Here is a 72089-nt window from a genome sequence, read left to right as displayed (position 1 = left end):
ATAAAAGTGTCATGGAAAGAAAAGGAATTATTGCAAACAATAATTTTAAGGAATGGGTGGATCAAATAATAAATTATAGACATAATCTACAATTGCATCCAAAAGTTAAAACAATGAGACATCATACCAAAATTTATGGGATATAGCCAAGGCACTTTTGAGGGGGAACTTTATATCTCTAAATGCTTAAATAAATAAATTAGAGAATGAAGAGAAGTATGAATTGGATACGAACATAAAGAAGCTAGGGAAAAAAACAAATTAAAGATCTTCAATGAAATACTAATTTGGAATCTGAACATCAAGGGAGACATTAATAAAACTGAAAACAAAAAATATCACTGATGTAATAAATAAAACTTAGAGTTGATTTTATGAAAAAAGCAATAAAATTAACCTTTGGTTAATTTAATTAAAAAAAAAAGAAGGGACGGCTAGGTGGCACAGTGTATAGGGTACCAGCCTTGGAGTCAGGAGTATCTGAGTTCAAAACCGGCTTCAGACACTTACTAATTACCTAGCTGTGTGGCCTTGGGCAAGCCACTTAAACCCATTGCCTTGCAAAAAAAAAGATAAACAAATTACTTGTATGAAAAGCGAAAAGGGTGAACTAACTACTAATGAGCAGGAAATTAAGAGGTAATTCGGACCTACTTTGCTGAACTGTATGCCAATAAATTTTTACCTGAATGAAATGGATGAAGAGGAAGTATCATACTTAAATAAACCATTTCAGAAAAAGAAATTGCAGAAACCATCAATAAACTCCCTAAGAAAGATTTTCTTGGCCCTGAAGGATTTTCAAGTTAATTCTACCAAACATTTAAGGAATAATTAATTTCTATTCCACATTAAACCATTTAAGAAGATAAGAGAAGGAAAAACTTCTGTAATATTTATTTTATGATACCAACATGGTGCTGATACTTAAACCAGGAAGAGCCAAAGGAGGCACAGAAAATTATAGACCAATCTTTCTATTGAATATTTAGCAAAGAAATTCCAGCAAGTTATTATATTATGAATCAGGTAGAAGAGATGGTTCAATATTATGAAAACACTCAGCATAATTGAACATATCTTAGCAAAAGTAGCAAATACATATGAAAATTTTAAATGATGTTAAAAAAGCCTATAATAAAATTCAGCATCATTCCCATTAAAACACAAAAAATATAGGAATAAATGAAGTTTTCCTTAAAATCTTAAACTGTCAACACATATTATTTGTAATGGGGTTAAACTAAGAGCAATTCTAATAAGATCATGGATGAAACTAGGGTGGTTATTATTATTATTACTATTACTGTTCAATGTAGTATTAGAAATGTTAGCTTCAGCAATAAGAGAAGGATTTGAAGGAATCACAATTGTTAATGTTAATATAATTAAAGAACCCAAGATAATCATGTACAAAACAACTTGAAACAATTAACAAATTCTGGAAAGTGGCAGGATAAAGTAGACACAGATAAATCATCAACATTTCTATATATTAACAACAAAGACCAAGTGCAAGAGGCCAAAAAATTCCATTTAAAGTAACTGCAGAGAACATTAAGTACTTGGGAATCCACCTCCCAAGGCAAATCCAGAAACTGTAAAAACACAATTATAAAGAACTTCTCACACAAATAAAGTCAGACCCAAACAATCTGGAAAAAATGTCAATTCTTCATGGTTAGGTTGAGCTAATATAATCAAAATGACAATTATAACAAAATTAAATTACTTATTCAGTGCCATTCCAATCAGACTGCCAAAGAAACATTTCACCAAGCTAGAAACCGCTAACAAATTTCACCTGGAGCAACAAATATTCAAGAATATCATGGGAACTGAAGGGAAAAAAAATGTAAAGGAAGGTGGCTTAATTCTATCAGTTCTAAAACTATAGTAGAAAGTGGTAGTCATCAAAAGTTTCTGGTACTAGTTAAGAAATAGAATAATAAATCAGTGGATTAGGATAGGTTCTAAAGAAACAGTAGTAATTAACTACAGTATTCTTCTGTTTGATGAACACAAAGATGGATAAGAGCTAACTATTTTTCAATAATTTTAAGGATAATTAGCAAATAGTATGCAAAAATTAGTAATAGACCAACATCTCACACTCAATAACAAAATATAATTTAAATGGTTACAGGATTTAGACATAAAGTGCAACACCATGGACCAATTAACAGACCAAGAAGCATTCTATCTCTTAGCCATATGTAAAGGGGAGAAATTTATGACCAAACAAGAAATAGAGTAAATTGTTAATTGTAAAATGTTTGATTTTGGTTTTATCCAATTAAAAAGGTTTTATACTAAAAAAAACCAATGTTGCAAAAATTAGCAGGAAAACAGTATCTGGGGGAAATTTTCCTAGCTATAAGTTTTGATAAAGGTCCCATTTCTAAAATATACAGTTATATCAAATTTATAAGGATACAAATCATTCTCCAATTGATAAATGGTCAGCAGAGGGTAAGTAGATTAGAAAAGGTGAGTAAAATGAAGGAAATGCCTAGGTGAGTTTACAAATTCTATCTTATTTAATTGTCACAAAAAACTGGGAAAATAGGTTTTATTATAATTGACCTTTATGCCTCAGAAAATTGAACCAGATATTACTTAAGTGACTTGCCTTACATAACATAGGTAGTTTTTTTAATATATATTTTCATATGTTTTCATTTTACTACAAGTCTTGCAAAACAAACATATTTAGCTCCCCAAAAACAGACACACACACACACCAATTCAGACAAACCTTCAGAAAAATAATGTGAGAAAGATAAAAAGTTTATTTCTGTTCTGATAGTATTATGATACTATCAACTGTCATTAGGATGGATTGTGTTCTTAATCATAAGTCCAGCAGAGAAATTGCTTCAATACTTTTTTTCCACAATTACTATTATTCACTTTATTTCCCTTCATCCTATTCCTCCCCAACTCCCTGTATTCTGTTCTGAATCTCATTTTACCAAGTCCCTCCTCAAAGTTTACTATATCCTACTATTCTCTCTCTCATGATATTCCCTCTCTTCAATCAACTCATCTACTTCTCTTCACCATCCCCTTTCTTCCATCCCTTTCCTCTTCTCTTTTCCTCCAGGGTAAGATATATCTATACTCAGTTGAGTGTGTATGCTATTTCCTCTCTTAGCCACTTCCAATTAGAGTGAGGACTCACTCACTTCCCCCTGAGCTTCCCCTTTTCACTTCATTATAAAAAACTTGTCATTGCCTCTTTTATGTGAAGTAAATTAGCCCAATCTCCTTCTCCTTTCCCATTCTGCAAGTACATTCCTTTTTTGCCCAGTAAGTACATCTTTATAATATATAATACACTCATACACAACTCCCTCCTGTGCTTTATCTATATATGCCCCTTCTAACTGCCCGTATACATGAGAAGTTTCATATAAGTTATCAGTATCATCATGCAGGAATACAAACAGTTCGACATCATTAAATTCCTCATAATTTTCCCTTCCCAGTCATTCTCTTGATGCTTCACCTGAGTCTTGGAAATGAAGATCAAACTTTCTGTTCAACTCTGTTGTTTCAACAGGAAGGTTTGAAATTCATTTATTTTACTGAATTTTCATCTTTTCCCAGAAAGATTCTTTTCAGTTTTGCTAGATAGTTGATTCTCCATTGTAATCCATTCTCTTCTACATTATAGAATATTATATTCCAAGTGCTATAGGTCTTTATATGTAGATGCAGCTAAATCCTGTATAATTCAGACTGTGATTTCACAATAATTGCATTGTTTCTTTCTGACATGGGTATACTGGAATTTGGCAACAATCTCCCTGGGAATGTTTATTTTGAGATCTCTTTCAGGATGTGGTTGGTGTATTCCCTTATTTTATACTTTATCTTCTGCTTCTAGGATATCAGGGTAATTTTGCTGGATTATATCTTAAAAAATGAAGTCTATGCTTTTTCCTGGTCATAACTTTCAGATAGTCCAATAACTTTGAAATTATCTCTTCTAGGTCTGTTTTCCAGGTGTGTTGTTTTTTTTTTTTTTCCAGTGAGATAGTTCTTATTTTCTTCTTTTGGTTTTAGTTTATATATTTTTTTTTATTTCTCACAAATTTATAAGCTTCCCTTAGATGCATTCATCAATTTAAGGAATTATTTTCATCAGAGAAGTTTTCCATCTGGCCAATCCTGCATTTTAAGCCATTCTTCTCAAGGAACTTTAGAACTGCTTTGCCATAAGACCTAACCTGGTTTTAACAATGATATTTTCTTCGATGTTTTTTTATTTCCTTCACCAAGCTACTGACTCACTCATATGCTGTAGTCTGTTCTTGGATGGTGGGAGGCAGTTTGTTCTCTCACTGGGTTGCCTTGCAACCCTTTCCAACTATGATGTTATAGACCTTTTCCAAGGATCTTTCAAGTACCTCGGACTGAAATATTGTTTTTCTCAGTGTCTCTGTGGGTTCCTCCATTCTTGAATTTTAAAAAGGTTATTATTTAATGGCATTTAATGTCATCTGGGGAGAACTGCTGGGGGTCTCTGTCGTTATTCTATTATATTGGCTCCATTTTTTGTCATAACATAGTTGAAATGTTTCGGGAATCTAGAGTTGAACTAAGATCTTCTTGATTGTAGGTTCTGTATTCTATCCACTGTGAAACAAAAATGATTGAAGATAAAATGGTGAGTCATTGGTAGTGAAACTTTGATTTTATAAAAAGTAGTTTGCACAATGCACACAAACACACATATATGTATATACATATACATGCTTACATATCTACATATACACACAGATACAAACATTGAAACTAAAGAGCTAGAAAAAATAAACATAAGTTAGGTAATTATGGTATATGAATGGATACAACTAACAAGCTGTATATATCTGTACCTATATATCTAGAGCTAGGGCTATATATACATATATATATATATATATATATATATATATATATATATATATATATATATATATGTATTTAGTTCATTTTATAATCCAAAAAATGGTTTCAATGATTCCTTGAAAAATGTAGTGTTTGATGGGTGGTTTCAAAAATTTGGAGAATTAATGAATGGGAAATATCTAATTCCCTAGCAAGGTCAGATGAATTAGACCACAATGCAAATAAACTTCTTTATATTTTGCCTATTCATCAAAGAAGCAAAGTTACAAATATTGAAAGAAATAAAATAAATGAAATAAAAATGAAATGGGGGGGCTTGATGAGAAATAGAAGTGTACAGTTGTTCCCTATTGAAGTTTATCTAGAAAAAAAAGCTATAGGATTCAATTAATACTTATTATTTTCTAAACTTTGCTGAAGAACAATAAATTTTACCAACTAGATTTTTCAGATTTTATATTTAGAAAATTTATATTTTACTATATATTTCCATATAAAATAAAAAAATTATATTTATTGTTATAACACATTAGCTGTGCCATACTTTATTGTATGTCAGTATTTCCATTATATGCTTTGGTTTACACCTGAAAATGAGACCATTTGATTATGTTGCATTAGTTTCTACAGAAGTGATCTATCACAATTTTTCAGTAATAATTATATCATTTTTATCAGGGCATGAAATGTATTTATTTTTAAAATTTATTTATTTTTATCCAGATGTACATGCATATTTCCAATTTACAAAATTTCCTCACACCCTCCCTTCCCACCTCCTTCCCCACAACAGCTTAGCATTTTACATACATATTTGCTAAACATACATAGTTTGCTAAACTAATGACAAATTAGTAATTTTTGGCATGAGGAACTAGATTAAGGGAAAGAGATATATAAAAGTTAATTTTTATTAAAGTGTTCAGATTCAAAAGAGTTGATTTTTCTTCTCTGTGTTTTGCTTTGTTTGGTTTTTTTCCTCTGGTTGGGGATATTATAGTCCAAAATGAGTCAAACAGAGTTGTCCTAGTTCTCTGGACTGCAGAGTGGAGCTGTTTCCAACAAGGTTGTTCATCCCACAATGCTGTTATTGTTCTCCTGTTTCTACTCCCTTTGCTCAGCATCGGATTCTATATATCATCCCATGCTTCTCTAGAGTATGTTCTTTTATGGTATCTTATAGAACAATAGTATACCAAAGTATTCATGTACTGTAACTTGTTTAGCAATTCCCCAATAAATGGGCATCCTCTCAATTTCTGGATCTTTGACAATGCAAAAAGAGTAGCCATGAATATTTTGAAATATTTAGGATTTTCACATCTTTATAATTTCTTATGGATATAGTCCTAGTATTGGAATTGCTGGGTCAAAAGATATGAACAATTTTATTGCTCTTTAGTTATAGTCGTATATCGCTCTCCAGAAAGGTTGGATCCATTCACAAGTCCAATAGGAATACATCAATATTCCAATCCTCCCACAGCCTCTCCAACATTGATCATCTTCACTTTTTCTCATCTAGGTTACTTTAATGGTTGTGAGAAGATACTTCATTATCATTTGCATTTCTCTAATCAGTCATGATTTGGAGCATTTTTTCATCTAATATATATATATATATATATATATATATATATATATATATATATATACATATACATATACCTATGCCTATATCTATATCTATAGCTATAGCTATAGCTTTAATTTCTTTTGAATATTGTTTATAACCTTTGTTCATTTATCATTTTGGGAAATGACTTGTGATCTTTTAATTTTGATGCAATTCTCAGTATATCTTAGAACTGAGACTTTATCAGAACTCCTTTTTTTGAAGAATGTTTTCCATTTTTCTGCTTTCCTTTTAATTTTGGCAGCATTGATTTTATTAGTGAAAAAACTTTTCAATTAATATAGGCAAAATAATTCACTTTTCATTTTATAATATGCTCAAATTCTTGTTTAGTAATAAAATAATCCCTTTTCCATAGATCAGATGGATAATTTTTCAGTCTATTAATTTATCAAAGGTATTGCTCCTTATGTCTAAATCCTGTAGCCATGTTGAATTTATTTTCATATAGGGTGTGAGATGTGGATCTATGCCTAATTTTTGCAAAACTTTTCCAGATTTCCCAACATTATTCGTCAAATAGTGAGCTCTTATCCTAGAGGTTGATGACTTTGGGTTAGTCAAATAGGAGATTTAGTCATTTAATGCAGTTTCTATTGAACCTATCCTAATCCACTGATCCATTATTCTACTTCTTAACCAGTACCAGGAAGTTTTGATGACTTCTGATTTTAGTATAGTTTTAGAACTGGTAGAGCTAGACCACCTTCCTTTACATTTTTTTTGTCAGTTACCTTCCTATTCTTTCCTTTTTTGTTACTCCAGATGAATTTTGCTCATCATATATATGTATATATCAGTTTAGGTGTGAGTTGACTATGAAGGGATGACAGTTTAATAAAATTAAGAGTTGAGAAAGGGATATACTGGTAGAAAGGGAATGAGGGAAGTAGAATGAGGTAAATTATCTCATATAAAAATGTAAAATAACTTTTACACTTGAATGGAAGAGGAGGGATATGAGGTGGAACAACTGAACCATACTCACATAAGAATTTTATCAAAGAGGGAAAAGACATTTATAATTGGGTACAGAAATAAAACTTATGCCTACAGAGAAGTAAAAGAGGGACATGATAGTAGAAAGAATGGGGGCAGTAATAAAAGGTGGACAGATTGTTGGGCAAAGTAATCAGAAAGAAAATAGTTTTGAGTAGTGGTAGGAAGAAAGAAGAGAGAGATTAGAATAAATATTGAATCAAATATGATGGAGGGAAATACTGTTAGTAAGAGAAACTGAAAAAATTGAAACATTCTTCTCTGGTAAGGGATTTCATTCTCAAACATAAAGAACAGAGTCAAATTTATAAAAGAAAGAACCATTCCCAAATTTATAAATGATAAAAAAAATATCAGCACCTTTCAGTTGAGGTTATCAATGTGATCTAAAGACATATTTTTTTTTCTTCTCACTGATTGGAGAATTGCATATTAAAACAATTCTGAGGTACTAGCTCAAACCTATTAAATTGCTAATAGGATAGCAAAAAAAGTGCAAACAGTAAAATGAATGCACTGTTTTGGGAATTGTGAAGTGATTCAACCATTTTGTAGAACAATTTGGAGCTATTCTCAAAATGCTTTAAAAACATGCTTAACCTTTGATTTAACAATGCCATTCCCAACTCTTTTCTGTTGACATGAAATATCCACTAGCTGGTGAATGTCTGAAGAAATTGTGGTATGATTATGAAGAAATGCTACTCTGAGATAAGAAAGGCTGAGCAGAATGCTCTCTGTGAAAGCTGGAAATAACTTCCATGAGCTAATGGGAAGGGAAAATGTGCTGTGGACAAAGTAACAGTAATAATGTAAAATGATCAACTATGTTTGCCTTAGCTTTTCTCAGCAATTCAGTGATCCAAGACAATCCTTAAGTATATATGATGAAGAATTCTATCCATCTCCAAAGAAAGAATAAATGCTATAATGAATATAGATTAAAGTATACTATTTTTTAACTTTAATTTTCGTTGAGCTTCTGTTTTCTTTCTTTTCATGACTCTAAAGGAAATGTTTTCCATGACTGTACATTTATAACATATCAAATTACTTATTTTCTCATTAAAGGGAAATGGGGGCAGGAAGACTAGAGAGATCCGGGAACTGAAAGAGTTAAATGACAAATTTAAAAATGTTTTTAATTGCAAATCAGGAAAATAAAATGTGAAATAATTTTTTAAAAATCATGGAAAATTTAGAGAGTCTTAATAAGTTGATATTCAGTTTTTTAATTAAAATGCATATTCATCTGTGTGCAATGAACAGTATCTTCATCATATATGCCTAGAGTCATAAGGAAATTACATATATATGCATATATAAGTGTGGAAGCAGACTCAAATTGATCATTAGCAGTGGATGAAGACATTTTTTGTATCTCTTTTCTGTTTTGATTTGAAGGAAGAAAAGAGGAAAAGAAACTGTAAGGAAAGCACTTTAAGTAATAGACACAATAAGTAATAGGAAACTATGAGTATGAGAATGGAGTCCTAGGTAAGTGTTTTCCACTCAATAATGAATACTTAACTTAAAACATTATTGGGGCCACTAGGTGGCACAGTGGATAGAGTACTGGCCCTGGAATCAGGAGTATCTGAGTTGAAATAAGGCCTCAGACACTTAATAATCACCTAGATGTGTGGCCTTAGGCAAGGCACTTAACCCCATTTACCTTGCAAAAATCTAAAAAACAAAAAAAAAAAAATCAAAAAAATTATTCCTAGAGAGACAGTTGTTGAAATCCCAGAATGCAGAGCTGCAAAACATCCAAGGCTAAAAGAAACTGAGATCAATAAAGCTTTTGAGCAGTGAAAGGACTGTTAATAACACAAAATCATAGATTTTTATTTCCACTGTGATATACTTCATACACCAGCTGCTTCTGTCACTGAAGAGACAGTGTACAGGATGATTTTTTTTTTTTATGAGGGCACATGTATACTAGAGGTTCAATGAGAAAATCTCCTTGTCTTTATACTTATCTTTATATTTATTTGATTGATCTTGTTTTAAGTGATTACTCTATTTTTTATATCTCAGGAATTATTAAATCTATATTTTTAATTTAGTCAGTGATAATATTTTTAAATTTAGATTGTAGGGAAATGTGACAATGTGGGAATCAAGAGATTTATATTGAAAAACCAACTCATACTAACTAGCTGTGTGACTTTGAGTCATCTTACTTTTCTAGGAATAAATTTTGTCCCTTTAAAAAAATAAAAACAAATCCTGATGGTTTTAAAATGGATCATCTCAAAGTTCTATTTTATTTCTAAATCCATAATTCATTTATTTCTTCTTACATTCTATAACTATTTCATTAATCAAAGACAATAAGATGACTCATTTACTCTACTAAAAATGTAAACATTTTTTTAATATAGAGTCCAAATAAACTGCAATTTTATTATATACCATAGCTTCCGTCTGTGTCCATAAGATAAAAGATTTAGTCACTGGGAGCAAACCCTGTGAAGAAATGAACTGTTATACACCACAACTTTAAATCAACTTCCATCGTAGTTATTAATGGGGAGGTCAGGCTAATGAGGCATCAAAGCATTCAAACTACCTCTCTGGAACTTATAAAGTCTGTAAATTTACATTCACTCCCCCAAATCAACTCTTCTCCTAACATGACCCCATAATACATTTTCCTTTCTAAGACCTTCAAGCCTGGCCTCCTTAAGAGCCACAAATACTAATAACACAGAAATGGAATCCCTTAGCCCCAGAAGCTTTGGTCTTTTCATGATTCAATATGAGAAATGGATGAGTTTTAGGATATAATTCCAAAGACCATACATAAGGTTATACTCTGCCGCTGCACCCTAAGGACCATGAGATCTTTTCACCGGTTTGTAACTGTCTTCTTGCTTTTGTGGATAATTTGGTTTTTAGAAGGTAAAATACTTCAATTCAGACAATGTCCTTCTTTTCAGTCTTTAAACACAGCACTTTACACATTAAAAAGTGAAAATGAATATTTTACTCATATACAAGTCACAGATATAGACTTAAGAAGTTTCTTCTTTTCTTTGCTGTTTATAGAATCATGAAACATATTTTAAATATTAAATGAAATGATATTATTTGAATAATTTTCCATTAAAATGAGTAGTTATGGGTTTATTACTATGCCTCATATAAAATGAAAGTTTGTCCTTTTGCTATAACTCACCTTATTCTCTCCACCATGCTGAAAATAAAATAAGAAAGACCAGAAATGACTTTAATATCCTTTAGCATTCTGACAAGATTAAAAATGAATTATATTAGCCTCAACATTGAAGGACTGTAAGAACTGGAATAACATATTTTGGAGAGGTAAGGACCTGGGTTTACAGTCCAGAATGTACTACCCTGCAAAATTCAGCATATACTTTCAGGGAAAATGATGGAAGTTCAATGAAATATAGAACTTCCAGAATTTCCTTACACAAATTACAGAAATGAACACACAATTCAATCCCAAATGCATGACTGAAGAGTTTAAAAAAGAAGTTTAATGAAAAAAAGAGGACTGAAAAAAACAAAATTGTTTTAAACAAATGTTGGTCACTAAATGGGAAGATATAACAATTCTAATTTTCTTTGTTTTTTCAAAGCAATGGGATTAAGTGACTTGCCAAAGATCAAACAGCTAGGTAATTATTACATGTCTGAGGCCAGATCTGAACAGGTCCTCCTAACTCCAGGGACAGTGTCACTGCATGACCTAGTTGCCCTCTACAATTCTAATTCTTTAGAATTTAGCATCTCTAAGGAAAAGTAGAGGGTAGAATATAATTGAAGAGAATGAACCTAAAGGATTTGGTTATAATTAGGCTTTGTCTCTCAATTGAAGAGCTCCAGGATCACTATGTTTGAGAAAAAAAGCCCTGAAAAAAAAAAAAAAAAGCAGGGACATAAACTTTAGCTTAAGTGTCTCATTATACTTTGACTCACTTTAATCACAAAGTACTAAGAACCTTGTCTAATGAGTCAATCATAAACTGCAAGGACCTGAGACAATGGCCCTATTACTTAAAATCATTTGTAAGGTTCTAGGGTGAGACCTTTGGCAGTACCTAGAAATCTTCAAGATTCTTACAATTAATTAAACCAGTATTCTCTGCTTCACTTAAGGTGTTAAGTACTCTGGATGGGTGGGTGGGGGAAATGGGAAAGAAAATAGGCCTGGGGGGAGGGGCACAAATACTTCAAAAAGTGTTATGACTTTGGATGATACTTTGTCTTGTGAGGAGGACTGTGTGTTCTTGAACGATACTTGAAAAGGTGTAAAGTAAAAAAAAAATGATTATAATTATAATTTGATGCAATTTGAGTCAATGCTACTTATCAAACAATCAGGAAACAGTCTGTGGTGATATGTTGATAACAACAGGAGTTTATCAAGCAAATAAATAATGGAACTGTGAATGATGATTAATATTATTATAGCACCAAGGGAAGAGGCACAAAGATTTATAATTTTAGAGGGTTAGAAGGAAGAATGTGAAGGTTGGGTAATTTCTGTTCAATAGATTTAGCCCAGTCAATGAAGGAATAAGATACATCTCCATTTGAGATTAAAATGTTATTTAATCTACAGGGAAGGGGAAAGGGGTTACTGGGAATGTGAAAGATAAGGGAAGAAGGGACTGATAAAAGGGAAGGGAAGTACAGGTGAAAAGAAACTAAAAGTTCAATTTCTAAAACAAAAATCATAGGGCAAAAGTAGTGAAATTTTGGTGAGGATGAATAAGAGAAAAGGAAAGAAATAAATGGAGATCCATAACATGGAGGGAAATACAGAATTAGTAATCTTATTTGTAAATGTGAATGGGATGAAGTATTCCATAAAACGGAAGCAGATTGCAGAATGGAATAAAAACCAGATTCCTACAATATGTTGTTTAAAAGAAACACATTTGGCGGTGGCTAGGAGGCACAGTGTATAGAGCACTGGCCCTGGGGTCAGGAGTACCTGAGTTCAAATTTGACCTCAGACACTTAACAATTACCTAGCTATGTGGCCTTGGGCAAGCCACTTAACCCCATTGACTTGAAAAAATCTAAGGGAAAAATGCATTTGAATCAGAGAGATACACACAGGGTAAAGGTAAAAGGCTGGAGCAAAATATATTATGCTTCAGGTGAAGTTAAAAAATCAGGGGAAGTGATGTTGATCTCAGATAACATAAAAGAAAAATAGATTTCATTAAAAGAGACAAGGTTGGAAGCTATATATTCTTAAAAAGGTATTAGAGGAAATGAAGCTAAATTATTATTAATCATGTGTGTACCTAGTGCTATAGCATCCAGATTCCTAAAAGAAATACTGAGTGAATTATAGTGAGAAATAGCAGAATTTTAATAATGGGAAACATCAATTGCCCTCTCTCTCAGAAATAGATAAATCTAACAACAAAGTAAACAAGAAAGAAGTTAAGAAGATGAATGAAATCTTAGAAAACTTAGAAATGATGGACCTCTGGAGACAAGATAATGTGAATAGAAAAGTATGTAGTATTTTCTTAGCAGTACATGGCAGTACACAGTAATACATGGCAGTACTTGATAGTGTACTATACCGAAACTGATCATGTACTAGGGCATAAAAACGTTATAATCCAATGGAGAAAGATAGACTTAATGAATACTTCTCAGACCATGATGTATTAAGAATTATATGTAATAAAGGGTCATGGAAAGTTGAACCAAAATCTAATGGGAAATGGATTAATTTCTTCTTAAACAATGAGTGGCTCAAATAGCAAATAACAGAAATATTAAATGACTTTATCCAATATTATGATAATAAAAAATATCAGATCAAAATTTATGGGATGCAGCCAAGATAGGTTTGAAGAGAAAATTCATTTCTTTAAAGCCCTATGTGAATAAAATACAATTAGTTACGCAACTAAAAAAAGTTAGAAAAAAGACAAATTAAACAACCCCAAGTTATTACCAAAGTAGAAATTCTGAAAATCAAGTGAGAAAAGAATAAAAATAGAAATTGAAAAAAAAACCATTGAACTCCCCCCCAACTAAAAAAGAATTCGTTTTATGAAAAAGCCAATAAAATATGAGAACCTGTGGTTAATCTGATTTAAAAAAAAAGAAAAGATAGAAGTTACTCAAATTACCTGTTTCAAAAATGAAAAGGGTGAACTAGAGTAATGAATCATTGGATTAAGATAGGTTCAAAAGAAACTGCAGTAAATAAATACTGAAGTCTCCTATTTGACAAACTCAATGACATCAGCCTCTGGGATTAGAACTCACTATTTGACAAAAATTGTTGGGAAATCTGGAAAATAGCATTGTGAAAACTAGGTTTAGACCCCCCAGCTCACATCCTATACCAAAATAAGGCCAAAATGGTTGCATGACTTAGACATAAAGAGCAATACCATAGATAAATGAATATACAAAAAATTATCTCTCTGATATATAAAAGAGATAAATTTATGACCAAACAAGAATTAGGGCACATTATAAACTGAAAATAAATTTTTCTGACTACCTTAATTTAAAAAAGGTTTTGCACTAATAAAATCAATGCTGCCAAAATAAGAAGAAAAGCAGATAGGAAAAAATCTACAACCAGAAGTTCTAATAAAGTTCTCATTTCTAAAATATGTAGATAATTGCATCAAATTTATAAGGTCACACATGATATCTCAAATGATAAATGGTCAAAGGACAGGAATAGACAGTTTTCTAATGAAGAAATTAAGGTTGTGTATAATCACATTAACAAAATGCTCCAAATAATTATTGATTAAAAAAATGCAATTTAAAACAGCAATGAGGTATCATCTCACAACTTAATAGTCCACATGAGAAAATGGAAAGATGATCAATGTTGGAGAGGTAGTGGAAGGACTGGGAAATTGATGTAGTTTTAGCTGAGAACAGATTCAAACTTTCTGGATTGCCCAAAGAGCAATAAAAGTTTTTATGTCCTTTGACCCAACAATTCCAATTTTAGGACTATATCTAGAAGAAACTGTAAAAAATGGGAAAATTCTACATGTTTCAAAATATTTGTTGCAGCTCTTTTTATCGTGGCAAAGAATTGGAAATCTATAGGATGCCCATCAATTGGGGAATGGCTAAACAAGTTATGGTACATGAATACTATGGAATAGTATTTTTCTGAAAGAAAACATTAATGGTCATGCTCTAGAGAAACTTGGGATGATTTATAGGATCTGATGCTGAATGAAAGATGTAGAACCAACAGAACAATGTACACATCAAAAACATTATGAGATGAATAACACTGATGAAAGCAACTACTCTTGACAGTCCAGAGAGGTAGAAAAACTGGATTAGAATGTAATGGTCTATATTATCCCCAACCAGAGGAAGAAAAACAAAACAAAACAAACAACACAGAAAAAAAAAATTAACCCTAGTGAATCTGATGAGCACTTTATAAAATTATCTCTTATGTATCTCTTTCTCTTAGTCATAATTCCTCATGCCAAAAATTACTAATTTGTAAATATGTTTTAAAAATATTTATGCAAGATGCTATCCTGACTGTTCCCTACTCAGGGGAGGGAATCAGAAGGAAGAGTGGGGTGAAATTTTGTAACTTGGAAATATGCATGTTCAAATGAATGAAAATTAGAAGAAAAAAGTAATGTATTATATTAAAATAATAACAGCATGCTTATTGGGAAAAGAAAATGTCCTTGCAATTAGTTACTAATCCTGATATCTAGATTCTTCATGAAACACAAATAATTATAGGTAAGAATAGATAATTCTTTAGAAGCATAGATTATTTACCATTTGTTATCATAGTGCAACATATAAAAATACTGGATCAGAGTTAAAAATATTGGGTTCATTCCCTAACTCTGTTATTTAGCCAGCTAGTTGTGCAATTATGGATAAGTGAATTATTCTCTTTGATGGTCCTTAGTTTGAGGGTCTAAAGAAAATGGTTTCTGGTTTGCTTTTGAGTTCTGGTAGAAACCAATATTATATTCCTTGGACTATAAATGTTAGAATCTCAACAAGAGTACATGAATTTACCTTAAGATTATGCTTGCATTTCCTTGCTCTGATTCCACAATCAAACAGGAGGAGGCATTAGAGAATTTCACAGAGTAAACTCCAATAAAAGTAAATGTACCAAGACAACACTACAGTTTTCAAAAAAGGAATATTATTTGTTTAATTGCTTAAGGTATTACAATATAAGAACAAAAGCAAACAAACAAATTCAAAACCAAAAATGTATTAACATGTTTTTTCAGGTCACTGGCTCCTTACTAAAAGCAGTCAAATATATCACTAATAATGAGATTCAAAGAATGTCTAGGATTATTTTTATTTCAATGCAAACTTATCTTTTCTAAATGAATTAGAAATTCTTATAAGCATTTTCCCCATTACCTTTCCTTCAATGTCTCCTAATGCCAATATATAATAAAATATATCATGCATTTTATTATACAATTACATTTTAATTTATATGAAATATTAGTCTTAACATATTATATACTATTTATTTTAATACTAGATGGAGTTTTTTAGCTTATAAATTCATTCCCTTTTCTAAACCGAACTTACAAAAAGTTTGATGTTCCCTTCTACTATATAAAAAATTTAAATTATTAATTTTGACAATATCATTAAATCATATGAAATGCAATTAAATCTTATCTTTTTAAAAGTCCTCTAAGTTTAACTACCAAGGAGCACTGATGACCACTTCCTTGAACTTGTTCCATAATAAGGGTCAGATTTTGATAGTTCCCTTTTCAGTATTGCAGGAAGGTTAGAAATAAATTCTCTAATTTTCAGAGAGCAGCCTATTTGTTCTTTAGCTTTTACCTTTTCTAGGTAGCACAGTTTGTCCCATTAACCTAAAGATGTTTGTATGAATTGATCCCCCAAGTCTTGTTAATCAGTTCCTACTCATTAGGAATACTGTTAGTTTCTTCTTGTTGACCTAGTTACATAAACATAATAGTGGTGTTGTTCAAAGAAATGTATTTAATTGTGATCATGCTTTATTCATGATTTTAGAAAAACCTCTTAAAAATTAAATTAAAAAACATTTTATATTAAAGCAACTCTAAGGCAGGCTGGTTGTTTGTTGTTTGCCTGCCTCAAGTCTCTTCCCACTTCTTCAAGTACAATCTGATCATGTTATTTGGCTACTAAATTAAGGGTTGTATTGCCCTAATATGTATGGGGAAAATATAAAATTCCATGTTTGGAATTAAATCCCTACATAATCTGGGATCTTCCAGTACTTCCAGCCAACTTCCACTTTACTCTCCACCACTCTACTTTTTTTTTGCTATACAGGTTTTCTGCTGTTTTTTGAAGAATAACTACTTTTCCCTTTTCTCCATAAACTAAAATTCTCCCTCCTCCCTTCTTTTTCTTGAATTTTCTAACATCTTTCATGACCCGGTTCAAATACTGTATTTTCCAGAAAAAATTCCCTCATTCCTAATGCATGTCTTCCTTCTGAGATTACCTTCCATTCATGCTTCATTATCTTCTTTGTTCAAATTTTATTACATATTTCTTTCCAATAAAATTGGAGTAACATAAGGGAAAAAATTATAACTTAGTCTTTTTTGTCTTTTTTGTATACTGTATTTAGCATGATTATTTGTTATTTCACCACTTAGATTTTAAACTCTTCGAGGGTGGGACTATTTCCCCTCCCCCCAATATTTTGCACTGTGTCTAAGAAAGAAATAGCAAGCACATAATATATGATTAAGTCAGAATTATCTTGGTAGTATTCTTTCCAAGGAGATACATATTGAAAATGATGATGACACACTCCTTGGCAGAGTTAGCTCAGCATTTGGGAGGCTCCAAAAGGAATTATGGGAGAGAAGAGATATTAGACTGAATACCAAACTGAAGGCTTACAGAGTCATTGTGCTGACCTCATTGTTGTATACCTGTTAAACCTGGACAGGCTACCAGAGAATGTCAGTGACTTAATCACTTCCATTTAAATTGACTTAGGAGAATTCTCAAGCTCAATTGGCAAGAGAAGATACCAGACACTGACTTCCTTTCCCCAACTACACTGCCTAGCTAGCATTCCAACTTTACTGCAGAGAGTGCAACTATGATGGGTTGGACATAGTGTTAGAATGCAAGAAGTATGGCTGCCAAAAACAAAAAACAAAACCCAAACACCAGAACAAAACACTATTTTAGGGAGAACCCACATAGGGTAAATGCTCACAAGGGAATGAGCAGAAGCAATACTGAGACCCTGAAGGTCTCATTTAAGAATTTTAGAATTGATTATACAGGTTGGCAGTTGCTGGCGCTGAGCCACCCAGCATGGCATGCCCTTATCAGTGAGAGTGCTGTACTCTATGAGGAAAGTAGAACTGAAGCATTTCAAAGGAAACATGACATGGATAAATTTAGAATACCCATTTAAGGTGTTCAGATGGACTATTTGTGCTCAACCTGTGGTAGAGCATTCTGAGCTAGTATTGGTCTAGTCCGCCACAGTCAAAGACATGGTAATTTGTCTTGCACATAGTCATAACTTGTTGGTCTTCTTCAAAAACAAAGGACAAGAACCACCACAACCAATCACAATACACTGACTGATAAAATGACCTCTGAATCCAAGGTATTTGATGTGAGAACTGAGAGAGAGAACATAGGAAGAGAGAGGAGACAAAGGAGATGAAAAGAGAGGAGAGGAGGGGAGGGGGAGGGGAGAAGGGAGGGCAGAGTAATGGAGAAAAGAGTTATTGTTCTTTGGCATACTCATTCATAGAGGGCAGAACATGGATGATGAGTATGGAGAGTACACTGAGAAGATCCAATCAGACAGAGGGAGATAAATTTAATGCGGCTAAGTTCAAATAAACCCAGAAGGAGACTGCAGTTAGAAGGAAAGTCAGATCTCCAAAATCTAGGGAAATGTCAATAAGTATAACATCTGAAAATAATCCATTTGGTTCAACAGTAAATATATCATTTATACCAGGATCCAAAGTTATGATTCATCAATTTGCTTTTCTGCTAAGGATCTCTTAATTCTGAAGGCTCAGGAAGCAAAAAGAGAAGTAATCAGGCTTGGATATACATGCATGCATACATACATAGATAATACAGAGATAGATAGATAAATGAAAACATATAAGTATTTATCTATATGAAAGGTAATCAAACATGGATATACATACATGTAAATACATATAGATAAATACATAGATACATGCAAGCTTCCATGTATCTATGTAGGTTTATGTATGTGTATTTTCCCTGCCTAATTTCCTCTTATGTATATGGATGCAAGCATATGTATATACATATATATATATATATATGTTTTAAGCATATTTATGTATAGATATATGCATATAGATAGCTGTAGATGTATATATAGATAAAGATATGTACTAGTCTCTGATCTTTTGTAAAATTATTATTTACTATTTAAATGTTAGTAAACTTAATCTATCAGACATTTCCAGAATAATGTTTCCTGTCTCACATCTATTTTACTTGCTTCCAGCCTTTCATTTCAGGTATTCTTTAGGGATTTCCAGGCTAAAATATATATTAATATTTAGTACATATTTTGCAAATCAGGTATATCCTGTCAGGAATTCAAGAAAAAAAATAGTGTTTTCTTTCTCCCCTGACATTAAAATTTAAGCTATAAGTAAGCACATTTGTTCCCATGGAAAGGAAGGAAGAACAGAATTGCCTGAAAGGGCAAAATTGGATGTTGGATTGGTAGCTCTCCTGGAAGCACATGCTGGAACATTCTAGAGCTTCTAAGTTGCTGAAGATCTGGTTGCTGCAGGGAAAGTATGAAGTTTAAGGGAAGATGAAATGTACCTCAGGGTAATGCACTTCAGAGAATCCAGATGATATACCCCAAATTTCAGTATTTTAAAGTAAAGTTCCAGTTACACTGTTTTAGTCAGAACTCCGGTGAAACTTAAAAGGTTCCTAAAATTTATGCATGTTTGTAGGCAATATGGAAGGAACCAATATAAAGGGGGATAAAAATCCGATATAGGAGAGAACAATCATGTTATCTTAGAAACTTCAGGAACAATCTAATTAAAACCATACAGAAACTATACCCATATTATATGGATCTTCATGAGTTCAAATCTGGTCTCAGAAATTTAGCAGCATTGTGATCATTGACTACTCAAATAACTTTGCCTCAGTTCTTCATTTTTAAAATGAGCTGGAGGATGAAATGGCAATTCACTCCATTTTCTTTTGCTTTTTTTTAATGAGATTTTGGTCTAATCAAGTAAACTTGTGGATTGAGTTCATGTGCAAATCTATTTTCTACAATACCTCTCCAATTTATATAAGGCTGACTGTGCCTTAAATGGGCACATCTTATTTTTGCATCTTTTGATTTAATTTCCTCAGCATATTCTTTCCTCCTCTTCTCAGGAGTAACATATAATACTAATAGTGCTTCCTATATTCTTTTGCTTGATAGAATACCCAACAAATAGGAAAAAGAAATATCATGAATAACACATACCTTTGAAATCAACTACCCAAAGTTCCTCATTGTATATGTGAGGAAAGTGAATCCTAGAGAAGTAAAACACTTTAGCCTTTTAATTAATCAAATTGAAATCAGCACACCATTAATTCAGGTTAAGTCATACTATGGATTCTTATATTTTGTAATAAAAAGGTAAAACTTCTTTTAACTAAGGAACAATCATTTATATGTAACTCTTCCTATATTACTAAGGAATATACTTCCTTCTTGTCATGGCTACCAGCAAAATGAAGGATTCGCCTTTTCCTGTTCAGCCCCATAAGGGAGACAAGTAGGAATATACATAAAAAATTATAAAAAAAAGGAAATTTAGGCACAATTGAGGGAAAAATACTAAAACAAAACAACTTTTTATATTTTGATCTATCCAAATTAAGGATGACTTTTATTAAAAGTATTCTTACTACTTGAAGATCTTTATAGATATAGAATTGTTATTATTTAGGTCCATATACTTTGGGTATAGTTTCTTTATGGCTTAAGTTAGATTGGTCTTGAAGTTTCTAAGATAACATGATTTTTCTATTTTATATCTGATTTTTCCCCCTTTATATTGGTTCCTTCCATATTGCCTACAAACACGCATAACTCTCCACCATTCTTAAAAAAATAACAAAGAAAAAACACAGACAACCTTTATCATATTTCATGGTCGCAACTATCATCCTATACTCCACCACCCCCCTGTTGTAGTTAAATTCCTTGAAAAAATTGACAGCATATCTATTTCCTCACCTCTAATCTATCTCTTGACCTCGTCACTCTAATGAAATTGCTCTTTTCAAAAGCAGTTGTTCAGCCATCTCTAACTTTAAAAACTATTATTGACTCAATATTAGGGCTTCCTTGACAAAGAAAATGGAGTGAATTGCCATTTTATCCTCCAGCTCATTTTACAATGGAAGAACTGAGTCAAAGTTATTTGAGTAGCCAATGATCACACTGCTGCTAATTTTATATGACCAGATTTGAACTCATAAAGACAAGTCTTTCTGATTCTGTGTTCAGTGCTGCATCTACTGTGCCACTTATGGTCATGGGTACCTGTGGTATCAATGTCTTAATTGACTCCTTCTCCTCATTTTGTCACCTCTATTCATACCACTCCAACTCCTCCTCCAACTCCTGCTCCTATCTTCTTCTTCTTCTTCTTCTTCTTCTTCTTCTTCTTCTTCATCTTCTACTACTTCTACTACTACTACTACTACTACTACTACTACTACTATTACAATGACTATTATTACTTTTGTTACTTCTGTGAAATCCTGAAGATAAATGGAGTACTACAAACTTTATCATATCCCTCTTAACTGAAAAGATTTATAGAGCAGAGGTGAGTAATGTTGTGAAAAGCTAACTGCCACTGCAAACTTGTTGCATATCCTTACTGTGTTAGGGAAATTTAAGTATTTGTCAAATGCATTTTCAGTGAAAAGCATTATACTCTGTGCTGGAACTTTAGGGACATAAAGGAACTCATCATGCTCTCAAGTTTTCCTCAGTGATCTGAAGATTTTGAACAATGCATTTTCTGATCGATTATTAAAATAATTTATGTCACCAATTCTTGATTGTGAAGTCTTTTATCATGTTTTCCTGAACTGACTAGTAGGAAATGTTTTGGTGACAATGTAGTTTTTGTTTATGCTTTTCTTGATATTAGTCTCCTTTTCAGAATGACAGGCAAAAGAGTATGAGTTCATGGGAAGAAGCATCTTTCTATTACTTTGTAAATTTCTTTACATATGAATAGCCAAGAGGCAGCAGGGTAGAAAAAACAACAGTAAAAGTAGACATGATCCATGCCAGTTCTATTGACACACAACAGATAGTCTACCTGTGTATGAGAGTTTCTAGCATGGGGTAAAATGTAACTGCAATCATGCACACAACATCAGGAAGGCAGGAATGAGCCTGCTATGCCATCATTTCATTCTCAGTCTCACTAGTTATTTTGCTTAAACTCTTTTTTCTTTAAAAAATGCACAGCCATGAACATCTGCAAAATACAATTACTGAGCTTCATCTTTTAATACCAAAACTGAATGTATAATTTTAGAGACAGATTACTTGTCACTGTTGTGTACAGTATCTATAAAACTGTACACCTTAATGATTTTTCTCAACTTTAATTTCACATAATAAGGCCCCCTGGCAGTTGTGGCCATTTCAAACAGTATTTGCAAAATCCTCCAGGAAAATAATGTCATGGACTGAATATTTATTGTGTTTCTCTGAAGTAACTTTCTATAGGTTAAACCATTTGAATTATAACAATTGCAGTAAATGTCTTAACCAATGGTTTGCACATGCTAGAATCTCTAATGGTTTAAGGCCATAAAATTACTTTAAATGCAATTGAGCATGTGATTTAGGTTTTATATAGCATATTATATCTATCTATCTATATATATATATACTTACACATAATCATATTTTAATATATATGAAGACAAATATATACATATATAGATACACAATTTATTTTCATGTTATGTATCATAATATACTAAAATAATTTTACTTTGGGCCAGAAATTGTGATTACAAAGGTATTGGAAGAATTAAGAATGAGAAATATATCTCTTTCAATTCATAGGGAATTAATTGCCAATGTCATGGGAAAGTTAAATGACAAACCCAGTATTAGGCACTAATATGAAATCATACATTTAAATGATTTGATCCCAGGTCTTCCTTTATACAAGTTATTTTTCTACTCACTATGTTGAATTGCTCTGAAGATTGAGAATTCAAATTGGTAAATGAACAGATCATAGTATTACCTGCAAAGAACATGTGCTATTTTTCCTTAAATATGCAGTGATTTAGAAGTGTTTTATTTTGTCTCACTATTAAAACCAGCTAAGATATTATTGACTTTAGAACCATCCCTAATAACACTGGGGGAAGAGGAACTTAAAATAAAGTCATCCTGATGCCACTTCCACCACTGACTTTTTGACTATGCTGTTTTCTGATAAACAGTTTATAAAAGGGAAAAAAAAAAACAAAGAGATGTAATAAAAACATTACATATTGATGAATATTATGGGATTTTGGAAGTTATTTGTTCAGGTTCGTTATGTTAATATGTTTACTCTTAATGCTTACTGTTAAGTGACATAAACCTTCAGATTTTAAATTAACTAAATTGACTAAAGGTTAAAGCTTTACTGACCGTTGTCCACCCACCTGGCTGAAATTTTGATGGGAAATAGTTACCATTATTCACCAGTACTTTTAAAAATCCTTTTTAAAAGTACTGGTGAATAATGGTAACTATTTCCCATCAAAATTATTGTTCCAATTATATATAAGTAATTTTCAAAATTCATTTTTGTAAGATATTGAATTTCAAATTTTCACTCTCTTCCTCCTTTCCCTGCACCATCCCTAAGACAGCACACAATATGATAGTTTATACATATAGAATTACATTAAACATTTTCATATTAGCCATGTAATAAAAAAAGAATAAGATCAAAGGGGGAAAAACTAAAAGAAAAAAATCAAATACCAAATTTGAAAAAAAACTGAAATAGTGTGCTTTGATCTGCATTTAGACCTCATAGTTCTTTCTCTGTATGTGGCTGGCATTTTTCATCATAAGTCTTTTAGAATTGTCTTTGATCACTGTATTGCTGAGAACAGGTAAATTTATCAAAGTTGAACAGAACACAATGTTACTGTTACTATGTACAATATTGTACTGCTTTTGTTCATTTCACTCATCATCAATTCATATAAATTTTTCCAGCTTTTTCTGAAATCTGCCTGCTTCTCATTTCTTATAGAACAATAGTATTCCTTTACATTCATATAACACAACTTATTCAACCATTATCCTCAATTTCGAAATATATACCACCACAAAAAAGATCAGTTTTATTATTTTTGTACTTGTGGGTTCACTTAGGGATAACAACCCAGTCGAGGTGCTGCAGGATCAAAGAATATGTGTAGTTTTATTGCCCTTTGGTCATTGTTCCAAATTTCTCTGCAGAAGTATTGCATCACAGTTCCTCATATAATGCATTGGTTTTCCAATTTCCCCTACGTCTTCTACAACTTTTATATAGATAGACAGATATATATGACTATAATGCTAAATATTTTCATCTAAAAACTCCTTGATCATATCCTTTAAGTATTTATCACTGGGTAATGACTTGTATTCTTATAAATTTGACTCATTTCTCTATATATTTGAGAAATGACAATTTCATCAGAAACATTCACTGAAAAAAATTATTTCCTAGCTTTCTATTTTCCTTCTAATTTTGGTTGACTTGATTTTGTTTGTACAGTAAGCATTTGCCTTGTTATAATCAGAATTATCTATTTAGTATTTTATAATGCTGTCTCTCTCTCTTTTTGGTCATAAATGCTTTATTTCTCAATAGATCTGCAGGTAAAGCATTTCTTGCTCTCTTAATTTACTTATGTGTAGGGTATGTTCAAGGAAAATTAAAATGTTTCGTGTGAAGACTGCCAAGCCCTTTTTAGGACCACTTTCCAACTTTCAATTCCACATGAGCCATATAACTCTCGCCTGTGGCTCCAAGAAGCTGTAGCATGCACAGCAGCCACACCATTGTTAAGAGTTTTGACAGGTGAGCTAAACTCGTTTGAGGATAATTGAGGCAGTTTCAAATTCCTTGGTTATTTGTGGGGGATGTCTACCACAAGCATATGAACTATTTCACTGGTGGAATGGGAAGATGAGAACTCTTCCTTTCAACAGTCATGAAGACAACTGAAGGAGGTACTGTGGATTTCTTAGAGCTTAGTTAGACATTGAAGAACCCAAGGTCTTCCACTGCATGTAGAACCATCATCAGTTGTCTTGACTTTGTCTTGGCATTTTGGACCATGATGACTTTGAAACAGAGAGTGAGGCAGATGACTTCTTGTAGATCTACCTAAATTAAATCTGATTTTCAATGGCTAAAAAGACATAAATCATTCTTTTCCATTCTGCAAAGTCCTGTGGCAACAGGCATTTGATGAAGCAGCAGGTGTGGATAAACTCGGAACTGTAGTAACAGCTGCACACAAGTGGCCCAGGCAGCAGTGAGTTTCTGTAGTCCCTTGGGTAACTGAGCAGTCCTTTACAGGATTGTACTACTCACCTCCTATGGTGAGGAAGGGAATAGAAAAGGTACCATAACAATTATCTGCTTACCCAACCCTGGTGGTACCATGCCTGTGGTAGGTTGGAATTGCATAGTGAGGTCAAAGTCTACTTTATTCAAAGTAGATTCCATTCACCATTGATGCATGAAATGTGTATGCATTCATAGACAAAACAATAGGCCTGAAAATTGAACAACTCTTATTGTGAGAGAACTCAAAAGGTATCAGGTATCATATACAAATAGCAACTCTGTCAAATAAGGCTAGCAGATGAAAGCCAGTTTAATTAAGCTGGAGCTGGATACACATTTTTCTGAGTGACCACAAAGAAGAGGAGTACCATGTTGCCATGGTACTCCACAGGGTTTACCAACAAGATAGTTCATTTATCAGCTTCTATACTTCATCATTTGCATCAAACTATTCTTTATGTTTTCTGCCATGTTATCAAATGCCTTAATCAAGAAAACATAATATTAAGGTCAGTTACTTCAATGATGGTAAATTCTTCAACTTGATCAGGCTACAATCCAAGACTGATATAGAGTGAGTGTTTGTGCATGAAATGCAATAGAGCATGGAACAATTCTCTAATGCATGTGCTATTTTTTGTTGTTTTTAAAACTGTACTTCTATGTACAGAACCATTATGAATAAATTTACTTCATTGTATGGTTTGTAGATTTCTGAGGTGAGAATGCTTACAATAAGAATTCAGCAAGGGACTGCTAGGTTGCACAGTGGATAAAGCACTGGCCCTGGAGTCAGGAGTACCTGAGTTCAAATCCAGTGTAAAACACTTAATAATTAGCTAGCTGTGTGGCCTTGGGTAAGCCACTTAACCCCATTGCCTAGCAAAAAAAAAAAACCCTAAAAAAAAAGAATTCAGCAATCAACTTTCAGCTAGCAAATATATTAACTTACTGAAGCATTAGATTATAAACTCTTTAACCACCAAAGCCATCTACAAAAGTACAGATGGAATACAGAAAAATGCAAAATTGGAATGATTGACTAAATCATAGATAATTAACATAGGCATATATATTTTTCTCAATTTTCCTCAATAATGTTGAAAATTGTAAAATTCTTTTTTTTTGATTTTTGAGCTCCAAATTATTTTTTTTCTGTTCTTCCCAATATCTCTTTTTTTGTAAGGAACACAAATTAATACAGATTATACATGAAAAATTATGACATATATTATTCTATTTTAGTCATATCTAAAAAGAATAAACAGACCAAAAAATAAAATAAAAAATAAAATTAGAAGTATGCTGCTTCTTTATCCATATTTCATCAGTTTTTTTCTCTGTGGAAGAATAATATTTCTCAACTAAAATCCTTCAAAATTATCTTGGATGATGGCTTTGATCAGAATAGCCAAGTCACTCACAGTTGATCATTGTATAATATTGCTACTACCTAAAATATTCTACCACTTCTATTCACTTCAATTCACATTAATCACATTCATATGTGTTTCCAAGTTTGTTTCTGAAACCATCCTGCTTATCATCTCTTATACCAAAATAGTGTCCCATCATAATTATATACTAGAAATTTTTCAGTCATTCCCCCTTTGATGAATCCTCTCAATTTCCAATTGTTTACCACCACATAAAGAGCTGCTATAAATATTTTTGTATGTATAATAATTTTTCTATTTTGTTGCAATACTGGAATTCCTAAGTCAGCTGAAATACTCAGTTTTGTAGCCCTTTGGACATAATTCCAAATTTCTCAACAGAATAATTGTTTCAGTTCATAATTTGAACAACAATAAGTTAGTGTCCTAAATTTTCCACATCTCCTCCAACATCCGGTATTTACCTTTCTTCAAATAGTAACCAGTCTGGTAGGTGTCAGATTGCATAAGCACATATTTTGGCATGAAGAAATCTTTCCAATATAAATTACAAATAAAACCAAATGCATATTTTATTTTTATTTCATTTTCAAATTTAATTCTCCACTCATATTTTTAAGAAAGTCACTATTAAGACTCTATTATAATTATAGAAGAGAAAATTTAACATAATATTGATTCAAAAAAATTAGAAAACTAGAATCAACATTGAGTAACTCAAAGTTGAAACATTCAATCATTCCTCTCTTTGTTCTTGTTTCACCCCTAACGAAAAATGACATCTGAAGATTTGACAAAGCAATAAAGGTAATTTTTTACCCTGTTTGATGCTTTCAATGGAAAATGATAGAGTTTCTATTCAGAATATATGTCCAACTTCCCACTGCCAATTAAAGAACTTATTAGAGAGAGGTAAACATAATTCATATTTTAATTCTCAGAAACAAATAGAGTGTCACACATTAATCCCTTAATTATATGTTAGGAACACTGTTTCCTTAACTGTATCCATGTTGTTAGAAAAAGTATAATACAAAGACTGAGAAATTTCTGACAAATAGACTGAACTCACATGATTTAAAATGGGCAGCATATGTTTGTTAAACAAAAACATGAACTGTAACATCACTGAAAATATTGTCATTTCAAAATTGCACAAAATATTCAAAAATTATATTTTCTTCCCCCCTATTAGCTGAGGAACATTGTGTTATGTGGAGGAAATCTTTATTTTTGGAATTATAAATTTTTTTATACAGCCAATTTTGGTTCTTAACCATTCTTCCTTCAGTTTCATGATACTTAATGTCAGGAAGTTTTCTTTGTTTCAAAACTTGTACCCACTGATGAACATAGTATATTTTTACCAGGAATTAAGGGTTAATTCTTCCTCTCCCAAAGATGTGGTCAATGACATCAATTCTAGCCTCTATTCTTTTTTATTTCTTTCATTCTTTGAACTTGGGGAGAGTATTCTTTATGAACTGCACTGTTAATATCATGAAAAGGAGATAGAAAAGCAGCTGTTTTCAAAACCAACATATCATTAAGCTTGATAAAGACAGTTAATTTATTATTTTGACAATTTACTCAAAATAAAATTTCTGATCCTTTAACTTATTTTTAGTTTTTTACAAAGGAAATGGGGTTAAGTAGCTTGCCCAAAGCCATACAGCTAATTCATTATTAAGTGTCTGAGGCTGGATTTGAACTCAGGGACTCCTGACTCCAGGACCGGTGCTCTATACACTTCAACACCTAGCTGCCCTGATCCTTTAACTTTTTTTTAAGATTTCATTTCAATTAATTAATTAATTAATCTTTTCTTTCTTTCTTTCTTTCTTTCTTTCTTCATTCATCCATTTATTTATTATATATATATTTAATTAGTTATTTATTTTTGTTTATTTTAAGATTTATTTATTTTGTTTATTTATTTCTCCCAGTCTTCTTTCCCTCCCCTCTCTTCCACAGAAGGCAGTCTACTAGTCTTTACAAAGTTTCCATGGTGTACATTGACCAAAGTTGAATGTGATGAGAGAGAAATCATGTCTTTAAGGAAGAAAAATATAGTGTAAAAGATAGCAGAAGTACATAAGATAAAAGGGTTTTGTTTTGTTTTTTCCCTAAATTAAAGTTAATGGTTTTTGGTCTTTGTTCCCCATGATTCTTTCTCTGGATACAAACAGTATTCTCTTTTGCGGATAGTGCAAATTGTCCCTGATTGTTGCACTGATGGAATGAACAAGTTCATCAAGGTTAGTCATCACTCACATGTTGCTGTTAGGGTGTACAATGTCTTTCTGGTTCTGCTCATCTAACTCAGTATCAGTTCATGCAAATCCATCCAGGCTTCCCTGAATTCCCATTCACATCCTGGTTTCTAAAAGAACAATAGTGTTCCATAATATATATATATATATATATATATATATATATATATATATATATATATATATATGTACCCCACTTTGTTAAGCCAATCCCTAATTGAAGGGCATTTACCCAATTCCACTTCTTTGCCACCACAAACAGGGCTGTTATGAATATTTCTGTACAATTGATGTTTTTGCCCTTTTTCATCATCTCTTCAGGGTATATACCTATCAGTGGTATTGCTGGGTGAAAGGGTATGCACATTTTTGTTGACCTTTGGGTGTTCCCAAATTTCTCTCCAGAATGGTTGGATGAGTTCATGGCTCCACCAACAATGTACTAGTGTCCCAGATTACCCACATCCCTTCCGGCACGGATCATCATCCTTTCTGGTCATACTGGCCAATCTGAGAGGTGTGAGGTAATATCTCAGAAATGCTTTAATTTTCATTTCTCTGATAAGTAATGCTCTAGAGCAATTTTTCATATGACTATGGATCACTTTGATTTCCTCATCTGTAAATTGCCTTTGCTTAGTCTTGGACCATTTGTTAATTGGGTAATGGCTTGTCTTTTTTAATTTGACTCAGTGCTCTGTATATTTTAGAAATGAGTCCTTTGTCAGAAATACTAGTTGAACAAATTATTTCCCAATTTACTACATTTTTTTGATCTTGATTACAGTGCTTTTATCTATGCAAAAGCTTTTTAATTTAATGTAATCAAAATTATCTAGATTGTTTTTTAATGAGATTCTCCATCTCTTCCTTGATCATAAATTGCTTCCCTTCCCATAGATCTGACAGGTAAACTACTACATGATCTCCCAGCTTGCTAATAATATTGTTTTTTTATGTCTAAATCCTGTATCCATTTGGATCTTATCTTGGTAAAGGTTGTGAGGTGTTGATCTAATCTAAGTTTCTTCCATACTATCATCCAATATTCCCAACAGTTTTTTTTTTAACAAAGAGTGAGTTTTTATTTCAATAACTGGACTCTTTGGATTTATCAAATAGCAGATTACCGTAATCATTTCCTGCTATTGCACCTAGTCTATTTCACTGGTCCAACAATCTGTTTCTTAGTCAATACCAGACAGTTTTAATGACTGATGCTTTATAATATAATTTCAGACCAGGTACGGATAAGCCACCTTCTCTTGCACTTTTTTTCATTAAATCCCTGGAAATTCTTGACTTTTTATTTCTCCATAGGAATTTAATTACAACTTTTTCTAACTCATTAAATTAATTTTTTGGAATTTTGTATGGTAGGGCACTAAACAGGTAGTTTAGTTTTGGTAGAATTGTCATTTTATTATTTTAGCTTGTCCTATCCATGAGCAGTTGATGTCTGCCCAGGTATTTAAATTTGATTTTATTTGTGGGAGAAGTGTTTTATAATCATTTTCAAAAAGTTTTTGAGTCTGCCTTAGAAGATAGACTTCCAGGTATTTTATATTGTCTGAGATTACTTTGAATTGGATTTCTCTTTCTAGTTCTTTTTGCTCTATCTTGCTAGCCATATATAGAAATGTTGAGGACATACGAGGATCAATTTTATATCCTATGCCTTTCCTAAAGTTGTTGATTATTTCTACTATTAGTTTGATATTTTATTTGGGACTCTCTAGATATAGCATTATATCATCTGCAAACAGTGAGATTTTTATCTCTTCCTTGCAAATTCTAATTCCTTCAATTTCTCTTTTTTTCTCTTATTGCTGAGGCTAACATTTCTAATAAGATACTGAACAGTAGTAGTGATAGTGGTCATCCTTGTTTCTCCCCCTGATCTTATTGGGAATACCTCTAGGAGATCCCCATTACATATCATCTTATTGAGGGCTTCAGATAGATATTGTTTATTATTCTAAGGAATAAACTACTCCTACACTATCTAGTGTTTTTATTAAGGAGGGTACTGTGTTTAGTCAAAAGTTTTTTCAGCATGTATTTATATAATCATAAGGTTTCTGACAGGTTTGTTATTAAAGTAATTATTTATAATAAGTTTTCCTAAAATTGAACCAACCCTGCATCCCTGGAATAAATTCTACTTTGTCATAATGTATTAACCTAGTGATAATTTGTTGGAATCATTTTGCTTAGATTTTATTTAAGATTTTTGCATCTTTATTCATAAGGGAGACAGGTTATAATTTTCTTTCTCTGTTTTAACTCTTCCTGGTTTAGGTATCAGCACCATATTGGTCTCATAGAGTTAGGCAGAGTAAAGTCTTCACCTATTGTTGCAAAGAATTTATATAGAATTGGCACTAATTGTTCTTTAAATGTTTGATAGAATTCAATGGTGAATCCATCTGACCCTGGAGATTTTTTTTCTTATGGAGTTCAATAATGGCTTCTTGAATTTTTCTAAGATATGGTTATATAGAAATTTAATTCCCTCTTCTCTTAACCTGGGCAACTTATATTTTTGCAAACATTCATTTATTTCATTTACATTGTCAAATTTATTGGCATACAGTTAAAATAATCAAAATACTTCTAAATTATTTGTTTAATTTCCCCCTTCATGGTGGTGAGTTCAACTTTTTCATTTATGATACTATCAATTTGATTTCTTTTTCTTTTTGTAAATCAAATTGACCAGAGTTTTATCAATGTTATTGTTTTTTTCATAAAACCAACTCTTGGTTTTATTTATTAGCACAGTAATTTTCTTGCTTTGGATTTTATTAATTTCTCCTTTAATTTTTAGAATTTTAAATCTGGGATTTAATTGAGAATTTTTAATTTGTTTATTCTCTAAATTGGTTAGCTTTATATTTGGTTCATTGATTTCTTCTTTCTCTAATTTCTGCATGTAAGCATTTAAAGATATATTATTTCCCCTGATAGCCACCCATAGGTTTTGGTATGTTGTTTTATTATTGTCTCTATCTAGGATGAAATAATTAATTCTTTCTATGATTTGTAGTTTGATCCACTCATTTTTTTAAATGAGGTTATTTAGTTTCCAATTAGTTTTGGCACTATATCTCCTTGGTCCAGTATTGCATATGATTTTTATTCAATATTTCTGCCATTCTGCAGTTAATCATTAGGATTTTATGCCCTCGTACATAGTTGAATTTTATGTAAATGCCATTCACTGCCAAAAAAACATATATTCCTGTCTATCCCCATTCAATTTCCTCAATAAGTCTATCATATCTATGTTTTCATATCATATCTAAGTATATCATATCTATGTTTTCTAAACATTTATTTATCTCCTTAACTTCCTTCTCATTTATTTGATGGATAGATTTATCTAAATCTGAGAGTGGGAGGCTGAGGACTCCCACTAGTAGAGTTTTGTTGTCTATGTTTTCCTGGATCTTTTTATACTTATCCTCTAAGAAATTAGATTTAGATGCTATCTCATTGGGTGCATATATGTTTAGTATTGAAATTATTTTATTGTCTCTGGTAATTTTTAGGATCATATAGTTTCCTTCCTTATCTCTTTTAATGCTGTCTATTTTTGCAACTGCTTTTTCTGAGATAAGGATTCCTAACCCTGCTTTTTTCATTTCAGTTGAAGCAAAATATATTTTGCTCCAATCTTTGACTTTTACTCTATATGTATCACTCTGCTTCAAATGAGTTTCTTTAAGCAGCATATTGTAGGATATTGGTTTTTAATCCACTCTGTTATTCACTTATGTTTCAAGGGACAGTTCATCCCATTCACATTGAAAGTTATAATTATTAATTCTTTATTTCCCTCCATGCTATCTTCTATCTGTTTCTATCCCCCCCCCTTTTTTCATTTTATCCATATTCACCAGTATTTTGCCACTGGATACCACCACCTTCAGTGTTTTTCCTTCCTATATCAACCCCCCTTTTCTTTCACCTTTCCATTTTCCCCTTCTTCCTTTCCTTCCTTCTGTTAGTTCCCCTTTTTCTCCCCCTCCCCGTCTCATGCCTTCCCATCTCCTCCCTCCCCTTTTCCCCTTTAAATTCTTGAAAGCTAAGATTAGTCTCTTAACTTAGTTGAGTATGTAAGTTAATTTTAAAACAAGTCTCACAATAGGAAGATTCAGGTGGTTCTTAACTCCTCCATTTTCCCCTTTTATAAAATATTTCTTTTTTACCTCTTAATGTAATTAAATTTTTCCCACTCAGGCTCCTCCCCCTTCCACTCTCCTTAATGTACCCTTTTTTAAGGAGGTGTTGTTTTTAAATCATTCTGAGTCACCAAAAAGCCATGAGTGTCCATCATTACTGGCTAAATATATTCTTTCTAGTAGAGTTATAATTCTCTAGAGTTGTGAGAATCTTTCTTCCACGTGGGTATATAGCCAGTTTCATCTTATTGGATATCAGTTTTTTTTTCATTTATCCCATCTCCTTTTTTTACCTATTCATGTGTCTCTTGAACCACCTTTATGACATCCAAATTTTCTCTTAAGCTCTGGTAGTCTCCTATTTCATTAAATGTACATCTTTTCCCCTGGAAGAAAAGGCTCAGTTTTGCTCTGTATTGGATTTTTACCTGCATTCCAAGCTCCCTTGATCTTCAGAATATCTACTTCCTGGCCCTTTGATCCCTTAATGTTGGTGCAGCTAAGTCCTGTGTAATCTTTATTTAGGCTCTTTGGTATCTAAGTTTTTTTTTTTTTCTTAATGGCTGCTTTCTGTATTTTCTCTTTTATCTCATAATTCTGTATTTTGGCCACAACATTCCTTGGTGTTTCCATTTTAGGGTGTTTTTTCAGATGGGATCAATATATTCATTAAATAACCTCAATGCCCTCTGGTTCCATGATATCAGGGCATTTTTCCATCACCAAATCCAGTAATGTTAAGTCCAGGCTTTTTTTCCTCTTGAGTGTTTTCAGGACAACCAATAATTCTCAGGTCATCCCTTCTTGATCAGTTCTTGAGGTAATGGGTTTTGCTGATGAGGTATTTTACATTTTCTTCTATTTTTTCAACTTTTTGTTTTGTTTAACAGGCTTTTGCTGCCTCATGAAATCATTGGTTTCCATAGTCTCCATTCTTTATTTTAGATAAGAATGCTCTTCATTTCTCTTTTGCAATTCATATTCCAATTTGTCAGTTCTATTTTTGAAAGAGTTTTGCATTTGACCAATTGAGGATTTGAAAGAATTATTTTCTTTTTTTACATTTGTCCAGTTGTATTTTCCTATGATTTGCAATCTTCTTGCAAGGCATTAATTGTCTCTCTCAAATCTTCCAACTGATTTTTAAACTCCTTCCTGACTTCATCAAGGAAGTCCTTCTGTACTGGAGACCAGATCAAATTCTCTCAGAGGTTCTAGCTCTCTCTGATTTAGGGCATTTTCCTTCTAGGAATTTTTCTATGGACACCCCTTTTTTTTCTGGCTTTTCTTCATTTTACCAGGACCTTATTTTAGTAATGGGCTGGTTCACAGAGGTTTGGTGTTAATATCCCTAGAGGATTTACTCACTGGGTTTAGTAACTCCAAATGGACTGGCCAGAGGGCTGTGTTAGTTACTTTCTCTGAAGTGGGATTGTCAGTGACCTTAAATTGAGACCTAGCCCTTAAGTTGGAAGGGATGGATGAAGTTGTTGAGTATTTTTATCTCTGATCAATGGTGGAGTTTGCCCTAGTGCAAGGTAATTGCACTTCCAATTTACAGCTGAGGGAAGTTTTACTCTCACAGAACTGGGGTAGAGGTGGGCTGTAATTCTGTTTGTTCTTGGAAGAAACTTCAGCTGAAATGAAGCACTGGAACTCTCATGCCACCTCTGCCAGCAAGCTTCAGTGCCACAACCAATACCTCTGGTCCCTAATTGGCCATTCAGGCTTGTCTACTTTTAGGTTTTCAGACCCTAGTCTGCCCCACTGACAAGACTAATCGAGCTCTCAGACTCTTGTCTACCCTGTCTCTGATCAGACTGGTCACACTTTCAGAGAATGAGGATCTCACCCACCTCACTGATCAAACTAGTTGAGTTCCTAGGCTCTGACTATGTCCTGTGCTCCTGGTAGAGTCCACCCTCTCTGGCCAGCTCACCCATGATCCTGAAGGACAAAACTTGAAGTAGATCTGCTTCTCCTAATTTCTCTTTCTGAGTAATGTGGTTCAGAATACTGTTAAGTAGTTTGTTTCATATTGATTGATTGATTGATTGATTCATTTATTTATTTGTTTCTTTGATCATTCATTCATTCATTTTTATTTTTGAATAAATGATGTTTTTTATATGTTACTAAAATATTCTTGTTTAAGAGTAACCATAATACCCCCTCCTTCCAAAAAAAAAAAAAATACCCACATGAGCGATAAAGTAAAGGAACGAGAAAAAAATTAAATTAAAGTTAAAAAAATAATAATAATATGTGCAGCCAGGTGACACAGTGGACAGAACACCAGTCCTGGAGTCAGGAGCACCAAAGCCCAAATCCGATCCCAGACACCCAACAATCACCCAGCTATGTGACCCTGGGCAAGTCACTCCAACACTATTGACCTTCAAACACAAAAAAAGACCACAAATAAAATAATAATAATTATGATGATGATGATGATGATGATGATGATGATGATGATGATGATTGGGGCAACCAGGTGGTACAGCAGACAGTGACACTGTCCCTGGAGTCAGGAGCACCTGGATCCAAATCTGGCCTCAGACACCCAACAATCACCCAGCTGTGTGGCCCCAGGCAAGCCACTCAACCCTGCCACTCAGCCCCATTTGCCCTTGAATCCCCCCAAAAATAATAATAATAATAATAATAATAATAATAATAATAATAATAATAATAATAATAAATGTGGTTCATTCTGTGTTACTACACCCCCAGGTCTGTCACAGGTAGATCACATTCTTTATGATAAGTCCATTACAAAAACTCTTCCATATTTTTACACTGTTGCCATTGCTGATTATAACTCCCTCCATTCGTAGTTCCCTACTACCATATAAAATGTTTCCTTTCTCCTTTAACTCTTTCCCTCTTCCTAAGAAATGATCATCTCCTTTCACCATCTTGGCTCCAGCACACTCTTTCATATTATTTTTGAGGGAAGATCAGGAGATTAGCAATTTGCCCAGCTTTTCTCTGAAATCTTGGTAGGAAATCAAATCCTCTAACTTTTAAATAAGCAAACAAGCATCTTTCCAGATTGTCAATTAAGCACACAAGACATTTTGGAGGAAAATCATTTTCTTTCACCTATGTACTCACAACTTCATCTGTAACTATGATGCTAGCCTATAGTAAGGAAGTGGCAACACACCAACTGGTGTTCTAACAGGTTATTATCACCTGAGCTGCTGACTAGAATGTTCAGGGTAATAAACATCATCACCAGCAAGTGATATCCTTGCTGATATTTTTCAATTATATATCTCACAGCAAAACTGATAGATAAAGTTTAAATATCAAGGTGAATGATTTCTATTGTAGTTCTTTTTTCCTAAATTTATTTATTTATTTATTTTCCTCCATTAGTACGTGCATATTTCCAAGTTACAAAATTTCCCTGCACCCTTCCTTTCACCCCCTTCCCCTCAGTAGGGAACAGTCAAATTAGCATTTTACATACATATTTTGCTAAATATATTTGCAAATTAGTAATTTTAGGTATGAGGAATTAGAATAAGGGGAAAGAGGTAGACACTTTTTATAAAAACCCCAAATTTTCATAAAGCATTCTTCAGATTCAGGAGGGGTGTTTTTTCCTATGTGTTTTGTTTTGTTTTGTTTTGTTTTACTTCCTCTGCCTTGGGATAATAAAGTCCATTCCCAGTCAAATATAGTTGTCCTATCTGTCTGGATTGTGGAGAGGAGCTGCTACCATCAAGGTTCTTCATCTCATAATATTGTTGCAGTCTACTCCTATTCCTTTCTTTTTTATATTTTAAAGATTTTACTTATTTTTGAGCTTTACAATTTTTCCCCTAATCTTCCTTCCCTGCCCCACCTACCACAGAAGGCAATTTGCCAGTCTTTACATTGTTTCCATGGTATGCAGCAATCCAAATTGAATTTGATGAGAGAGAAATTATATCCTTAAGGAAGAAACATAAAGTAAAAGAGACAGCAAGATCAGACAATAAGATATCAGGTTTTTTCCTAAATTAAAGGTAATAGTCATTGGTCTTTGTTCAAACTAACCAGTTCTTTCTCTAGATACAGATTGTATTCTCCATTGAGGACAGCCCCAAATTGTCCCAAATTGTTGCACTGATGGAATGAGCAATTCTAAGCTCTTTTTCCTTCGCTCAGCATAAGATCCTGTAAGTCTTTCCATGCTTCCCTAGTTTCTTGTAGAACAATAATATTCTCTAGTATTAATGTGCCACAACTTGTTTAACCATTCCCAAATTGATGGGCATCGCCTAAATTTTCATTTCTTTGCCACAACAAAGAAAGGTGCTATGAATATTTTAGAACATGTAGGACTTGTCCTATATTTAACATTATTTTTTCTGGATATAGTCCTACAATTGGAATACCTGGGTTGAAAGGGTATAAACAGTATTCTTATTCTTCTGGAATAGTTCAATATTACTCTCCAGAAAGGTTAGATGTGTTCACAACTCCAAAAACAATGCATCTATGTCTTAATCCTCCCACAACCTCTCCAATAATGATCATCTTTCCTTTTTCTCATTTGCGCTAATTTAATAGGTGTGACATGATACTTCATTGCTGTTTTAATTTACATTTGTCTAATCAATAGTGATTTGGAACATTTTTAATATGCTTATATATATATAGCTTTAATTTCTTTATTTGAAAACTGTCTGTTCATATACTTTGACCATTTATCCTTTGGGGAACACTTGTAACCTTATAAATCTGATATAATTCTTTATGTATTTCAGAAATGAGAACTTTGTGCATCTAGGTGGCGCAGTGGATAGAGCACTGGCCCTGGAGTCAGGAGTACCTGAGTTCAAATCCGGCCTCACTTTGGGCAAGCCACTTAATCCCATTGCCTTGCAAAAAACTAAAAAAAAAAAAAACTAAAAAAAAAAAAAAGAAAAGAAATGAGACATTTATCAGAACTCCTGGTTGTGAAGATTGTTTCCCAGCTTTTTGCTGTTCTTCTAATTTCAGCAGCATTGATTTTATTAGTGCAAAAACATTTAATGTGAAATATTCAAAGCCATTCATTGTGCATTTTATAATGTGCTCTAATTCTTTTTCGATCATAAGTTTATCCCTTTGGATCAGATAGAATATTTTTTGGTCTATTATTTATCTATTGTATCGCTCTTTATGTCTAAATCTTGTACCCTTTTTGACATTATTTTGGTATAGGGTGTGATATGTGGATTTATGCCTAGTTTCTTCCATACTATTTTCAGGTTTTACTGTAGTTCTTTAATTAGGATATTTCAGAGGAATTCTTAAGGGTCTCTACAGTTACCAGATGTATCTGAAGAACATGTTACAAATAATTCTGCAAAATGTATGGGGGCATGGTTATAGTTACATATCTTCAAAATGAATACATTCAATGAATTGATTCAAAGAATACCAAATTGGAGCATTACCTTTGCAACATAAAAGTTAACATTTTCATTTTATAAATAAGGGAAAATAGGCACAGAAAAATCACATAGTTTCAAAGTTTATAAAAAAGCTTTAAACATCATCCATTAAAGTCACTTCTTTGGAATCTCCTTTAGAGTGTAAAGAGGTTTGAGGACTTGCTGGCACTCTGGGAATTATGGTTTAGAAGAAGAAATATGCTATCTCAATTCTGAGAACAATTTTGGTGTATGAAGATATGTAAAGGAGAAAGCTTATTTGAGTAATTTTCAGGAAGTCTTAAAGGGAAATCAGCAGTCTGTAAGAGAAAGATAGAAAATGAAAGAATCAAATCATAGCAAAAATAGTTGAGCTCATACACTCGGTGGGGTTCATTACTATTACTTCTGTTACATTTTTAGTTGTAAGCAATCTTTCCTGTGTCTCTCATGTATTGTTCTCCTTAATACGTCTCAAATCAAAGATTATGAGTGCTCAAAGAGGAAATGATTGTCCTCTGAGTTGCAAATCCTTGCAGATCATTCAGTTGTGAGAACATTACTACACCTATATCATTTCCATCTGATCATGCTGCCTTCTTTCAAATGAAGTCTGAAATGTGGCATAGCATATTTAAACTTTAAGTGGTAAAGTGGATAAATATGACTAATTTCATATTTTTCTTTATTACTTCAACCTGCACTAGTGTATAAAAATAATATTCTAATCATTTATCATAACAAAAACATAGTAGCATCTAATACTTCACTGGGCACATAGTTATTAGGAGATTTTATTACTAAAATATTTGGGTAGAGTCCTAGTGATAAATTAAGTCTTCTTTTTGTGATTATATATATATATATATATATATATATATATGAAGAACTCATCAAAAATTGCTTCACCACTTAGATCTTTATCTCTTTGCCTATAAACCAAATGCTTTTTAAAAACTGGTTCTAAATGAAGAAAAATGGAATTGAAGAAAATATAAAGGATTGTAAGAATAGCAGGTGTGAGAGAATAGTTAATTAATAATTTGATTGTTAGCATTTTGCATGTCAAAGTATTAGTGATAATTTGCAAAAACTCAAAATAACCCTCCAATCTGTTGGCAAAACATTATATTTGATGATATAGAATTAGTAGTTTGTGATGAAATCAGCTCTACTGACATTTTCAGTTTTCAACTACAAGCAGAGTTAGTCTCTGAATTATCTTTATATTTAACTGAAAATTGTTCCTAATTCCTTTTCCTATAATTTTCTATATGAGTATATCCATTTAGCATACTATAAGATATGACTCCTTTTGTGACAAGAATCCTGACATTTACTTAGATTTTAACCTTACACAAAGACTAGCCTCACACATCGATCAATCAAATATTATCATATATGGGAAAAGTGACAAATTTAGAGTCATACAAGATTTGGTTATTATTATTGCCCTTGGCAATTATTATGTTTCTAAGGATGATCCTTTACCAAAACATGAATATTTACAAATTCACATATTTTGTAATTATTTTTAGTCATGCATGTGTACATATGCTTTGTACATTGTAGGAATACACACTTAATTGAATCTGTATTTTACATATATATATATATATATAAATTCTGTGTATATACATGTAAACACATACACATTACACACATATATAACACAAACATACACCATATATACACCATATAAATAATATGCACATACTCATAGGTACATATACGTATGTACCACATATGTTATATATATATATATATATATATATATATATATATATATATATATATCATAAAGCATTTATTTGCAATGCACCTGTATATGTATGCTTGTATGTGTGTGCTTTTGTGTATGACAAAGAGCATTTTACCTATATATTACAATTGCTTTTATTAAGAGAAAATATGCTGAATATATGGAAGAAATTGACATCCAAAAATAGAAATCTATTGAACTTAGCAGTTAATAGACATTGAAGGGGATCAAAATTAGTGCAATCTAGCATTTGGCTTAGAGACTTTATAATAATATATAATATATTATTATTATATATAATATTTGTAATAATATCCTGAGGAAGTTTAAGAGTACATTGGAGTCACAAAGGGGAAAGGAAAATAATTAGTATAAAGGAGGAAACAAACCTTTGCATATGCAAAATCCATGAGAAGTGATAATCCAGGGACTAGATTCAAATCTCATAAGAAACATTTGGGGATAAGCTTTCTGTACCTCTGGAGCACAATTCAGGGATCAAAATGAGCAAAAACAAAAAGAGAAACAATACAGACCAAATCAAAACAACAGCTTCAACAAAAAACACCAAAAAGAAAGCTAACTATGGAAATTGATTATTTTGATAGGGATATTAAAAACACCATCTCAGGAAAAGAAAGCAGTGACAATTAGTCTATAAGTGAAATCTCAAGGGAGATTATGGATTGACCTCAACTCCAAAATCTTTGGGAAGAACTCAAAAAATAATTTTTAAAAAGCAAAGAGGAAAGGAAGAAGAAAAATGGGGAAAAGAAATGAGAGCCATGAAGGAAAACTATGAAAAATTGACTGAAGAAATCAACTTCTTTAAAAAAGAAAAATAATTAATTGAAAAAAAGAACAGAACTCATTAAAAATGTTCCCTGAGCTTTTCCCTAACAAAAGTAAATGAAGCCCCTGCACTGACATTAAAGCTAAAGATCCCACCAAGTAAAAGAGAAAATCCAAAGATCCTTTCAATGGTAGATATTGTGCACTATCTTCAGGGAAAGTCTGAATATTTGTCAGAAAAGGAGAAGTAAATACAAGTGTTACTGGAGAGGGGGAAAGCCACAATGCAGTCCATGTTTTGAAAGCTCAAAAATAGCATAGGTCCTGATAGGAAGCCAACAAGGAGGATCTAAACTGAAATAGTCTGAACACTGAGACTATTGGGGCAAAACACAGAACTGGGTTGGGAACAAACCACTGCATTGGCATAATTTGGACATAATGGAGGAGTAACCCTCTTCAAGGCAAGGCCTGGATTGCATAGGCATCATCTTTACCAATGACAAGAAAGGGGTCAGCCCCAGCATAAAAAACTTGTATCTATACTCCCCATACTCCAAGAGCAGAGCTAAAATGACAAAGAACAGCTAAAAAAAACTAAAAGAGCATTCACAAAAGAAAAGTGCTTTGGAGATAAAGATGATAACAAAACCATGTTGGAAGAAGAAATCAGAAAAAAATTCTCACAGGAGAAGTCTCAAAAGAGTCTATGAATTGGACTCAAATCCAAAAGTTCATAGAAGAGATTAAAAAGAATTTAAGAAGAGAGGAAGAAGAAAGTGGAAAAAAAATGAGAGTCATGCAGGAAAATTATGAAAAATTGACCAAACTAACCATCTATATTAAAAGTAAAAATAACCAACTGGAATAGGAAACCCAAAAACTAATTGAATAAAAAACCCCTATAAATTAGAATTGAACAAATAGAAAACAATAAATATATGAAACTATAAGATTGCATCAAACAAAATAAAAGGGCTGAAAAATTGAATAAAATGTAAATTAGCTTTCAGGAAAAACAAATGACCTGGAAAATAGATCCAGGAAAGGTTATTTATGAATCATCTATTTTAGAGAAAACCTAGTCAATAAAAAGAAACTGACAAATATCACGCAGGAAATTAACAGGTAAAACTGTCCAAATGTGCTAGAATAAGAAGACAACATGTATCCATTAAAAGAATACACAGAAAGAGACCCCAGGTAAAAATTTCAAGGACTATTATAGTCATATTTCAAAATTCTTCAATAAAGGAGAAAATATTGTAAACAGCAAAAATGGATACAATTTAAATGCAAAAGGTAAACAATAAGACTTACACAAGAGTTATTGTTCTCAACATTGAAGGAAAGGAGAAGCTGGAATACCATATATCAACGACCAATGGACCTGAGATTACATGAAGAATTTACTACCCTATAAAATTCAATATATACTCTCAGGGGGGAAAATATGAATCATAATTGAAATAGAGCACTTTCAAAGTTTCCTGAAAAATTGACCAAAACTGAACAGATATGTGAATCAAGAGATGGATAAAAAGAATTTGGAAAGGGCAAGGAAGAAAGCAAAAAAAAAATCAAAACAAAGGTTACTCAAGGCCATCAAATTAAATACAACATTTTAAGGGATGATTCAACACATAAGTCTTGAAAAAAGTAGTTCTTATGATACTTAAGGGTTTGAAAATAACTGAAGAGACTGGACTTAGAGGATATGGGTATGATTTGGTCTAATATCTCCTTTGAGGAATAAGATGGCATCACTATGTTTGAGGGACAAAAAGCCCTACTAGAGTGAAGGTCTGTCTCTCTCTTTGGGGGAAAAACTGGAAGTAAGGAGAGTAGGAAAGACATGAGAGGGTTTTTACCACAGTGCAATCCAGGTCTCAATAGCTTAACAGTAGCAGAGCTCCCTCCCAGCAGCTACATAGCAAGGCAGTGAGGAGTACTGTAGTCCCAAAGTCTGAACTCTGAAAACACCAGGGTAAAAGACAGGACTGGGTCAGTAAGTCAGAACCTGGACATAAAGTAATGGAAAAACAAACAAACAAACAAACAAACAAACAAACAAACCCTCTGCATAGGCAAGGCCTGGACTGTATAGGTAACAAGTTGGTCAAAAGCAACCCAGGGATAAGATCCCAGCCACAACAAAAAATAGCAATAAAAAATTTAAAAAAATAAAGATTGGATCTATTCTCCTTGTACTCCAGGTGCAGAACTAAAATGGCATAGATGACCAAAAGAACTAAAAGAATGCACACTATGAGAAACAATTTTGTTGACAAAGAAAACAACAATACCATGTCTGAAGAATAAAGTAGTGAAAACATCATTCACAAGGGAAGTATCAAAACAATCTCTAAATGCAAATACAAAGTTTATAAGTATATAAATTTATAAATTCAAATACAAGAGTTCATTGAAGGGTTTAAAAAAGAATTTGAAAACCAAAGAAAAGAGGAAGAAGACAGAGGGAAGAAAGAAATGAAAGTCATGCAGGAGAATTATGAAAAATTTACCAAAGAAATCAACTCCATTAAAAGTAAAAATAACCGGGGCAGCTACGTGGCATAGTGGATAAAGCACCGGCCCTGGAGTCATGAGTACCTGGGTTCAAATGCGGTCTCAGACACTTAATAATTACCTTGCTGTGTGGCCTTGAGCAAGCCACTTAACCCCATTTGCCTTTCAAAAACCTAAAAAAATAACCAACTAGAAAAGCAAACAGAAAACATAATTGAAGAAAATCAATCCCTAAAATTTAGAATTGAACAAATAGAAAACAATGATTGTACAAGAATATAAGATTCCATTAAACAAATAAAAAGGCTGAAAATATTGACGAAAATGAAAGCATCTTGTAGGGAAAATGAATGACCTGGAAAAAAGATTGAGGAGAGATGAAATACAAATAATTGGACTACTAGAAAGCCTGGATCAAGGAAAGAACCTGGAAACCATCATGCAGGAAGTTATAAGGAAAAACTGCCCAAATCTACTAGAACAAAATAGCAATATAACCATGGAAAGAATCCACAGAACGCCTGCAAAAAGAGACCCCCAAGATTAAAACCCCAAGGGCCATAATATCTAACTTCCATAACTCTCAAATAGAGGAGAGAATACTGGAATTAGCAAAAAGAAAGCAATTCAAATACAAAGAAAACACAATCAATCTCAACACTGAACGATCAGTAGACCTGGGATCACAAATTTCAGGAAACAAAGAAACTGGGATTGCAACCCAGAATTTACTACCTTGAGGAATTCAGCATATATTGCCACAGAAGAAGATGGATGCTCAATGAAATAGAGGACTGCTAGAATTTCCTGACACAAAGTCTACAACTGAATAGAGATTCAATCACCAACTATAATACTCAAGAATTGCATTTTTAAAAAAAGGTACATGAGAAGGGGAAGGAAAAAACAAAACAAAACAAAATGTTGGTCAAGACGATAAAATTTTATACAACACTAAAAGGGTAGATATAACATGTCAAATTTTTTGGAATTTTTATCCTCTTAGGATTAGTAAAATGCAGAATATAATTGAAGAGAATGAAGTTTAAGGATAGGGGTATAATCAGATCTTATCTCTGAATTGAAGAAGTCTAAGATGACATCACTATATTTGAGACAGAATGCCCTGAAGAAAAGCAGGGGTTGTTAATTTCAATCTTCAGTGTCACATTATCCTTTGACTCTCTTTAATCCCAATGTCTTTAGGGCCTTGTCTAATGAGGGCATCATAAACTGCAAGGAACTCTGTAACTCATAAACATTTATAAGGTTCTCAGATGAGACCTCCAGAACCTCCCAGTACTTAAAGATTTTAAGATTCTTGCAGGTTTTTATATCAAGGTTTGATTTAACCTGTGCTTCACTTAACAGGAGTTAAGTATCCTGGGTGGGTAGGGGAGGGGAGAGTGGGAGAAGGAAAATAGGTCTTTCTTTATTTAACAGATATATAAGTATTGTGAGTGGGTGTGGGGGCAGTTAAAGTGTGAAAGAAAATAAGCATGGGGGAGGGGCACAAATAGTTCAAGAAATGATATGGCTTTGATGGTACTTTGGCTCTTGAGGAGGATTGTATGTACTTGAAAGATACTTTAAAAGGAAGTAAGGGAAAATGATCTTAATAATAATTTGATGCAATTTGTGTCAATGCTGGCTATCAGGCAATCAAGTAAACAATCTGTGATGATATTTTAATAACAAAAAAGCTTACCTAGGAATCAAATAATCAAACTATGAGGATACCTGAATAATAATAGTAGAGTGATAAATAACACACAGAAGCAAAAATATTTAAAATTTTGGAGAGAAAGAAGGGAGAACATTAATAATGAGTAAATTATATTCAATAGATTTAGCTCAGTGGTAGAATAAGGTACATTCCCACTTCAGTTTAAAAATATAACTTTATCTACAGGGAAGGGGGACTGGGAAAGGGGAAGATAAGAGCATTAGGGACTGATAGAAGGGAAAGGAAGGTATAAGTGAAAAGAAATAAAGTTAAAATTTTAAAAGGTCAACGGCAAAAGGTAGTAAAATTTTGGTGGGGAGAATTAAGAGAAAAGAAAAGAGGGAAATGTAAATGGTGAAAGATAGCATGGAGGGAAAAACAGAATTAATAATCATAACTGTAAAAATGAATGAGATAAACTGTCCCATAAAATGGAGGCAGAGAATAAAATGGATTAAAAAACATAACCCTACAATATTTTGTTCACAAAAAATTATTTGAAGCAGAAATATACACATAGGTTAAAGGTAAAAAGTTGGAGCAAACTATATTATGCTTCAGCTGATATAAAAAAATCTGGTTTAGTGATCCTAATCTCAGACAAAGTAAAAATGCAAAAATCATTCTCATATTAAGTGATAAGGAAGGAAACCGCATATACTAAAAAAGGCACCATTTCAGGCGGCTAGGTGGCACAGTAGAGGGCAGCTAGGTGGTGCAGTGGATAAAGCACAGGCCCTGGAGTCAGGAGCACCTGGGTTCAAATCCGGTCTCAAACACTTAATAATTACCTAGCTGTGTGGCCTGGGGCAAGCCACTTAACCCCATTTGCCTTACAAAAAAAAAAACACCTTAAAAAAGGCACCATTTGTAATGAAACTGTACCTAGTGGTATAGCACTCAAATTCCTAGTACAAAAGCTGAGTGAGTTACAAGGAGACATAGACAGGAAAATTTTAATAATGGAAGACCTCAGTGTGCCTCTCTCTCACAACTAAATAAATCTAGCAACAATCCAAAGAAGAAGAAAGTTAAGACGGTGAATGCTTAGAGAACTTAGATATGAGAGAACTCTGAAGAAAACTTAACACTATAGAAAAGAATATACCTGTTTCTAAGAAGTAAATGGCACCTTCACCAAAATTGACCATGTAATGTGGCGCAAAAAACTTATAATAACGAAATACAGACAGGGAGAAATAATAAAAACAATTTATAGACCGTGCTGCAATAAAAAATTACATGTAATAATGTGTCAGGGCAAGAAAAATTAAGAACTAATTGGAAATGAAATAAATTCATTTTAAATAATAGGTGGATCAAACAGCAAATATTAGAAAAATTAATAATTTTAATCCAAGAAAATTATAATAATTAAACATCATACCAAAATTTATTGGATGCAGCCCATGCAATTTTGAGGGGAAAGTTTCTATTTCTAAATGCTTATATGTATAAAATAGAGAAAAAAAGATCAATGAATTGTGCATGCAAAAAAAAGTTAGAAAAAGAACTAATTAAACATCCTCAATTAAATACTAAATTTTAAATTCAAGCATTGATTGGAAAGATTAATAATATTGACAGCATGACAATCATTGATCTCATAATTAATGCTAAATTTATTTATTTATTTATTGTTAAATTTATGAAAAAGCCAATAAATAGACAAATCTGGTTAATGTGATTTACAGAAAAGAAAAAAGATAAACAAATAACCAGTATCAAAAATAAAAAGGGTGACTAACCACCAATGAGGAGGAAATTAAAGTGATACTTCAGAGCTTCTTTGCCTAACTATATACAATTAAATTCGATTACTTGAGTGAAATGGGTGAATATTTACAAAAATACAAAGTGCCAAGATTAACAGGAGGAAATAAATTACTTAATCTACCCATTTCAGAAAAAAAATTAAGAAACCATCACTAAACTCTTAATAAAAAGTCTCCAGGTCCAGATGGATTTAAAAGTGTATTCTACCAAACAATAAAGGAACTATTAAGTCCTATTCTACATAAACTATTTTAAAATAGGAAAAGAAAGAGTTCTGCTAAACTCCTTTATGACACCAACATGGTGCTGATACCTAAACCAAGAAATGTTGAGTGTTGCTCAGGTGAGTTAAAGTCAGTTATGACTAAAAGCCCAAGCTTAGGTGACCCTCAAACTGAAGCCTTTCTGTGGAACTCTGCTGTGATAACACAAATGCAGTATCTGTGGCCTCACTTGGAGATAGCCCTGTACCTGAACTTCTTGAACTGGGATACATCCTGTGCAAGTTAGAGAGACATAACTGTTTTATCTTCTATGCTGTCTGATACTATCAATAAACAGCTCTGCTAGTTTTCCTTCTAACATCCTCACCCAACTGTATGCATGTTTCTTTTCTCTCCTGAGCCAAATTAATTCCCCTGGTGGACAGCGGAATTCACCATTTGGTGCACTAATGGCAAGAAAGTACTGGGAATTGGAGCCATCCGGAGGCTGAGATAGCCTTTCAGGAGAAGAAAACCCTCTGGTGAGGTTGTGGCTTGATGAGAAGCTGATAAGTGGCATCAGCTTTTTGCTTTCATTTTCCAAACAGGTATAGCAGGTATAATATGGAATGAACTATTTATAGAACTAAAGAAGTCAGGGCAGAACGCAAATATTTCAAAGATACTGGCTAAAGAGGAGGGCTTAAAAGTAATTAAAAAAACAAAAAAAATAGCTTTGATAAACTATTTATGAATGTTCTCCATGGTTATCAAGGAAAGGAGAATTGAACGTAGAAGGTACTTTGAATCTACATAATTGGAGTACAGTGTGTGAACAGATAAATGAATATTAATATGATAAAATGGGTTTGACTTTTTCTCTTCCCTGCTTCTTCACTGGTATTCTCCCAGAATGGATTCCCCCTCCCTTCTCCCTCTCTGCAGTTTGCCCCTTTTCAATTCTGGCTCTTATCTTTCAACCTTGAAGAGTAGCAGAAAGAATATTTTTAGAAAAAAGGATTAACTAGAGAGAGAGAGAGAGAGAGAGAGAGAGAGAGAGAGAGAGAGAGAGAGAGAGAATTACTTGAAAAATATTTGGATAAACAAGTGTTAAAAAGGAAATTTATTTGTAGTTTAAAGTATCAGGAAAGAGACAGTGCATATTACTAAATATGTTATATGAAGAAGTCATAAAAATAAATGCTATTTTTATTTTGAGAAAATTTGGGGGAAATAAATTCCAAAAAGACAATGGAGTCAGACTAATTCTAAAGAAGATAATTTGGGTACTAAGTAATGTCAAAAATAAATAAATAAATAAAAGAAATAAAGTGAAACTAAATAGTTAATCTTTTACCAAAATGATATCATAACATTATAGCTTCTGGAGTTTATCAATATAGATTCTGATAATATTACTTATAGCATTAAATTATGGGTCAAGTGAGGATTTAAAACCAGATGTTTACACTCCCCCCACCCCCATCAAAGACTTGGGACTCTCTCCTTAAAAAGCAGTTATTTGTTTACTCTCTTTGAAGAAAGGGGACAGGAGATTTTCCAATTAGGCTGAGGGATTTTTGATTGCCTCTTGAAAAGTTATACCACTTAAAATCTAGAAGTGTTAAATCTTAATGCCTTGAATGGAATGGAAAAAATGTATTGTCATAAATGGAATATTCTCTAATATTTTCTCTAGTGTGAGAGGAAGGTGGGGTTTTCCCCAGAGTTTGGGGGCCTCTTTGATTCAAAGTGCTCTGATTCTGTTTATGTGTTTTATATGTGTTTGTTTTAGAGTACAAGAAGATGGAGGCTCTTAACTCTCTTGATTGTATTGAAATTGTCCCTAAAATTATTTTTTCTTGTCTGATATTGATAAAAGAGTTCATGGGAAAATAATGGAACAGTATATTAAGGGAACATGTAAGTAATTCAGTCTGAGTAATGGGTTCTAAAAAGATTTGTATAAAGACAAAAAGTGTTGCAAGGAAAAATGAAAAGACATATAGAGACTATTTGGTTTTTTTTTTACCATTTGTGAAGTATGGAAGTTAGATAAAGCCTGTAGAAAGTAGAAAGTAAGTATGAAAGGTTTGACTTTGTATAAATAAAAGGCAGATTTTTGAATTTTGAAAATTGATCTACAAATCAATGTAGTAAGAGTAAAAAGTAGAGAGATATAAGTCTATACAGAAATATGTGTTTAAATGAGGTTAGGATAATCAGAAAATTTCATTAAATCGTCACTTTTGCAATATCTGGCAGTGAATTGATTGGAAAAGTAATATACTCCATAACATGAAAAGTTTGATATGAAAGCATTTTCTAGGTAACCATTTCTTGAAATAATGTGTAATCCTCTGTGCAAAATTATCCGAAAATGCATGTAAGTGAATTCAGTGATTTGTAAAAAATAATATTGATAACACAGACTTCTGACATATGCCTTTTATCAGGCTTTATAATTGCTAAAAAAATAGATATAGTTCCTATATTCTAAAAACTTGGGGTGACAGAGGAATGATAAATATTAAAAGTAAAGAATTAGTACATACTACCTTGATATCTCAAAATGTGGGGAATCTCTAATTCTCAGAACATTATTTTGCCAGTGAGGATAGAAAGCTCTTATAAGTTAGAGCAATGAGAATTAAAATAGCACTGAAACAGATATGAAAAATTTAAAAACATTTATATTTGCAAAAGGAAAATAATTTAAGGTAATTTTTGAATATGAGTTTCAGAATTTATAAGATTATTAAGAGAATTACAAAAAATCTTGTAATCATAATAAATTTTTAGAAATGTCTGGATATGAGAAATTTTTTATTACAAAATTTTAGGGAGTAAAGGGAATATACTTTAAATTGAAAATGTGCTACATATAATTAGTAAACTTTGTGTAAGAACAGATTCAAACAATTTTTTTGAAAATTTTAAATTGTGAATGAATTGAAGTGACATCCATTCACATTTATTAATATTTGTTATAAGAAAATTAGAGAATACCTTGTCAACAGGTTATATCTCTCAAAATCTTTTTTTTTGACCCAGACAACTTCTGAAAAGTTTTTTTTTTCACTTCATGTTTATCAAATTATCTATATTAGAAATTATATATGCATCTTTCTGGCTTTGGTAAAAATACACTGGACTTTTTGAAATTGATATTTTATATATATATATATATATATATATAAATTCATAGAGAATCTTATTTTCTTTTTTGAAAATATGATTGTATTTGTAATAAGAGGAAACTAATGTTATGAAAGTAAATGTGATAGAAATTTGTGTATAAGATTAACTTTAAGAAACAGGAGGACTTGTTTTTGCTTTAAGAGAATGAATTGTCAGACAGAAAATCTTATGTTTCATGTAGGTTAAGAGTTAAATGTTCATTTTTAAAGACACAAAATGGTAAACTCAGAAGAAGAGTGTATTAGAGATTGGGAAGTATACCTTAACTGCAATTATTTCCAATAATATTGAATGTGTGTGAGGTACTTTGAAAGATAATTAAGAAATTGAAAACTATGTAGCCCATAGTTAAATGACTTGCTGATAAGAAAGATGTTGAAAAAGTTTTGTGATCTAGTTTTGTCTGTATAAGCTATTTCACTGTAATAATATCTCAGCCTTGAATTAATAATTGATTGCTTTGTAGAGTTAATGTGAGAGAAAATATCAGAAGTTATGACCCTTTGCATTCCCAGAATTTTTTAAACAATTTGATAGACCTTATTCTAAACCTATAGATCCAAGCATATATACAATATTAGAAGACAAATTATATACTCCTTTTACAAAAGAATTAATTATTATTAAGAGAGGGATCACAACTTCTTAATATTTTTACAGATAGTAGGAATGATTATCATGGGATCAGATGCAAAGAAAAAGCCTTTGTTAATCATAGCACTGATGTAAAATTATATCAACCCTTTAAAGAATTTCTAGAAGTTAATAGAAATAGATAAAATTCCTTTTTTTATTGAACATATGAATTCCCACCTTGGATTTTGCAAGTCAAATGGGGTTAAGTGGCTTGCCCAAGGCCACACAGCTAGGTAATTATTAAGTGTCTGAGACCGGATTTGAACCCAGGTACTCCTGATTCCAGGGCCAGTGCTTTATCCCCTGTGCCACCTAGCCACCCCATACTCTTCCATTTCTTATAAGCTTAGTAAAAGAGTAAGCTATACCCTCACAAAAATTTTCATCAGAATGTCTCTTTACTAAGGAAGGAATCTAAAATCACCAGAGAGCAAGCTAGGAGTATAGTAAAATCCTGTCCACAAAGGGCTATTTACCTACCCCTCCAAATTATTTTAAGAAACCTAGAGGCCAGGTCAGACTTCTAACGAGTTATGACAGAAAGAAGTCGCTCATTATGCACATTTTGGAAAAAAAATGAAATTTATTCATGCTATTGTAGATACATTTTATTCATATAAAAAGACAACCAGAAAAAAGTTAAGAGGCTACTCAAGATGTGATTTATTAATTTATTCTATTGTTTTGTGTGGATACATAAATCCATAAAAACAGATAATGTCCCTGATTATACTTCCATGGCATTTAAACAATTCTGCCTACAGTACAATATAACACATAGTATAGGTATTCCTTATAATTCAACGTGTGAAACTATAGTAGAGAGGAAAAAATAGGTCATTAAAGATGTTGCTACATAAACAGAAAATGGGGAGTGTGGGGGATCAGATAGCAGACAACATCTAAGTAAAGCTTTGTATTCATTAAATTATTTCACTTTGTATAATAAGAATAAAATATTGATGGAAAAAACACTTTGGTTACAAAAATATTATAGATAACTAAATAAATACCAATGGAGTACTTGTAGAGTAATGTGGAAGGATACAAAAGATGGACATTGGAAAAGACTTGATCAATTACTAACCTGGTCCTGTGTAATCCTACTGTGGCTACGTGGTACTTAATTTGTTTCTTTCTGGCTGCCTGCAGGATTTTATCTTTTATCTGATAGTTTTGGAATTTAGTTACAATATTCCTTGGTGTTTTCATTTTGTGATACCTTTCTGGAAGGGATCTATGCTTTTTTTCAATAGCTATTTTACATTCTGATTCCATGATATCAGAGCAGCAACCAATCACTAAATTCTGTAATATTAAGTCCAGACATTTTTCTCCTCAATGTTTTTGTGAGGGCCAATAATTTTTTAAATTATCTTACCTCAATCTATTCTTGAGGTCAGTGGTTTTGAAAAGGCAGGGGTAGCAATCCTTATCTCAGACAAAGTAGTTGCAAAAGTAGATAGTATTAAGGGAGATAACCTGGTTTAATAACTTGCAGGGATTTAATTTTAAAAAATGCAAAAGAAGGTGTCTTATCCCTACCAGATATAAAATTGTATTATTAAAGTATCAGTTATGAAAACTGCCTGATATTGATGAAGAAATAGAATGACAGATAAGTGGAATAGCCTCGGTGAATTGCAGGATGATTATAGAATTCTGCTGTTGTATAAACCCAAAGTGTACAGCTATTGGGATAAAAACTTGGGAAAATTGGAAGTTTGTGTTGCAGAAACATGGATTAGACCAAAATTTCACACAATATACTAAGATAAGGTCAAAATTGATATAGGATTTAGACATAAAAACTATAATATAAGCAAAGTAGGAGAGCAAGGATTAGTTTATTTATTAGATCTATGGAAAGGGCAGCAGTTTATGACCAAGGAAGAGATGGAGAACACCAGTAAAAATAAACTAGATGACTACGATCACATTAAATTAAAAAGCTTTTCCACAGACAAAACCACTGTAACCAAGATCAAAGGAAATATAGTAAATTGGGAAAAAAAGTTTTAAAGTTAGTGTTTCTGACAAAGGACTCATCTCTAAAATATACAGAGAACTGAGTCATTTTTTTAAAAAAGACAAACAATTCCCCAAATGACAAATGGTCCAAGGATATGCAAAGGCAATATATAGATGACAAAATCAAAGCAATCCATATTCATATGAAAAATTGCTCTAAATCACTAATTACCAGAGAAATGCAAATTAAAACATTTTTGAGGTACCACCTCATAACTCTCAGACTGCCCTATATGGCCAGAAAGGACAATGATTAATGTTTGAAGGAATGTGGGAAATCTGGGACACTAATACATTGCTGGTGGAGATGTGAATTCATCCAAACATTCTGGAGATTATGCCCAAAGTGCAACAAAAATGTGCATACCCTTTGATCCATCAATACCACTACATCACCAGAACAAAAATGTTCATACCAACTCTGTTTGTGGTGGCAAAGAAATGGAAACTGAGGAAATGTCCATCAATTGGGGAATGGCTTAACAAACTATTGCATATGTATGTGATGGAACACTATCATTCTATCAGTAACCAGGAGAAAAGGGAATTCAGGGAAGCTTTGAAGGATTCACATGAACTGATGCTGAGCAAGATGAACAGAACTAGAATAACTTTGTATACCCTAACAGCAACATGGGGGTGATGATCAACCTTAATGGACTTGCTCATACCAACAGGGCAGCAATCAGGCACAAATGAAGTATATATGTGATGGAGAATCCCATCTTGGAAAATCCCATCTTTATCCTGAGAAAGAACTGTGGAGTTTGAACAAAGACTAAAGACTATTAACTTTAATTTAAAAAAAATGTTGTATGTAGTTCTGCTATATCTCTTGCTGTATGTTTCTTCCTTAAGGATATGATTTCTCTCTCATTACATTCAACTTTGGTCAATGCATACTATGGTAATTATTTAAATACTAAAAAACTGCCTTTTGTGGGTGCATGAGGGAGGGAAGAAAAGTGGGGAAAATTGTAAAATTCAAAATAGATAAAACCTTTGTAAAATTAAGAAGAAGAAATAAAAGTAATAAATGATCAAAATAATCCATTTGATAAATTCTAAAATTTTAATTTCTGGGATAAGAAATTATTTGAGAAAAACTGTTGGGAACACTAGAAAATAGTATGGCATAAACTTACAACTCACATCCTTTACCAAAATAAAGTCAAAATAGATATAGGATTGAGACATAAATTGTGAAACCATAGATAAATTTATAGACCAAGAAATACTCTATCTGACAAATATATGGAAGGCAGAGACATTTTTGACCATGCAAGACATAGAGTACATTGAAAAGTGTAAAGTGAATGATTTTGACTGTATTAAGTTAAAAGTGTTTTTGCACTGCTAAAATTAATTATTTCAAAATTAGAAGGAAATCAGAAAAGCAGAGACAATTTTCACAGCTAGGAGTTCTTTTATTTTTAAAGATTGTATTTATTTTGAGTTTTACAATTTTTCCTCTAATTTTACTTCCCTCCCCCAACCCCCCCCAGAAGGCAATTTGCCAGTCTTTACATTGTTTCTATGGTATACATTAATCCAAAATGAATATGATAAGAGAATTCATATATTTAAGGACGAACCATAAAGTATAAGAGAAAGCAAGATCAGACTAAAAGATATCAGATTTTTTTTCTAAGTTAAAGGTAATAGTCTTTGGTATTTGTTCAAACTTCACAGTTCTTTCTCTCTTCCTCTGGATACAGATGGTATTCTCCATTGCAGAGAGTCCCAAATCATCCCTGATTGTTGCACTGATGGAATGAACAAGTCGATCAAGATCATCGCCCCCATGTTGCTGTTACGATGTACAGTGTTTTTCTGGTTTTTCTGGTTTTTCTGGTTCAGCATCAGTTCATGCAAATCCCTACAGGCTTCCCTGAATTCCCATCCCTCCTGGTTTCTAATAGAAAATAGTGTTCCATGACATACATATACCACAATTTGCTAAATGGCAGAGAGAATACAGGCACAGTTCTAAAATCTCTTGATCTTTCCACATATAAGATATGAAACAAACATCTTAACAGAAAGACAACTCAGTAAAATAAGCCAGGAGAAAGAACATCTACCTCAGGATTTGTCTTCCACAGTCCTGGGTGAATCTGGTGCAGAGGATGAATCAGCCTCAGATCAGCCTGATTAGCAGTGGTGTTGGAGCCCAGGAAACTGAGGGGCCAAGAACCAGATCTTCATGTTCAGCAGTGGGTCTAGAGCCTGGTTGATCATGGGGGCTTGGGACAACTAGGGAGCAAAGGCTTGTAGGGCTGGGGGGAGAGTTCTGGGGCAGGAATGGGGCAGATATCATCCCTAGGCTTCTCTGGACCAGAAGAACTCGAAGTCCAAGACTCCATTTCTGCTGAAGCCTCTTCCCAGAACAAACACAATTACAGGCCTTCTGCCCCAGGCACAGGTGTGTGAGAAGAAGAACAAACTCAACTGACAATAGGGAGAAGGATTACCTCATCCCAGGGTATAGCCCACTATTGATTGAAGATGAAAGTAATTAACAGCTTCAATCACCCCCTCCAGGCCAAGGGAGAAGGCCTCAATCAAGGCCACAAACACTCCAGAAAAAGCAACCAGTTCCCCCTACTGGCCAGTTGGAGAAATTACACTCAGTGAGCAAATCCTCTAGCACCCCCTACTGGCAAGATGGTGATATTGATATTGCACTCAATGAATGAAACTAAGGATCCCAATACCAAACTTATGTGAACCAGCCCCTCCCCAAATCAAGGTCTTAGCAAAATGAACAAAAAGTCAGCGTAAAGGTAGATCCATAGAAAAATACTTGGAAGGAAAAGATCCTAACTCAGAGAGACCTAAACCTCTGAGGAGACTATGATTTGATCTCCAGCACAGAAAGACTTCCTTTAATAAGTAAGAAAGATGTTTAAAAATAAATCAGTAAATTTGGGAAAAGAAAGCCAAGAGAATATTAACACTCACAACAAGAAAAAGGGTAAAATCACCACTTGTACAAAAATATTCACAGCAGTCCTGTTTGTGGTGGCAAAGAATTGGAAATCAAATAAATGTCCTTCAAATGGGAAATGACTTAGCAATGGCTTAGCACAGCTAGGAGTCCTGATAAAGATCTCACTTCTAAACTATATAGAGAATTGTATAAATTTATAAGTTTACAAGTCCTGACCCAATTGATAAATGGTCATAGGACATGAATAGACAGTTTTGAAATGAATAAATTAAAGCTATGTATAGTCATATGAATAAATACTCCAAATCATTATTGATTAGAGGAATGCAAATTAAAACAAGGAGATATCTGTCAGGTTTGCTAAAATAACAAAAAGGGAAAATGATGAATGTTACAGAGGTTGTGCTAGCATTGGGATATTACTACATTGATAGTGGAGTTGGTGAACTGATCCAGCCACTCTGGAGAGCATTATGGAACTATGATCAAATGGCAATAAAACTGATCATAACATTAGACTGAACAATTCCAATTACAGGTCTCTAACTAAAAGAAGTCATAAAAATGGGAAAAGTACCACCTGGTCCAAAATATGCATAGCAGCTCTTGTAGAAGTGGCAAATAATCACAATTTGAGAGAATGTCTATGAATTAGGGAATGGTTGAACAAGTTATATTATATGAATGTTAGGAAAAACTATTGTACTATAAGATGTCATAAATTTTCAGACTATAGAGAAGCATAGAATGCATTACAGGATCTGATGCTTAGTGAAGGGAGCAGAACCAAGAGAACACTGTGAAAACATTGACTACTACATTGTTAGTTTACCAACTTTGATGGATGTAACTCCTCTCAGTTTAGAGAGCTAGGACAATCTATTAGATAGGCAATTCACAATGCTATCACATCCTAAGAAAGAAAAACAAGGCAAAATAAAACAAAATCCTTTGGAATTAATAAAGACTACATTCAGTTTTTAAAACAATTCTCATAAATACTTCTTCCCTTTCCTTAATCCTAATTCCTCATATGGAAAATGACTAATCGCTTAACATATATAACAAAAATGTATAGGTACAATTTTCCTCTTTTTATTAGCTACTGAGAGGAATGTTTTGGGAAGGGAGGGTTGTAGGAAATTTTGAAACTTAAAAATATACATATACATATGAATGATTGAAAATGTTTCATAACATGTATTTGGAAAAATAATATATCAATTAAGGAAAATCTTATGACTTCATGATTCCCTTCCAAAGAATTCAGTCTAATCATTTACAAGATTTGTATTTAAAGGAAAAACATTTAATGGTTCAATTTCTCATCATTTTCCTAAGAAAATATTCAAACCACAACATATGTACTAGTTTATAATATAAGATTTTCTCTTTCTTCACTACTTAGGTTTGTTTCTTACTTAATCTACTTCATGATTTCCTTAACTCTGGTATTTTAGCAGTAGATGAATGCTTTAAATTACTTGCTTTTATCCTTAGGATAAATTCCCATTTCTTAAAAGACAAGAATTGTATTTTTACATTTAGAATTTGTCAAGTAATATGCCTACAAGCATAAAAAATTTTACCTCAAATTGTGCTAGGAAAGACTTTAAACCTAAAAAAAAATAACTCATTTTCTTACAATTAGAAAAAAGTATATAATATATTCTGTAGTATTTGTTATATTCATAATGTAATTGGTAATAAGGATTTTGAAATCCATTTTTGTACATTTATTTTTAACAATATTTTGTATTTAGTATTTTAACTTATTCTAGTTACTTGTAATACATTTAACATTCATTTTTTAAAGTTTGAGTTTCAGAGGTCAAAATTATGTAGCTATGTAAGGTATTTCCATAATAATCATGGCATTAAGGTAAACATAGACCCTTCTTCCCCCCTTCACAAAAAATCATCAAGAAAAATAAAGTTAAATAAAAGTATATTTCAATATATATTCTTAGAACGAACAATTCTTTCTCTGGCTATGGACAGATTTCACCATCATTTCTTCAGAGTTATTTTGAGCCATATCTTTGCTAAGAAAGCTAAGTTATTAACAACTCATCATACAATGTAATTGGTACTCTGTTACTAGACAGACAGCACATTTCACTTTTTATCAGCTTATATAAGCTTTTATAGGTTTATCTGAGATCATCTTGATTAACATTTTTTTAGTAGAATAGCTTTCCATTGTAATCACACCTCATAATATTTTTCATTCATTCTCTGATAGGCATCTCCTCATTATTTAATTCCTTGTCACAAGAAAAAATTCACCACAAATATATATATGTATATATATAATATATGCATATATACATACACATATGCATATTTATGTAATATATACACATATACATACACACACACACACACACACACACACATATATATATATATATATATATATATATATATATATATAACTTTTTTGTTTCCCATCTCTTTTGCAATTTAGACTTAGTAGTGGCATTGCTAGGGAAAAGGGTATATGTGGTTGTATAGCCCTTTCACCAATTGCTACTGAGAATGATTGAATCAGTTTACAACTCCACCAGCAATGAATTTATAAATAATTTCCCCTACATCCCCTCAAACATTTTCATCTTCTTTTTCAATCCTATTAGTGAATCTAGTAGATATGATGTCATATCTCAAAATTATTTTAATTTTCATTTCTCCAATCTATAATGATTTGGAATGTTTTTTGAATATAACTTTATCTGAAAAACTGTCCCTATCTTTTGGTCATTCATCATTTGGGTAATACCTTTTGTTCTTAGAATTCTCCTTTAACATTTTTTCATAGTTGCTACTGTTAACTGTATTTTACTCAGTTCTATTCTACCAGACCTCTATTTACTCTATTCTCTTTTTCACCTTTCATTCTATTCTGATTAAAAATGGTTTGCTTATCTTGACTTTCAAGAGCTTTCCTGGACAGAGCCAAGATGGTAGCTTTTCCAAGTTTCCCTCTGAAAAAATTTAAATGAAGCCTCTAAAAAGACTCTAAAGTGATAGAACACTCAAAACAAAAAACAGATAGAAACAACTGTTCAGCTCAAGATATCTTGGAGAGGCTTCAGGATAGTTTTGTCTCACTTGGGTAAAAGAAGAGCATAGACTAGCAGGAGGTTCATAGCAACAGTGAAGATCTTAGCTCATCAGACCAGGGATGAAGGCTCAACCCTAGTGTGGAAGGCTTATTTATTATGAGCCCACCCATAGCTTTATGGGAGCAGGCTGGACTGCATTAGGCAACCCTAAAGCAGGGAGCAAGCCACCAGCTCTTGAGACACTAGTATGGGAAGCAGTGATCATATCACTAACCCTGGTCAGAAACAAACAAACAAACAAAAATATCACAACCTTGGAACTGTTCCCTTGTACCCCAGGAGCAAAGCTCAAATATTGAAATGAGAAAAGAAAAAAAATTCCCCAGCATAGAAAGTTACTGATGTCACAGGAAATATCAAAATACCAACTCAAAAGAGGAAAGCAGTGACAAGATGCCCCAATTTGAAGGCTCAAAGGTGATTGTGAATTTTCCTATTTGAAGACCTCAAAAGATTTTACAAACCAAATGAGAGAAGTATAAGACAAATTGAGAAAAGAATAGTCGTGCAGGAGAATTGTGAAAAAAGTGGAAGAGTTGACAAAATAAATGGACATGTTGAAAGTAATGGCTCTTTAATAAATCAAATATTCATCAAATTCAAAGGCTAAAAGCAAATGGAAGTAATGTAGATCTTAGGAAAAATGACCAACCAAGAAAATAGATAGAGGAGAGATAATTTAAGAATAACTAGAGTATCTGAAAACCCTGAATTAAAAAAATAAAGTATAATCTGAATAAAATTTTTCATGAGTTTATCAAATAAAACAACCCTGGGATGCTAGGAAAAAGAGGGTAAAATGAGTATTGAAAGTTTCTACTGATCATCTCCTGAAAGAGATTCCAAAATAAAATCTCCTAGGATTATTGGAGCTAAATTTTGAAGTTATTAGATAAAAGAGAAAATACTGCAGGCAGTCAAAAAGAAACAATTCAAATATCAAATAATCACAGTCACAACTGTGCAGGAGTTACTAACTTCAGCACTGGAGAATCAGAGGACCTGCAATATGTTATTCCATTGGGTGGTGGAGTGAGAAGTTGAATTCCAACCAAGTATTAACCCAAAAATTCCAGCTTCTTGGATAAGAAGTCACTAAATCGACTAAAATTGTTGAGCAAATAGGAAATCTGTACAACAGAAATGAGGAATAGACCAAATCTTACCTATATCAGAATAAGTTTGAAATAGCTACCTAATGCAAAAAAAGACTTAAGCCAATTAAACCAGAAATAAATCATTTACTTGTCAGATTTATGGAAAGAAGAATTTATGATCAAAGAAGAGGAGAAAATTCTCATAAATGCAAAATAGATAATTTCAATCACATTATTGAAAAGAACTTCCACAAAGAAAACCAATACAATCAGGATTAGGAGAAAAGCAGAAAGCTGAAAAGAAATTTTTACAGAATTTTCCCCCCTTAAATTAAGCATCCATTTCCAAAAATATAGAGAGAACTGAGTTAAATTTATAAGAACAATCCAAAATCAAAAAAAAAATGATTAAAGGATATGAATTTTTTTCAAGTGAAGAAATTAAAGTTATCTAGTGTTATTTGCAGAAAAAATAAAACAATTCTGAGGAATCACCTCACACAAACCAGAATGCCTTATATGACACAAAAGGGAAATGATAAATGTAGGAGGGGATGTGGGAAAACTAGCACACTAATGCCCTATTGGTGGAAGTGTGAACTGATTCAATCATTCAGGAGAGCATTTTGAAACTGTCCCCAAATGTCAATAAAATTCATGCATTTTAGATCTAGCACTAGAATTATTTAATGTGTAAACCAAAGAAATGACAAAAAATAAAAAAATCAAATATGTACAAGAATATTCAAAACTGCCCATCGACTGTGGAATGGATAAACAAGTTCTAGAATACCAATATCACGAGCTATTGTGACTCTATAAGGTTAAAATGAGCATTTGGATTTCAGAAAAATCTAGAAAGTCTTACATGTCCTGCTGCTGAGTAAAGTGAGCCAATAAGAGAAACATTATAGAACTCAACAGCAATTTGTATGATGGCTATTTATGAAGCACTTAACTCTTCTCAGCAATATAATTATCAAAAATGATATTCATACACAGAGAAAGGAACCAGAATGGAGATTGAATGCAGGTCAAAGTATATTATATTTACTTTTTAATTTTGTTTTTTGTTTTTCCTTTCTTGTATTTTTGTCTTTTTGTCCTGATTCATGACCAATATAGAAATATGTGAAACACAACTTTACATGTACAAATTTTATCAAATTTCTTGCTGTCTGAAAAAGGGTGCAAGGAAAGATGGGAAGGATAAAACTTTACAAAAACAAATGTTTAAAAATTTTTTCTATATATTACTGGAAAAATAAATTCAAAAATAAAAAAAAAATGTTTGACTTCTGAATACTCTGTTATGCAGAGTTCATTACCTTTGATCACCCAAATATTTATCTTATCCTCTTCTCCTTCTACTTTCCTGTGAGAAAAGATATATTTCTATATGCAACTGACTAAGTTATTGCCTCTTTGAGACTATTATGATGAAAATAAAGTTAAGTTACTCTCCCTTATTCCCTTTTCTTCAACTCCATTTTAAAAGTTTTTTGTTCTGACTTCCATCCAAGTGGACAAAGACTCTAGGATCTTCAAAAGCAAACATCTGAGAGTCACCCCCCCAAACACAAGATCCTAGAAATATGAGGAAAGCAAAAGGAAGAAATACTTAGAAGAAATAGATTATAACCCAGAGAGATCTAACACTTCTGGGGAGAATATGAACTTGTCTCCAGCCCAGAAAGACTTCCTTGAAGAAATCAGGAAGGAGTTTCAAAATCAATTGCAAAAACTGGGAAAAAGAAACTCAAGAGAAAATTAATACATTACAGCAAGAATCAAATCCTTGGAAAATACAATTGAACAAATACAAAATGAGAATAACTCTCCCATATCTTCAATGGGGCAAATGAAAAAAGAAAATAATTCTCTCAAATCCTCAACTGGCCAAATGCAAAAAGCAAATGATGGTCTCAAAAAGTAGAAAACTCCCTCCAAAACAGAATTGACCAACTGCAAAAGGAGTTTCAAAAGATAAGTGAAGAAAATTCTTCTCTAAAAAAAAAGAATGGAATCAGTGGAAATTAATGACTTCATGAGACAACAAGATTCTGTTAAACAAAACAAAATATCGATAAAATACATAAAATGTAAAATACCTCATGAGCAAAATCACTGACCTCAGGAAGAGATCAAGCAGGGATAACCTGAGAATTATAGGCCTTCCTGAAAACATTGCAGAGAAAAAAGGCTAGACTTAATATTGCAGGATGGAAAACTGCTGTGATATTATGGAACTAGATGGCAAAATAGTTATTGAAAGAATACATCAATCCACTTCCTGAAAGAGATCTTAAAATGAAAATACCAAGAAATGTTGTGGTCAAATTCCAGAACTATTGGATGAAAAAAAATAATCCTACAAGCAGCCAGAAAGAAAAAAAATTAAATGCCAAGGAGCTACAGTCAGAATTATGCAGGACCTGGCTGTATCAACATTAAGGCATCGAAGGGCCTGGAATGAGATATTTTGAAGATTAAGGGAGCTTGCAATGCAGCCAACAATCCACTATCTGGGAAATCTGAACCTTATATTCCAGAGGAAAAGATGGACATTTAATGAAATAGTAGAATTCCAACTTTTTTCTGATAAAAAGAAAAGAGCTAAATAAAAAAGTTGGACATTAAACAGGAGGCTCAAGAGACACATGAAAAGGCAAAAAAAAAAGGTAAAGAAAAAACTGCTATCGAATAAGATGAAAATGGCTATATACCCACTTTGGAGAAAGAGTCTTATAAATCTTGAGAGTTGTAAGTCCACTAAAGAGAATATACTTAGCCAAAAGTAATGAACACTTTTCTGTGTCTCTGATTGAATGATTTAAAAACAATACCTCTTTAAAAAAGTGTGACGGTAAGGAGTTGGTATGATGGAGAACACTGAATAGGGCAAATCTCATTACCTCAAGAAGTACAGGGGTGGCTAGGTGATGCAGTGGATAGAGCACTGTCCCTGGAGTCAACTGAGGTCAAATCAGTCCTCAGGCATTTAATAATTACCTACATATGTGGCCTTGGGCAAACCACTTAACCTCATTTGCTCTGCAAAATACCAAAAAATGTACAAAATACCTAAAATAATAGAGGGGAAGAAAGGAGGAGGTGAGAACCACTTGAATCTTCATCTCATCAGATTTGGCTTAAAGTTAATTTAGACACACTCAGTTAAGTTAAGAAACTTATCTTAGGTTTCAAGCATTAATAGGAGAAAAGGGGAGGGGGGATGAGGAAGGGAGAAAAAGGGGAACTAACTGAAGGAAGAGTAGAAAGGGAAAAGGGATAGGGGAAAGAAAGGGGATGGGGGTTAATATATGAGGTCAGACACACTGAAAGTGACAATATTCAAAAACAAAACACTGGGAAATATGGATAATGCGAAAAAAGGGAAAATACAAACAGAAGGAAGATAGCATGGAGGGCAAACAAGAGTTAGTAATGATAACTTTGAATGAATGGGATGAACTCTCCTTTAAAACATAAGTGAATTGTAGAGTAGATTAAAAACCAGAATCCTACAATATGCTGCTAACAAGAACCACATCTGAAGCAGAGAGAAACATATAAAGTAAAGGCAAAGATTGGAGCTAAATATATTTTGCTTCAGCTGAAGTCAAAAAAGCAGGGGTAGCAATCATTTACTCAGACAAAGCAGCTGCAAAAATAGATAGTATTAAAAGAGATAAGGTAGGAAACTATATCCTTCTAAAAGGTACCATAGACAATAAAGTAATTTCAATATTAAACATTTTTGAACCCAAAGATATAGCATCCAAATTCTTAGAGGAGAAGTTGAAAGAGCTACAGGAAGACAAAGACAGAAAACCTCTACTTATGGGATACTTCAACCTCCTGCTCTCAGATTTAGATAAATCTAATCATAAAATAATGAAGAAGGAAGTTAAGGAGGTAAATAGATTGTTAGAAAACCTAGATATGATAGTCCTATGGAGGAATTTGAATGGGGATTGAAAGGAATATATTTCTTTTTCTATAGTATATGGCACTTGCACAAAAAATTTACCATGGACTAGTACATAAAAACCTAATGATCAATTGCAGAAAGGCAGAAACAGATTATAATGCAATGCTAATCCTATGTAATAATGGGCCAGAAGATATAGACCCAGAACTAGTTGGAAACTAAATTAACTCATTTTAAAGAATGAGTGGATCAAGAAACAAATTATAGAAAGAATTAATCATTTCATCCTATATAAAGACAATACTGAAACAACATACCACAACCTATGGGATATACACAAGGTGGCTATCAGGTAATTTATTTCTTTAATTGCTTACATGAAGAAATTAGAGAAAGAGGAAATCAATGAACTAAATATGCAACTAAAAAAATTAGAGAAAGAACAAATTGAAACCACTAATTAAAAACAAAATTAGAAATTCTGAAAATTAAAGGAGAAATAAATAAAATCAAAAGCAAGAAATTAGTAAAATCGAAAGCAAGTTCCCTTGAACTAAGAAATAAAAACAAGACCTGTTTTATGATAAAACCAACAAAATTGATAAAGCTATTACCAATTCGATTAAAAAAATGAAAGAAGAAAACCAAATTACTAGTATCATAATTGAAAAATGTGAACTCACCACCAATGAGAAGGAAATTAAACTAACATTTCAGTATTCTTTTGCCTAACTTTATGCCAATAAATTAGACAATCTAGGTGAAATGGATAAATATTTACAAAAATATAAATTATCTATATTAAGTTAAGTATAAATTTAAAACCTAAAAAACTCTATCTCAGAAAAAGAAATTAAACAATCCATTATTGGACTACCTGAGAAATAATCTCCAGGGCCAGATATATATTCACAAGTGAACTCTATCAACTACTTAAGGAGCAATTGGTTACAATTCTATATAAACTCTTTGGAAAAACAGGTAAAGACAGAACTCTAACTCTTTCTATGACACCAATATGGGGTTGATAACTAACCCAGGAAGAGATAAAACAGACTTATCTCCCTGATGAACACAGAAGTAAAAATCTTAAATAAAACCTTAGTAAAATGATTACAAGTTACCACTGGGATAATACATTATGATCAAGTAGGATTTGCCCCAGGAATGCCAGGTTGGATCAATGTTAGGAAAACTATTAGTATAATTAATTATATCCATAACAAATCTATCAGAAATCATATGATAATATTAATAGATGTTGAAAAAGCTTTTGACAAATATAGCATCCATTCCTACCAAAAACACTTGAGAGTGTTTGATTAAAAGGGTTATTCCTCAGAATAATAAGCAGTATCTACCTGAAACAATCAACAAGCATTATTTGCAAAGGGATAGGCCAGAGTCATTGCCAATAAGATCAGGTGTGAAACAAACATGCCCATTATCACCACTACTATTCAATATGCTATGAGAAATGCTAACCAGCAATAAGAGAAGAAAAAGAAATTGAAGGAATTAGAATTGGGAAAGAATAGACAAAACACTCATTCTTTGCAGATGGCATGATGGTATACCTAGATAATCACCCAAAAATCATCTAAAATAACTAGAAATAATTAGCAATTTTAGAAAAGTAGTAGGATATATAAAATAAACCCTCATAAATCCTCAACATTTCTATATATGACTAGAAGGTACAGCAGAAAAAGCTTTTATGAGAAATCCCATGCAAAGTAACCTCAGACAGTATAAAACATCTGGGATGCTACCTGCCAGTACAGACTCAAAAACTTTTTGAAAACAATTACACAACACTTCTCACACAAATAAGATCAGATTTAAATAACTTGGCAAACATCAACTGTTCATGGAAAGGTCAAGCTGATATAATAAAAATGACAATTCAATCAAAACTAAAGTACCTGTTTAGTGACCTACCAATCAAAATTTCAATAAATTATTTTAATGAGTTAGAAAAGGTTCATAAGGAAATTTATATAGAGAAATAAAAAGTCAAGAATTTTCAGGGATTCAAGGAAAAATGTGCAAAAGAAGGTGCCTTAGCCTTACAGGATCTAAAATTATATTTGAAGGTATCAGTCGTCAAAACTGTCTGGTACTGGCTAAGAAACAGAGAGGTGGATCAGTGGAATAGGCTAGGAGAAATAGCATGAAATGATTAAAGTAATCTCCTCTTTGATATATCCAAAATGTCCAGCTATTGAGATAAAAATTCTTTCTTTGATAAAAACTGTTGGGAAAATTGGAAGTTAGTATGCAAGAAACTTATATTAGATAGACACCTCACAGCCTATACCAAGAGAAGATCCAAATGGATACAGGATTTAGATATAAAAAAATTTTAGAAGTAAACTAGAAGATCAAGGAGCAGTTTACCTCTCAGATTTATGGAAAGCAAAGCAGCTTATGACCAAGGAAATGATGGAGAATCTCATTAAAACAAACTGGATCATTTTGATTACATTAAAGTAAAAAGATTTCATAGATAAAATCACTGTAATCAAAATCAAAAGGAATGTAGTAAATTAGGAAATAATTTTTGCAACTATTAATTCTGACAAAGGACTCATTTCTAAGACATATAGAGAAAGGAGTCAAATTTTGAAAAAAACACAAGTCATTCCCTAATTGACAAATGATCAAAGGATATGCAAAGGCATTTTACAGCTAAGGATATCAAAGCAATCCATAGTCATATGAAAAATTGCTCCAAATCATTACTTGTTACAAAAATGCAAATTAAAGCATCTCTGAGATACCAAATCACACCTCTCAGATTGTCCAATTTGACCAGAAAGGAAAATGTTCAATGTTCGAAGGGATGTGGGAAATCTGGGACACTGATTCATTGGTGGTGGAGCTGTGATCTCATCCAAACTTTTTGCAGAGCAATTTGTAATTATGCCCAAAGGGCAAGAATACTGTGCATAGCCTTTGATCCAGCAATACCCCTACTGGGTCTGTAACGTGATGAGATGATGAAAAAGCTTAAACATATCACTTGTATAAAAAATATTCAGAGAAGCTCTGTTTGTGGTGGCAAAGAATTGAAAATTAAGTGAATGTCCTTCTACTGGGGAATGGCTTAACTAACTGTAGTATATGTATGGCATGGAAGACTATTGTTCTCTTAGAAACCAGAAGGTATAGGAATTCAGGGAAACCTGGAAAGATTTCCATGAACTGATGCTGAGCGAGGTGAGTAGAACCAGAAAAAAAACATTGTACATCCTAACAGCAACATAGGGGTGGTGATCAAACTTTAATGGACTTGCTCATTCCATCAGTGCAAAAACCAGGGACAATTTTGGGCCATCTGCAATAGAGAATACCATCTGTATCCAGAGTGTAGTTTGAATAAAGACCAATGATTATTACCTTGAATTTAGGGGAAAAACACATTTTCTTATTATGTAATTTTGCGATTTCTTATACTTTTCCTCATATTCAACTGAGATCAGTGTATACCATGGAAACAATGTAAAGACTAACAGAATGCATTCTGTGGGTGGTGGGGGGAAGGAAACTAGAAGGGGGGAAAATTGTGAAACTCAATATATATTAACTCTTTCAAAAAAAAGGTTTTCTTGCCTCATTTATGTGAGATAAATCATCCTTTTCAATCTCTTCTTTTCCACCTTTCTCCTTTTACATAATCCCTCTCCTTAATTTTATTTTTATAAGATATCACATTAAAATATTCAACACATAACTAACTGTCCTAATAATGATAAAATTCTTATGAATTGACAGCATAATCAACTCTTTTCAGTAAATAAACCATTTAATATCACCAAGTTCCTTCTTATTTCTCTTTCATGCTTACCTTTTTTTTTTATTTATCTCTTATATCTTGTATTTGCTGATTTAATTTTTGGTTCACTTCCTGTATTTTCATCAGAATATTTGAAAGTTCCCTTTTTCATTGAATGTCCATCTTTTCCCTTGAGTATATGATCAATTTTGTTGGATTGTTAATTTTTAGTTGTAATCTAAGCTCTTTTACTTTCTAGAATGTCATATTACAGGTCCTACACTTCTTTAATGTGAAAGCTGATAAATTCTGACTACAGCTTCATGATCCTGGAATTATTTCTGTTTGCAGTACTTTATCATTTACCTGAGTGCTCTAGAATTTGGTTATAATATTTCTAGAAATTTTCATTTTGGGATTTATTTCAACAGTTGAAGTGTTTATTCATTAGATTTCTATTTTCCCCTCTGATTCTCAAAAATCTAGGAAAATTTTATTCATAATTTCTTGAACTATGATGTCTAGAATCTACTTTTGGGGTACCAAAGATGTTGGTGTGAAGGCAAGAATTTACAAAAATTAGTCCCCAAAAGCTCAGAGGGACAGATCCACAGAATGACTAAGTTATAAAATTTCACAGTCAATGTCATCTTAAAAGATTCACTGAACATGTGTATTTCATCAGAGGAAACCAGCTCCCACTTTCCAGGAACAGGGTGCCTGTTTCCTGGGGAGCATCTGAGTCTATGGCATTGGAGGGCAGTTTCCAGACATTTTAGCCCAAGGACCTTTTTGAGATGGTTGGAAGAGATGGTAAGAGAACTTTGCTACAACACAGTGAATGCTGAGCCCAGATCAGCAACTGGATCATGAGCAACATGGATCAGTAGATGCTTGCAGAGCACTAAGTCCACATGCAATAAGGAACTAGAGAGAGACTGTAGTGGTCTCTATGCTATCCTTGGGGTAGGATTCTGCTGCTTTGCCCATACTCAGATCCAGGGTCTAGTCTGGGCCCCATACTACAATAAAGGAGCAAGGACCTTCCTCACAGAGCCAGGGCAGAGGGGTGTGCTTGTGGTCATCTGCAGAGCAGAGCAGTTGGAACCTCTGATAAGACCATGAAGGAATTGGGGTATGGAGGGTATCCTAAAAAAACAAAAAAGCTTTGGAAATCTGGCATATTAGTCATAGTCTGAGGAAATGAGCAAGCAACAGAAAAAGAACCTGCCCATAGAAACATATTTTGGTACCATGGAGGATCAAATTCAGAAGATGACAAAATTGAAGCTTCTGTATTCAAAGCCTCCAAGAAAAGTAAGAAATGGTCTCAGGTTATAGAAGAGCTCAAAAAAGACTTTGAAAAGCAAGTAAGGGTGGTAGAGGAAAAATTAGGAAGAGAAATGAGAATAATGCAGGTAAGTCATGAAAATCAAGTCAGCAACTTGGTGAAAGAGATCCAAAAAATTTCTGAAAAAAAAAATGTTAAAAATCAGTTTAGGCCCAATAGAGAAAGAAAACCAAAAGGCAAATGAAGAGAATAATGCCTTATAAAGCAGAATTGAACAATTGTAAAAGGAGATAAAATAGCTCTCTAAATAAAATAACTCTTTCAAATGTAGAATGGAGCTACAGGAAGTTGCTCATTTTATGAGAAGCAAGAAACAAAAACCAAACCCAAAAGAATGAAAACCTAGAAGAAATTTTAAAATATCTTAGTGCAAAAACAACTTATATGGACAACTGATCCAGAAGAGATAATTTAAAAATTATTGGACAATTTGGAAGTCATAACCAGAAAATGATCCTGGGCTTTATTTTTCAAGAAATAATCCAGCAAAATTTTCTGAGATGCTAGAAACAGAGGGCAAAATAGAAGTTGGATAAATCCATCAATCACCTCATGAAGGAGATAAACACCCCCCCAAAAATCGCCAGGAATACTGTAGTCAATTTCCAAAACTTGTCCAATTAAAGAGAAAATAATACAAGCTACCAGAAAGAAATAATTCAACTACCATGGTGCCACAGTCAGGATTACAAAGGATTTGATAATATCTATATCGAGAGGTTGTAGGGCTTGGAATATGATATTCCAAAAGGCAGAAGAAATTAATTTACAACCAAGAATAAACCATCCAGCAAAACTGACCATGATCTCATTCAGGAGAAAATATAGACTTTTAATGAAACAGGGGACTTTCTAATTTTCTTATTGAAATGAACAGAACTGATCAGAAAGTTAGATCTCCACATACAGGAGTTAAAATTTTAAGGGTTTTTTTTTTCTTCCATGATTTTGGGTATCTTTTTCTTCTCCTCATTGTATTTGTGTACTTATTTTACTATTTGACCTGTTCTGGTTTATAAGGTAACTGTATTTTTGGAGTCCCCTTTACCAAGACTCATTTTTCTGGATTTTTTTTTTGAATCACTCTTGTTTCACTTCCAAATTGTTCTTTTACTTTTTTACTTGTTTATCAAAATCTTTTTTGAACTCTTCTATGTCCCATTCATAGTTTTCATGGAGAATTTGGATATAGGACATTTGACTTTGTCACAATCTTCTCAGTGTGTATTTTGATTTTCCTTGTTTACATTTTACTTTTCTATCATCAGAGTTATTTTTTCTTTTGGATTTTTGGCTATGACTTGATTTTAGGGTACACTGTACCTAGATTTGGGAGTTTGTGCAGCTCTTCTTGGACATAAAAACTAAAAACCATGGTGATGTGACTGAAGGAGAAGTGCTTACTCTTTTGTTCCTCTGGTCAATGAGTAAGCAAAATCATTCTTTTGCCATGAAACTTAGGAGGGTTCTTGGTCCCCTTATACAGCAAGCTCTGGCATGCTACTGCTCCTCCTTTGCCTGGGATCATAAGGCTGGACTCTACCCTAAATGAGACTACAGACAAAGAAGCCAAGTTCTACCTCAAGAGTTAACTATAACATCTTTTTTGATCCCTTGTTCAAACTCTTATCATGTCTGCACTGAGACCTTTGGAAGCAGCTGCTACAACTACTGATTCAATGGTTCCCAAAGCCTGCTCATGATTTGCTGGGTCAAATTTATTCTCCTAAGGACTGTGCTGGAATTGTGCTCAGCTATCACTCAAGGGCAATGATTCTTGTTAAATTTCGGTTTTCTTTGTTATTTGTGGGCTGATAGGCCTGGAAACTGCCATTGCTGTCACTGATTCAGTCATCCCATTACTTGTTTCTGGCTTACTGGGGGTTTGTCTGAGGAAGTATGACCTATAATAGACTGTGCTCCCTTCTCATGCTGTTTGAACAGACCTTTCTTGCAAATTTCTAAGTTTTTCCTTAACATAATAAGTAGCATATATCTGAAACCATATTATATGCAATAGTGATAAGCTAGGTGTCTGTCCAGTAAGATTAAGGGTGAAACAAGTATACTCTTTATCAGCAGTACTGTTCAATATAGACTTAGAAATATTAGCTTTAACAAAAAGAGAAGAAAAATGAATTAAAGGAATTAGAATAGTGAATGAGGGAGGAAAAATTTCACTCTTTGTAGATCATATAATGCTGATCATTTATAATTAGAAAACTCTAGAAAATAATGTAAAATTTAATTGAAGCAATTAATAACCAGCAAAGTAACAGGATATAATTTTTTATATGAACAAAAAAATTTCTAGGGGTAGAAATAAAATCTATCTCCCCAAACAAACCCAGAAACTGTGTGAAAATAATTACAAAATATTTTTCACACAATTAAAGTCATATCTAAACAACTAGAAAAACATCAATTGATCATGGTAAGTTTGAGTTAATATAATAAAAATGACAATTATACACAAATTAAACTGTTTACTCAGTGCTATATCCATACTACCTAAAACCTATTCTAGAGGTCTAGGGAAAAAACAGTAGCAAAATTCATCTGGTGCAAGAAAACATCAAGAATATGAAGAGAACTTATGGGGGAAAATAAATAATAGGATGACCTATCTGTATCATATCGAAAACTATACTATGAAGCAGCAGTCATCAAAACTTCCTGGTATGGTTTAAGAAATAAAATAATGGAGAAGTAGAT

At 32.6% G+C, this 72089-nt stretch overlaps 1 pseudogene; it reads right to left on the bottom strand.

The window, feature by feature from the left end:
* Positions 1 to 27573: 27573 nt before the first annotated feature.
* Positions 27574 to 47845, bottom strand: LOC141492255 (tripartite motif-containing protein 59-like; annotated as a pseudogene).
* Positions 47846 to 72089: the final 24244 nt, after the last annotated feature.

The sequence above is a fragment of the Macrotis lagotis genome, chromosome 6 (genome assembly GCF_037893015.1).
Source record: "Macrotis lagotis isolate mMagLag1 chromosome 6, bilby.v1.9.chrom.fasta, whole genome shotgun sequence".
Lineage (NCBI taxonomy): Eukaryota > Metazoa > Chordata > Mammalia > Peramelemorphia > Peramelidae > Macrotis > Macrotis lagotis.
Note: the sequence above shows the minus strand (reverse complement) of the source record. Positions and strands in the feature narration are given on the sequence as shown.